Below are 72,089 nucleotides of genomic sequence, written 5' to 3' on the forward strand. Positions count from 1 at the left end.
CGATAGTAACGAAAGAATACTCATGACACTAGTAAAATGACTAACAGATCTAGTCTAAAAGTTTAAAAGAAAAGAACGATCAATAGCTTGTCCAGACATAGTGACAATCCACTTCAATGTGTTTGGTTCGTTTATGAAACATTGAATGTCATACATATATAGCATTGCTTGACTGTCACAATGCACATTAAATGGATGATCCATCCCTAAATTATTCAATAAACCTTTTAACCATTTCAATTCACAAACGGGTCATAGACATCAACCACTATTTTGCTTCTATAGAAAAGAGAGAGACTACGAGCTGTTTTTTGATTTCATGACACGGACAAATTTCAAATATAATAAACACACAATAACTAATCTCTGAGTCAGTGGGCATCCTACCTAGTCCAAGTCACATTAATCGTACGATCGGAGGTCATAATCACTTTGCATTACTAGCCTTTCTCTTGGGTTCTTCTTCAAATAACGTACTACCTTTAAGACGGCAAATGCGCTTCTTTCGAGTGTTGCATGAATTGAGATAACGTGTGCATGCAGTATGAAAACTTCAATCTGGTGAAATATAGATTGATAAAGCGACCAACCAATTGGCGGTATCGCTCTGGATCTAGAAGGTCTGAACCACCTGCCAATGATAAGTGATGGTATTTGTTCCAATGGTGAGCCAATCGTTTCATTATATATGTGGGAACATATCAACAATATATATTAATTGATAAGTTTTACGTTTGTTGCTAGCCTACCATAATTCTTAATTAAAAAAATCGAATTGAACTGAATCGAATGCCTTATTGACTATACTTTAGTCAAAAAATGTCTGTATTGTTACTTTCGCAAAATCCCTTAGTAAAATCGTTTTCTTTTATAAGCAATGAGCCTTGTATCATCCCTTTTCCTCAATAATACCCCTTCGTCGGCTTTGACCTATTTCCACCGTTTGTTCAAAAATGCAAGCTTCAACATTGGCGGCATTAAAATTTCAATACTCCACCACTTTCTTTCTTTGCGTCAATGAAGAAGAAATTAAATATTGTGATGGGTTAAAAGGGGATGTAGGTCGGGTAGATTTTTTAAAAAATTCCATTGATTTAATTAGTGAAATGGCTCATTCATCGTTGGTTATGTGTAAAATGTGGTATGCCAAAATCCGCTATGTTTTCCGTTAATAAATAATGACACGAATGGGCACTAACTATCATGGAAATGACATAGGTGAGTTTAATTATTAACTGATGACATATATGAGTCTTTTCTCAAATTTCAATAATTTATTTACTCAACTAATCTTTATTTTAATAATATTAATAATATTTTATGAAATCATGTACTTCCTGACTCAGCACACATTGCAAAACTAGTTACTTTAATAGCATGAAGATCATTAGAAATGTTGATTGAATGTTATACCCTTCATTAAAATACTTTACAATAGATAAAATTGTCATTTACTATTTTTCTCAAATAATTTTTATTTAATTATTATCCTAATAATTAAAACTTTGAAATTAATTAAAATTATAGCAATTAAATTTCTTACTTATTTGTAATAAGTAAAAACTCATAATATTTAGTACTTTATAGTTGATTAATTTTTTGCTTCTTAAGTTTTGTTTATTTAAACTATATTAAAAATTCTAATATTTTAGATTCACTTTTTTCTAAAATAACTTTTTAACCTATTTATATGAATTATCATTTATTTTAACGTCAATTGTTATTTTTTAATAATTTCTTTCTTCTGATATATAATTTAATTGATTTAGATGAGACATGTTACACACTAAACTAGTATACTCAATTTACTCAATAACTTACTGGATTGTGCGTACCTACATGGGGTTGAGGCCTTTTGTTTTCCGCTAAAACCGTACGCGAAAAACTTATTTTCCCTAAAATTATTTGCCTCTGTTTTAGTTTTCTTTCTACCTAGGTTTCTCTTTTCTATCCTGTAAGTTCTCTTCCCTACACACAAATTCTCTCTTCTCCTTAACCTTTTCTCCTATTTGGTTTGATTTTGATTTGTGCAGTTTTTTTTTATCTTCTTATTAAATTTTATCTACTTATTTTCTTATCTTTGCATCTTCTTAAACTGCCAACGTTTTCAAGTTGTCGAAAATGCTACCGCAAATCTTAATCGAAATCTTCTGATGCTTTGAGAAATAATAAGTTAAAATTCCCTTTTAAAAAATAAATTATGATTGAAATTATAATATCCCTAATTGTGAATCTAGGATTGTTTAATATTAAGGTGTTGTAGTGATTTTTCTTAAGAGTTCTTTGCAGATTCATTTTTATTTGTTGGATGGAAAAAATATATTTTTAATGGAAAGCCACGAAGGAGGAGATAAGCCTTGCCTCCAATACAATAAGTTAAATGGAGTTAACCATATAGCAAAAATTGTGTTAAGAGAGAAAGAGTTTATCGGAGGACTCTTCCTTTACATTTTGATCTATGAAAACTATTCAACAGTAACCAAACTGAAACCAAAAAGAATTAATCTCTACCCAAATCAAAAGTGAAATTCTTTTTTTGTGCTTTGAACCTAAAACAAGTAACACCATCGATTTATCTCTTTGAGTAAGATTTAAATCCCGTGAGAAGAAGAATTTGTCTTGTGTTTTCTCCCATGTTTGCCAAATAATCAATAATTTTATTCACCTCTATGTAAAAATGCTGAAAAGTGTCCTTTGGTACTTTAAATTTAAGATCTTACAGGTTATTATTATTGTTTACTGACTATTGTAAGGAGTGTAGTATTATTCTTTCTTATGAAGAAAGATAATAGAGAGATGAAACAGAGGTCAAGATTCACTATTCTAATATATGATTTAGCTCAACTATAGAGTAGCTTCTATTTATAAGTACTTTTAAAAACATGAATTCATGATTTAGAGTTTATGAGTTCCTGTAACAATCGCAAGTTAACATTATAACAATAAATAGATTCAATTTATTGATTGACTAAACTTTTTACATATTGTAATGAATTTGCTGCTATATTTGATGCTTCTTGAGAAGTTTGTTGTTTATGAGAGAATTTACCTACTAGTATCAATTTGCATTAGTTGTAGGCTATTTAAAATCTATCTGCTCTCTACATTGGACTTAAAAATTGTTATGATTTATAATATTTTCTGGCAATAAATAACTGACATAAGAAAATACGCTAGTCTTGTCTTTATGGTGTCAGTGTAAGTGCAATAGGGATTATTTACTGAATAATTGAATTGCTAGTGAAATAGAGGCTTCTTTGAACAACGTTTTGAAATTTTGCTTAAGATAAACAACAATCTTAAATCTACTCTAATGCCAGGCATTAAATTTAGAACTTGTAATCTATTCCTATAGAATTTTCGATTGGAAAATGGTAACCGGCTTCTCTTACCCCACCGTGATTGTGTATTTGATTATTGTTTTTAGAAAATGAGTGTTGGGTTTTGGTCTTTTTCCCTTTTTATGTGGATAAATAAAAGCCCTATTTGGACTAGCCCACTCTTGCCCATAAACATAATACTTATGGTAATATGTAAGACTTATTTTCAAAATATTCACAAGAAAAAGAACAACAGCCATATAGAGAGAAAAGTGAGAAAATAGATCATATTTCTGCACCAAATTCCAACCCAAAGAGTCGATCTCTATATCGCGATTTCCACTTCATTTCTTGCCCGATTGCGCTAATTTTTGGACAGATTGTTCCTCTCAACTTAATATTTGATTGCAAATTGACAAAGGTGGATTTGGAGCCTTGTAGCTCCAAATATCTGGTCGTGAACAGTAGCTACATTTTTTGTGATTTTATTCCTTTTTTCTCTACTTCTTTGATGTTATGTTGTAGGTGTTGTTTATCATTGTTTGGCACTTCTTTGATGGCCATTTTGGAAAATATTTGTAACTCTTGTTGATTATAGTGGAACTTTGGCCTTGTTGTTTTTACTCTTCACACTAAAAAGGTTTTCCACATAAATTTGGAGTCTCTATTGTTGATTTATTCTTGCTTTGTCTTATTTGGTTTGGTTGATATAATTGCTTCTACAAAATATTGTTTGTTCTTGCATTAGTTTTTCTCCTCTTGTTTCAAATAGAAGGGAAAGTTTAGATTTGGGTTGTCTTCTACTATTGCCCTATCGTGCACATGTATTTGTGGTTTATTTTTCTCAAGAAATTGGTATCAGAGCATTGATTGTTGTTCATTATCTAGTTGAATGATGGAGTCAAATATGAGCAAAATGATGTGTTTGAATGGTAGAAATTATCAAATTTGAAAAGGCCAGATTAAAGATTTTCTATTTATCAAGAAAATGCATTTACCTATGTTTGCTTCTAATAAATTCGAGTCTATGAATGATGAGGATTGGGAATTTGAACATCTACAGGTTTGTGGCTATATTAGACAATGGGTTGAAGATAATGTTAGAAATCACATTATGAACGAGACACATGCTAGAAGTTTATGGGATAAGCTTGAAACACTTTATGCTTCAAAGACTGACAATAACAAGTTGTTCCTGCTAAAATATTTGATGAATATTAGATATAAAGAGGACAATCCTATTTATAATCATATAAATGATTTGGAAGGTGTATGATGTTTCTCATGCATGCATTTATTATTGCATATTGCTTATATATATGACTTTATGTTCTTCATTATAACATGCTTTCATACTTAGTACATTCAAAGTACTAATGTATACTTTTTCCTACATGATATCACTATGTAGGAACCGGCGTTGCTCCACACTCTACTCTCTGTGGCTAAATTGATCGTTGAAGGGTACCACTTTTGGTGAGTTCTCATATTTCGGGAACAACACTCCTAACCTATCTAGCTTATGTTATGTTTACACATTTGAGTTATATTTTGGTATTTGACCTAATCTTAAGGGTGAGCTAGGGACATGTCTTATCCCCCACTAAGTCGTAATGTAGAAGGTATTGTTGGACATAGTAAATGATGGTATGTTGACTTTGATTCTTATTGAATATGAAACACCTTAGTCCCAATTACCCCTTATGTTTTCGCTTGTTGTTATTTAATCATTACCGATGAAGCTCAATGAATGCTAAGAGGCTTAGATGAGGTACCTCCCGATGCTTCACTCACCGTGTAGTGTCTAGGCCCTAGACTTGAGTCATAACAAACTTAGTATCAGAGCTTGAGGTTTTAAAATGGTCCTAGAGTCCAACATACTGCATCAAATAGGGTCTTCTTCATGGTTATGAAGCGCGCCACAACTATGAATAGGAGAGTATGCGCCACAACTAACAACCCATTTTGTGTTCTCTAGATCATACCTTATGGAAGAGTAAGGGTTGACAATGAGGACCAAGATCCTCCGGTTCCTAATGTCCCACATCATAAAGAAGGGATAACCCATGTCGAGTTTTACAATATCATTATATTGCTAGGTCAAGCCATTGCCAACCAAGGGTATCAAGGTGTACCTCCTCAAATGCAAAATCCGGCCTCTAGGATTTGGAATTTCCAAAGGATGAATCTGACCGAGTTCGATGATTCTAAATTAGATGAGGATCCTATGGAGTTCATTGATGACGTGTACTGAATTGTGGCTATCATGGGTGTACCACCGAATGAAAAGGCCGAGATAGTGGCCTATCAACTCAAAGGTGTGGCTCGATTTTGTTACAATCAATAGCTTGTTGAGAGGGATGAATAAATGGGGCCGATAGGATGGGAAGAGTTCAAGGGTGTCTTCCTAAACCGCTTCTTTCCAATGGAGTTAAGAGAGGACAAAATACAAGAGTACATCAACATTCGTCAAGGGAGTATGGGTGTGAGGGAGTATTCCCTCAAATTTACTAAGTTGTCAAAGTATGCTCCCTTCATGGTCTCCGACCCGTAGGTAAGGATGAGCAAATTAATTTTCGGTATCTCAAGATTAGTGTCCAAGGAGTGCAAGACGTCCATGTTGGTCAAGGAGATGGACATCTCCTGATTAATGACTTATGTTGAACAAATTGAAGAAGCAAAGTTGAGGGAGAGGTCTAGAAGGTTCAAGAAAGATAGAGTGGATGGTGGAGGGTATTACCCTCAAAGGTCTTGTTATGGTAACAATAGCAAAGACATCTAGTAGTAGTATTTTTTTTTGAATTATTTCAATTGAATTTAGTTCTATTATTTTAGTTTATATTATTTAGTATTTCAAATTTTATTTAGAAATTTCTAAATAAAAAAGAAAAAAGTAATAAATACAAAAAATAGAAATAATAAGTAAGAGGAGGATTTTTTTAGGGAATGATTGATCCATCAGAAAAGGAAAAAGGTGTGAAATTCGATTTCTTTCACTTTCATTTGATTCATAAAGGTGGGCAAAGGTTTGTGAGATAAGGTTCTACTAATACTCCTTCTCCTAAATTCAACAAGGAAAAGGATCCTAATCCAATGGTCCCAAGAGATAATGTTGGTGCCCAAGCTTCCCCTCCCCAATGTAAGAAGTGTGGTAGGACCAACAAAGGGGAGTGCTTGCGGGCTCAAATGCGTGTTTCAAATGCGGCAAATTGGGTCATCATGCTAGGTATTGTAGAGGTGTTAGGGGTGGTAGACCTCAAGTCCAAATTGCTTATGGCGAACAAGCTCAAGGAGGTGGCCAACACACCAACCATTTTCTATGTTTTGCATGAGAGGCAAGAGGTTGAGGAAGCACCAAATGTTATTATCGATATGTTAAAGGTCTTTACTTTTGATGTATATGCATTATTGGATCCGGGTGCAAACTTGTCATTTGTTACTCCCTTCTTAGCTAATAGGCTTTATATTTTGCCCGAAATGCTAGTAGAGCCTTATTTGGTGTCTACCCCCGTGGGCGAGTCGATTGTGGCTAGAAAGGTCTATAAGGGTTTCCCTGTGTCCATCATGTATAACATTGTTCCTTGTGATCCCATAGATCTTGATATGGTAGATTTTGATGTTGTACTTGGGATGGATTAGTTACATGTATCTTATGCTTCTATAGATTGTAGGACTCGTCGAGTTAAGTTCCAATTTCCAAATGAGTCCATTCTTGAATAGGAGGGTCGTGATTCGGTGGTGAAGGGTAAGTTCATCTCTTGTCTTAAGGACCGAAAGTTGTTTGCCAAGGGTTGTATTTACCATATTGTGAGGGTTAGGAATGCCGACTTTGAAAGTCCTCCTCTTGAGTCAGTTCCTATAGTCGATGAGTTTCCCAATGTCTTTCTTGATGACCTTCCCAGTGTTCCTCCCAAAAGGGAAGTTCATTATGGTATCGATCTCATCCTCGATACCCAATCTATCTCTATTCCTCCTTATCAATTGGCCCCGATAGAATTGAAAGAGTTGAAGGAACAATTAAAGGATTTTTTAGAAAAGGGGTTCATAAGGCCGAGCATTTCACCATGGGGTGCTTCCGTGCTATTTGTAAGGAAGAAGGATGGGTCTCTTCGAATGTGCATGACTACCATCAATTAAACAAAGTGAACATTAAGAACAAGTACCCAATCCCTAGAATAGGTGACTTATTTGATCAATTGCAAGGGGAAAGTTACTTCTCCAAGATTGATCTTCGGTCCGGCTATCACCAACTAAGTGTAAGGGAGTGTGATATTCCCAAGACTTCTTTTCGGACAAGGTATTTCCACATAGAGTTTGTAGTGATATGTTTTAGGTTGACAAATACACTGGTGGTGTTTATGGACCAAATGAATAGGGTGTTCAGACCCTGCCTTGATACTTTTATTGTGGTCTTCACTAATGATGTTTTGATTTACTCTCGGAGAGAGGAAGAACATAAAAATCACTTGAGGGTTGTACTCTAAACGTTGAGGGATAGGAAATTATTTGCAAAATTTAGTAAGTGTGAATTTTGGTTGAAAGAGATGGAATTTCTGGGTCACATAGTGTCCGGTGATGGGATTAATGTTGATCCTAAGAAGACAGAGACGGTCAAGAATTGGCCTATACCATTGTCTCCTTCGAAAATTAGGAGCTTTTTGGGTCTAGCTAGTTATTACAGAAGGTTCGTTGAAGGGAAGGCAAGAGGGAGTTGATAAAAGATGTTCACCGGTTGGCTAGATTAGGGGTGAAGTTGTGTGGTACTGATGATGGAAGTATGGTTGTTCAAAATGGATCCGAATCCTCCTTGGTTGTGGATGTGAAGTCAAAATAAGGCATTGTCCTGACACTTGTTGAGTTAAAGTGGTTAGTGAAGGAAAAAAAGGTTGAGGTCTTTTCACAAGGGGGAGATGAGATGCTATACTACCAAGGCCGGTTATGTGTTCCGAATGTGGATGGCCTAAGGAGTTTGATCTTGATGGAGGCTCATAATTCCTCATACTCTATTCATACCGATTCAACAAAAATATATCGAGACTTAAAAAGAGTTCTATTGGTGGGGTGACATCAAAAAAGACATAGCAAGGTTTGTGTCTGAATGTCTGAATTGCCAACAAGTGAAGGCCGAACATCAAAGGTCAGGTGGCCTAGCCCAAGACATTGAAATCCTAACTTGGAAATGGGAAGATGTGAATATGTATTTTGTAGTGGGTTTGCCTTACACTCGGAAGTGTCATGATTCAATTTGGGTAATTGTTGATAGAATGACTAAGTCGACTCACTTTCTACCGGTTAAAACTTTTTATAGTGCTGACGACTATGCCAAGTTGTATATTTAGGAGTTGGTGAGGTTGCGTGGTGACGGTCTATTATTTTAGATCATGGTAGCCAATTCACCTTTCACTTTTGGAAGTCATTTTAAAGTGGCCTCGGAACCTAGGTAAAGTTAAGCACCACATTCCGTCCTCAAACCGATGGGAAAGCCGAAAGAATAATTCAAATACTAAAGGATATTTTAAGGGCTTGTGTGTTGGAGTTCAAGGAAATTCAGATGATCATCTGTCGCTCATCGAATTTGCCTATAATAATAGTTATCACTCAAGTATCGAAATGGCGCCATTTGATTCTTTGTATGAAAAATGATGTAGATCTTTGGTTGGTTGATTCGAAATAGGTGAGATGACCTTGTCGGGCCCCAACTTGCTGCTAGATTCTTTAGAAAAAGTCAAGGTCATTAGAGAAAGGTTGAAGATGACTCAAAGTCGTCAAAAGTCCTATTCCCATATTAGAAGAAGGGATCTTGAGTTCCATGTGGATGATTGGGTGTATTTAAAGGTTTCACCCATGAAGGGTGTGGTTCGGTTTGGTAAGAAAGGAAAATTGAGCCTTAGGTATGTAGGTCCTTATAGAATCTTAAAGCGGGTTGTCAAGGTTGCCTATGAATTGGAATTACCTTCGGGAATGGCCATGGTCCATCCGGTGTTCCATGTATCCATGTTTAGGAAATGTGTGGGAGATCCAAGTTCCATAGTTCCTTTGGAGATAGTGAACATTGAAGAGTATTTGACCTATGAAGAGATTTCGGTTGAAATTTTAGACCAGAAAGTCAAGAGATTGAGGAACAAGGAAGTCACATCCGTTAAAGTCCTTTGGAGAAATCAACAAGTTGAAAGTGCTACATGAAAAGCGGAAGCGGGTATGATAAAACGTTACCCTCATCTCTTTCATTCTACTCAAGCCTAAGGTACTAAGTCATTCATGCTCAAGTATTTAAGGCTCTTATGTTTCAGTTTTCCCAAGTCTTCATAAGCATGCATATTCATGAAGTTGAGTTTTAAGGTTATGATTTATGCTAAAGTTTAAAGATTTCATGTTTGATGCATTTCAAGTGTCATTGTATATATGTTGGATTGCTAGTCCTCGTGTCATATTTCCATCTATATTAATGATTCGCATTCGGGGACAAATGTTCTCAAGGGGGAGATATTGTAAGACCACGGAAATGTGAAAGGTCCAAAACCAAGGAACAAAGGATTAAATTTCAAAAAGTTGCAGGAACTAGCACCAGAGGCTGAACCACGGAGGCCATCATGGGCCGTGGTCTGTATCAAGGGCCGTGGTCTGTATCAAGGGCCGTGGTGAGCAACTGTGATAGACACCCTGCAAGTCCACCTGCAGGAACTGCACCACGACCACCTTTCACGGCCTGTCGTGCACATCACGGACCATGAAGAGGTTACGTGGTGAAACTTCAGAGATTACCCTGAAGGCTTTTCCAAAAATATTTTCAAGTCCTTTACCATGGGAAACCACCACGGTCCATGGTGGGCACCACGAACCGTGAAGGGTCCCCGTGAACTCCTTTCCGGCCAGATTTTAAAAGGGGTATTGTAGTCTTTTCCTGCATTTTAAGTCTAAATGGGATCGTTTTGGAGGATGATTTCTTCTATCTAGGGGCCCTAAAACCTCTAAAATCCCTCATTCCCCATACTTAGACTCAATACATTAAATTTCCCCTCATCTAAAATTCTCCCAAGAACTTCAAGGCAAAGCTAGGATTTTCATCTCAAGGTATTTCGATTCTCCTTTCTTTTTCAAGTTTCCATAGGGATTTTGTGTCCCCAAGGTACACTACAAGAAATGTGATATATAGCTACGAAAATATTAGCTACTATATGGAATTCGTCACTAATTATTCACTTCTAGTGACAAAAATTACATTTTGTGCTTAAATACATGAGGCACATACGTTTAGTGACAAATCATAAAAATTCGTAGCAAAGTATTTTCCACTAAGTTTTGCACCAAAAAATGGATTGGCGCCATTTAGTGATTGCTATTAACTACGTATTTAGAGTTATCAGTGACATATTATTTTGTCACTAATGATGTCCTCATTTAGCGACAAACCATTTTTCGTCCTAAATTTATTTAAATTTTGGATACAAAAATCTTTTGTCACAAAAAATATATTGAAACATTAGTGACAAATAATTTTTTTCCTAAAATTAGTTATATTTTGGATGCGAAAATATTTTGTCGCAAAACATATATTGATACATTAGTGACAAATAATTTTTGTCCTAAAATTAATTAAATTTTGGATACGAGAAACTTTTGTTGCAGAAAATATATTGATACTTTAGTGACAAATTATTTTTGTCCTAAAATTAGTTAAATTTTGGATATGAAAATTTATATTTCAAAATATATATAAAGATTTTAGTGACAAACTAGAATCTGTAGTTAATCATTGTAAACTTTAGCCACAAAAATTTCTATTCAATTGTGACCTTAGATTTTTGTCACTAATAGTTCAAATAATTAGCGACAAATGTATTATTGTCTCTATTTAACCTACAATTTAGTTACAATGAAATTTTGTCATAAAAAATTTATGTTCAAGTGGCCACTATCTAAATTTTGTTGTTTAATAGTGCAACCATTGGCTACGAATTCTTTTTAGTTATAATTATAAGATCATTATTTTTAAACACATTTTTTAACCAGACAAAAAAATAGAGAAATATTAAATCACACAAGCACAATTTTTTCTAAAGTATTATACCATAGACAAATAATATAAACTACTAACATAATAAAGGCTCTCAAGGGTTTCCATTGAAGATTTCAAGCAAATTCACTCAATTTCTCCATCAAAATTCTCAAGTTTTTCTAAATTAATTGGTGTTCTCATTCAAGGTATGTGAGTGTTGATTCATGGATCCTTTCATCCATGAAACCCAATTAATTTCTCAAAGTTTTCTATCAAATTAAAGTATGATATTTTATGGGTTTTGTGATCTCTATTCCAATTGCATGAATTTTGATTCAAAGCATGATCATGAGTCTATTTTGATATAAATTGATGGTTATTGAATTAAATTGAAGAATTTTGCCATTAATTCTCCTATTTTGATTTATTGGGTTCATGATATAAATTATCATTATTTTGATTCATACTTCTAAAGGATATTATCAATATGAATTATAAGTATGTTTCAAGGTATGAATTTCATGTAAGTTATGAAGTAAGGTGACTTACTATCCTATGTGGTGACCTAAGGCCTATTGATATGAATTATGCAAAAATGATTGTAATGATGAAAGGACAATTCTCCCATTACAAGTATGTTATGAGAATGAGATACTCTATGATTTCAAGCCTATGATCATGACTATGATATATGATATTATGATCCTATGTTATGTATATATTCCGTGGGATTTGACTTAACACCGAGTGAACTTGAGGTGGAGGCCTACCAAAAGCCTTAGTAGTAGCCTCATGTCTCATAAACTACGTGCCACTGTAGGTTGCCTTTATGGCCTAGCTAGTGGATCCACAAATAGCACATATTCATGATCAGGAGTCTACCTTGGCAAAGTAGCCTCCTCCTTCTTGATGTGGGTATCATCGGATTTCATGTTATAGCTCGCATGGTCTTATTATCGGTTATGGTTCCTATCCCACATATATATGATATTTTAAGTATGTTATGATTTTGAATTTATGTTTTTAAATGCTTTGGTCAATATAATTCTCATGACTTTACGTATTCCAACTTATCATGTGTTTTACTTGACCTTTGCATTTCATGATTTACGTTGCATGTCACGCCCTCATACTTAGTACATTCAACGTACTAATACATACTTTTTGCCTACATTATCTCATAATATAGAGGTGGAGGTTGAAGATCCTAATCGTCCACGTAACTAGAAGGCGTTCCTATCCAAAGGTATTGTGGTGAGTCCTCATTGACCGGGGATTAGTTTTAAGTTACTTACTATTTTCTTATCAAAAGACTTTTGTTTATGTTGTGTATTGAGTGTGAGCTACGAACATGTATTAGCCTCCATCCATACTCATATTTAGAGGCATCTCGTTGGACATATGTTTGAGTCTATATTGTCATAAGACATTTTCAGATTTCTATTCATGTTTTAGACTCTCTTATGATATTTTTGCTTTTATATTTCACATTATATATGCTTATGATAAGTACAAGAGTCTTGGTTGGAGCCGTTCGGGATTTCGATTGCTGTGTTATGACTAGGCCCTAGCTCGGGTCATGACAAACTTGATATCAGAGCACAATGTTTTCCAAGTGTCCTAGGATGTCCAACATACCACGTCAAGTAGAGTCTTATTCATAGGTGTGAAGCGCGCCATACTTATGAGTAGGAGGCTTTGAGTCATTTTAGAAATTTTCACCTTTTTCATGATCCATGTCTTGCTATAGAGTTTACGTTAAGACTTCTTTTCTCTAACGATCTTTCTTTGCGATTTTCTAAAAAATGGCTCCAAGAAGACCACTATTTCCAAGGGGAGGGAATGTTAATGAAGTCCAAGCTCTCCCGGCTCCTCAAGACAATGATCCTCTACCGGATCAAGTGACTAATGCGGAGTTCCGATCTGCTATCACTATGCTAGCCAGAGTGGTGACCAACCAAGGTGTCGTGGCTCCTCCTAATGTTCCTACTCCAACCTCAAGAGTAAGGTACTTTGCACGAATAAATCCCCCGGAGTTTTATGGCTCAAAGGTTGATGAGGATCCTCCAGAGTTCATTGATAAGGTCTACAAGATAGTGAGTATTATGGGGGTGACTTCAGAAGAAAAAAGTGGAGTTGGCGGCTTACCAACTCAAAGGTGTTGCCCAACTATGGTACACTTAATAGAAGTCGGAGAGGGTGGATGAAGGTCCTGTCAAATGGGAAGCTTTCAAATTGCTTTTCTTGATCACTTTTTCCCTCTTGAGTTAAGGAAGGCTAAAGTGTTGGAGTTCATAAATCTTCGACAAGGCAATATGGGGATGAGGGACTATGCCCTCAAGTTTACTAAGCTATCCAAGTATGCTCTTTCAATGGTTGCCGATCTACGTGCCCGAATGAGTAAATTCATATCAGGGGTGTCCGACTTGGTTGACAAGGAATGTCGCACCGCTATGCTTGTTAAGGAGATGGACATATCTCGGCTTATGACTTTTGCCAAAAAAATTGAAGGAGAAAAGCTCAAAGAAATAAGGATGAGGGATTCTAAGAGTGCCCGGTATGAAGGTGGGTTCTCCAATACTAGGACCGTTGGTAGCAGTGGATGCTCTAATCAAGTCCAAAGCTCAAGGAAGAAGTTTGCTAAGGATAGGGTGCCATACCCTAAAGCTCAAGGTGAAGGAGGTGTAAATGCTAGTAACCCTTCTCTTCCAAAATATGCAAAGTGTGGAAGGAATCATGGAGGAAAGTGCTTGATCAGAATGGGTGCTTGCTATGGATGTTGCATGATGGGCCATAAGCGATCCGAGTTCCCTCTTATAGCCAACAAGGGTGGAGATGGTCGTCCCATAGGAGGCCAAGTGCAACAAGGCGCCCAAGCTCAACCTAAGGGTGACGAACGCAACAATCGCTTCTATGCCCTTCATGCTAGGCAAGAGGTTAATGAGTCTCCCAATGTGGTCACGGGTATGTTATAAGTCTTTAACTTTGATGTAATGCATTGCTTGATTCGGGTGCCAACTTGTTTTTTGTTACTTCTTACATTTCTATGAGGTTTGATATGTGCCCCGAAGTGTTAATAAAACCCTTCTCAGTTTATACTCCTGTTGGTGGTTGGGTATTAGCCTAGAGAGCTTATAAAAATTGTCCCGTATGGGTCTTGCACAAAGTTATTCCATATGACCTTGTTGAACTTGATATGACTGATTTCGACAACATTCTTGGTATGAATTGGTTACATGCTGCTTATGCATCTATATGTTGTAGAACTCGTGTAGTTAAGTTTTACTTCCCTAATGAGACTATTCTTGAATGGAAGGGAAATGATTCGGTGGTTGAGGGTCGATCCATCTCATGTATTAAGGCCCGGAAAATGATTTCTAAAGGGTGCATTTATCATATTGTGCGAGTTAGGGACATTGATTCCAAAACTCCTACTCTTGAGTCAGTCCCTATAGTTAATAAGTTCTCCGACATGTTTCTCGATGATTTGCCAGGCATTCCTCCCGAAAGGGAGATTGACTTTGGCATAGATCTCATTCCCGATATCCAACCTATATCTATTCCTCCTTACCGTATGGCTCCAGCGGAACATAAGGAGTTGAAAGAATAATTAAAGGATTTGTTGGATAAGGGTTTTATAAGACCAAGTATTTCACCTTGGGGTGCTTCCGTGTTGTTTGTTAGGAAGAAAGATGGGTCACTCTAAATGTGTATAGACTACCGGTAATTGAATAAGGTCACCATAAAAAATAAATATCCAATCCCAAGGATAGATGACTTGTTTGATCAATTACAAGGAGCAATCTATTTTTCCAAGATTGACCTCTGTTCTGGTTATCATCAATTGAGGGTAAGGGAGTGTGATATTCCTAAGATGGCCTTTCGGACAAGGTATGGTCATTTTGAATTTGTAGTAATGTCGTTTGGGTTGACAAATGCTCCATCTATATTCATTGATTTGATTAATCGCATTTTCAAGCCATATTTGGATATGTTTGTAGTGGTGTTTATTGATAAAATTTTGATTTACTCTCGAAATGAGGAAGATCATATGGGTCACTTAAGGATTGTGTTACAAACATTGAGGGAGAAGAAACTATTTGCTAAATTTAGTAAATGCGAATTTTGGCTAAGAGTGGTTGCATTTCTTGGCCATGTGGTGTCCGGTGATGGGATTGAAGTAGATCCAAAGAAAATGGAGGCAGTTAAAAATTAGCCTAGACCATTATCTCCTTCAGACATTAGATGCTTTTTGGGCTTAGCTGAATACTACCGATGGTTTGTTGAAGGGTTCTCATCTATTTCTTTGCCTTTAATAAGTTGACATAAAAGAAGGCAAAATTCCAATGGTCGGAAGAATGTGAGAAAAGTTTCCAAATGTTGAAAGATCGTCTTATGTCAGCTCTTATTTTGACATTGCCCAAAGGTTCAAATGGGTTTGTTGTTTATTGTGATGCTTCACGTATTTGTTTGTGTTGTGTCTTGATGCAACATGGTAAGGTTATAGCCTATGCCTCTAGGAAACTTAAAGTGCATAAAAGAAACTATCCAACCCATGATCTTGAACTTGCGGCGGTTGTGTTTGTATTGAAAATTTGGTGCCATTATCTTTATGGGGTGCATGTTGATGTGTTTAGCGACCACAGAAGCTTTCAATATGTGTTTAGTCAAAAGGACTTAAACCTTAGGCAAATGAGGTGGCTTGAACTCCTAAAAGACTATGACATGAGCATATTTTACCTTCCGGGTAAGGCAAATATTGTAGCCGATGCTCTTAATCAGTTGTCTATGGGTAGTGTCACACATGTTGAGGAAGGTAAAATGGAATTGGTCAAAGAGGTCCATAGATTGGCACATTTAGGTGTACGTTTGGTTGATTCCAATGATGTAAGCGTTCTTATACATAATGTTTTGGAATCGTCTCTTGCGATAGAATTCAAGGCCAAGCAAGACAATGATCCAACTTTAGTCGAATTAAAAAAGTCGGTTGCCAAAAATTTCGTTGAGTCTTTCTCCCTAGGAGAAGATGGGGTACTACGTTACCAAGGTCGGTTGTGTATTTCAAATATTCATGGAGTAAGAGAGTTAATATTGAATGAGGCCCATAGTTCTCAATATTCAATTCATCCGGGATACACCAAGATATATCGTGACTAGAGGGAAGTATATTGGTGGAATGGCATGAAGAAGGACATAGAAAAATTCATGGCTAAATGTTCTAATTGCCAACAAGTGAAAATTGAACATCAAAGGCCGAGAGGTCTAGCTCAAGAAATCAAAATTCCTACATGGAAGTGGGAAGATGTGAATATGGACTTTGTCACGGGTTTGCCTTCTACTAGAAGACAACATGATTCTATTTGGGTCATTGTGGACCAAATGACCAAATCAACATATTTTCTACCGATCAAGACTTCTTATGGTGCCGAAGACTATGCTAAGTTGTACATTCGTGAATTTGTGAAACTTCATGGTGTTCCTTTGTCGATTATATCGGATAAAGGTACTCAATTTAGTTCATATTTTTGGAAGTCATTTCAAAAAGGTCTTGGCACTAAAGTCAAGCTAAGCACTGTTTTCCATCCTCAAACCGATGGGCAAGCCGAGAGAACAATTCAAACCTTGGAGGATATGTTAAGGTCATATGTTATTGACCTTAGAGGAAGTTGGGATGACCATTTTCCATTAGTTGAGTTCGCTTATAATAATAGTTATCACTCTAGCATCCAAATGGCTCCTTTTGAAGCTTTGTACGGGAGAAAATGTAGGTCTCAAGTGGGGTGGTTTGAAGTTGGTGAGATGACATTGATTGTTCCATATTTGGTAATTGATGCAATGGAAAAAGTAAGGATCATAAGAGAGAGATTTAAAATGGCTCAAAGTCATCAAAAGTCCTATTCGGACACTAGGAGGAGAGAGATTGAATTTGATGTGGATGATATGGTGTATTTGAAGATTTCACCTATAAAAGGAGTAATGCGGTTTGGTAAGAAAGGGAAGTTGAGCCCTATATATATAGGACCGTATAGGCTATTGAAGCGCATTGGCAAGGTAGCATATGAGTTAAACTTGTCACTTGAGTTGGCTTTGGTTCATCCGATATTTCATGTGTCGATGTTGAGAAAGTTTGTGGGTGATCCAAATTCAATTATATCAAGGGAGAACGTGAGTATTGAAGAGAATTTAACTTATGAGGAGGTCCCGATTGAGATTTTAGACTGCCAAGTGAAGAGGCTGAGAAATAACGATGTTGCATTGGTCAAAGTATTGTGGAGGAATCAACAAGTAGAGAGTGCTACGTGGGAAGCAAAATCGTACATGATGAAGAGATATACTTATCTCTTTTCTTTCACTAAAGCCTAAAGGTACTAAGTTGCTCATGATCAAATCGATTAAAGTCCTATGCTTCAGTTCCATATGTCATTCATATGCATGCATGATTCATGAAAATGATTTCTCTCAAGGACTATGTTTTATTTTAAGTACGAAGTTTACACGTTCTATGCATTCTTCAAGGTGTCCTCATGTCCATGTTGGGTTTCTAAATCCTTTTTCCTATATTAGTTAAATCTCATTCGAGGACGAATGTTTTAAAGGGGAAGATATTGCAACATCCCTCAAAATGCCCACAAAATACCTTAAAAATGCCTTAAAAATAAGCCGCTCATGTAACGCATTATCTTTAATTTTTTTAAAAAAATCAGAGTTCGGAATATTGATCAAGGGGTCAAAACCTGCGGGAAAATGGTCTTGATGGATTTTTAGGACCCATAGAACGGAAGAAAGATTTTCGAAGAATCCACAAAATAGCGTGGTCAGTGACAGGACTGCGTCGCGGACCTAGAAAACAGTTCTGGCCGAGTTGATCGCGACAGGTCCGCATTGCAGACCTGGAAAGGTTTTCTGGCCGAATTTAGTTTTTTTTAGGGCGTTTTAGACTTTTTCCAAATTATTAGTTAATGAATCTAGACGTTTTTACGACCTAATTCAATTTTATAAATTAACCTAAACCTCTAATTCTATTCATTCTTCTACAATTCATCTATCAAATATTTCTCTCTCTACAAAAAGGCTCTCAAGGATTTCCATTGAAGACTTCAAGCAAATTCACTAAATTTCTCCATCAAAATTCTCAAGTTCTTCCAAATTAATTGGTGTTCTCACTCAAGGTATGTGAGTATTGATTCATGGATCCTTTTATCCATGAAGCCCAATCAATTTCTCAAGGTTTTCTATCAAATTAAAGTATGGTATTTTATGGGTTTTGTGATCTCTATTCCAATTACATGAATTTTGATTTAAAGCATGATCATAAGTCTATTTTGATATAAATTGATGGTTATTGAATTAAATTGAAAAGGTTTTCCATGAATTCTCCTATTTTGATTTCTAGGGCTCATGATGTAAATTATGAGTATTTTGATTCATACATCTAAAGGATATTATCTGTATGAATTATAAGTATGTTTCAAGGTATGAATTTCATGTAAGTTATCAAGTAAGGTGACTTAGGATCCTATGTGGTGACTTAAGGCCTATTGATATGAATTATGCAAAAATAATTGTAATGATGAAAGGACAATTCTCACATTACACGTATGTTATGAGAATGAGCTACTCTATGATTTCAAGACTATAATCATGATTATGATATATGATATTATGATCCTATGTTATGTATTTATTCCGTGGAATTTGATTTAGTACCGAGTGAAATTGAGGTGCGGGCCCTACCAAAAGCCTTAGTAGCAGCCTCATGTCTCATAAACTACGTGTCACCATAGGTTTCCTTTATGGCCTAGCTAGTGGATCCACAAATAGCACATGTTCATGATCAGGAGTCTACCTTGGCAAAGTAGCCTCCTCCTTCTTGATGTGGGTATCATCGGATTCCATGTTATAGCTCGCATGGTCTTATTGTCGGTTATGGTTCCTATCCCATATATATATATATGATATTTTAAGTATGTTATGATTTTGAATTTATGTTTTTGAATGCTTTGGTCAATATAATTTTCTCATGACTTTACGTATTCCAACTTATCATGTGTTTTACTTGACCTTTGTATTTCATGATTTACGTTGCATATCACGCCCTCATACTTAGTACATTCAACATACTAATGCATACTTTTTGCCTACATTATCTCATAATATAGGGGTTGAGGTTGAAGATCCTAATCGTCCACGTAACTAGTAGGCGTTCCTATCCGAAGGTGTTGTGGTGAGTCTTCATTGACCGGGGACTATTTCAAGTTACTTACTATTATCTTGTCAAAAGACTTTTGCTTATGTTGTGTATTGAGGGTGAGCTAAGGACATGTCTTAGCCCCCGCCCATACTCATGTTTAGAGGCATCTCGTTGGACATATGTTTGAGTCTATGTTGTCATAAGACATTTTTAGATTTCTATTCATATTTTGGACTCTCTTATGATGTTTTCGCTTTTATATTTCACCTTATGTATGCTTATGATATATACAAGAGGCTTCATTGGAGCCCTTCAGGGTTTCGACCGCCATGTTACGACTAGGCCCTAGGTGGGTCGTGACAAGATTAGAAGAAGATCTCAAGACTCATCTTCTTCAGTTTCACACTCCGATGTTTTGGTTATTGAAGACAAGGGGAGAAGAAAGTTTAGAGGTCACAATGATAGAAATAAAAGTAGAAGCAAGTCAAAGTCTAAGTACAAGAATATTACATGTGACTATTGCCACAAGAATGGGCATATCAAGAAATATTGCTACAGGTACAAGAGAGATATAAGACAACAAAAGAACGATGGTGATAATGAAAATCGTATTGCTATTATTGCTGAGGATGATCTTCTTATTGGTTTTGGTGAAAATGCCATTAATCTTGTTTGTGGTGAGTCTAGCTGATTTGTGGATTCTGGTTCTACTTCACATGTCACGCCAAAGAAGGAATTATTTTCTTCTTACACTCCAGGTAATTTTGAAATGTTGAAAATGGGCAATGGTAATGAGGTTGAGGTACTTGACATTGGTACACTTTGTTTGAAAAGTAATAATAGTTCGAGACTAGTTCTCAACAATGTGAAGCATGCTTCAGATGTTTGCTTTAATATGATTTTTTAGGAAACCTTGATGATCAGGGTTATGTTAACACCTTTGGTGCTGGCCAGTGGAAGCTTACTAAAGATTTAATGATTGTGGCTCGAGGTGATAAGTTGTCTAACTTGTATGTATTCTAGGGGTCCATTTCTAGAGGCTCAGTAAATATGGTGGAGAATGATACTTCATCAGAGTTATGGCATAGAAGACTAAGTCATATGAGCGAGAAGGGAATTGATAATTTGGCTAAAAATATTTTCTTTCTAGAGTGAAACAAGCAAAGTTGAAGAAATGTGTTCATTGCTTAGTTGGTAAACAGAAAATAGTTTCTTTTTAGAGTCATCCGCCTTCAAGAAAGCTTTTTTTTGCTGGAGTTGGTACATTTTGATTTGTGTGGTCCTTTTAAATTAAGGTCTCATGGTGGTGCACTTTACTTTGTGATTTTTGTTGATGATCATTCTCGCAAAATCTGGGTATACTCTTTGAAGTCCAAGGATCAAGTACTTGATGTGTTCAAGAATTTTCAATCCTCCTTGCTTGAGAGATAGATATGAAAGAAATTGAAATGCATCCACTCAGATAATGGTGGTGAGTATATTGGTCCTTTTGATAAATATTGCAAAGAGAAGGGTATTTGGCATAAAAAAACTCCTCCCAAGACTCTTCAACTAAATTATTTAGTAGAGAGAATGAACAAAATTCTAGTTGAGAGGGTTAGATGTATGCTTTCAGATGCTAAGCTTCCAGATTTCTTTTGGGCAGAAGCACTTAATACTTCTGCCTATATTATCAATTTATCTCTTGCTGTTGCTTTGAATGGTGATATCCTTGATAGAGTTTGGTCTAGTAAGAATGTTTTTTATGATCATCTTAAAGTATTTGGGTGTAAAGACTTTGTGCATGTTTTTAAGGATAAAAGGTCAAAGTTGGATGTTAAAACTAGGCAATATATCTTTGTTAGTTATGGTCAAGATGAATTTGGCTATTGTTTCTTTGATCCAGTTGAGAAAAAACTTGTTAGAAGTTGTGATGTTGTGTTTTTTGAAGACCAAACTATTGAAGATCTTGTTAAAGTTGAGAAAGTTGATTCTCAGAGCAGTGAGAACTTAGTTGATGTTGATACAGTTCCTTTGATGATTGCAACTGAAGAAAATCTTCAAAATGATGAAAATCAAGATGATAATGAAGATGGTGATCATATTCAAAATGACCAGTGTGATGTTAATGCTCTAGTGCAAGATGATGTTGTTGGTTAGGAACCAACTGTTATTAATACTCTAGAGAATTCTCTCAGAAGATCTACTAGAGAGAAAATACCTTCATCTTGTTATTCTCCTAATGAGTATATAATCTTGACTGACGGGGGAGAACCAGAGAGTCTCGATGAGGCCATGGAAAGTGAAAAAAAAAAGATGGTTTGATTCTGTGGAAGATGAAATCAAGTCTCTACATGATAATCATATCTTTGATTTATTTAAGTTACTAAAGACAAAAAAGCTTTGAAAAACAGGTGGGTTTTCAGTATGAAACATGAAGATGGCAACCCAGTTCCATGGTACAAGGCTAGATTAGTTGTAAAAATCAGAAGAAGGAAATTGATTTTGATGAGATATTCTCTCCAGTTTTGAAGATGTCATCCATTTGCATGGTTCTAGGCTTGGCTGCAAGTTTGGACTTGGAAATTAAGCAAATAGATGCTGCTTTTCTCCATGGTGACTAAGATGAAGAAATTTATATTGAGCAACCAGAAGGTTTTGAAGTCAAGGGAAAAGAGAATTATGTTTGCAAATTGAAGAAGAACTTGTATGGTCTAAAACAAGCTCCCAAGCAATGGTACATGAAGTTTGGTTCTTTTATAAGTCAACAGGGCTTCAAGAAGACTTCTTTAGACCATTGTATTTTTGTGCAGAAATTCTCTGATAGTGACTTTATTGTTGTTTTTCTTTATGTTGATGACATGCTTGTTGTTGGTCAGAATGCTAGCAGGATTAAAAAGTTGAAGCAAGAGTTGAATATGTCTTTCGCTATGAAAGATTTGGGACCAACAAGGCAGATTCTTGGCATGTAGATTGTCCATGAAATAAAGGCCAAGAAATTCTGGCTATCACAAGAGAAGTACATTTATAAAGTACTTCGTAGATTTAACATGAACAAAGCTAAGGTTGTCAATACACCTTTAGCTATGCACTTCAAATTGAGCATGAAACATTGTCCTTCCAGTGATGGTGAGAAGGAAGATATGAAGAGAGTTCCTTATGCTTCAGTCGTTGGTAGTTTGATGTATGCAATGGTGTGTACAAGACCGAATATTGCTCATGCTATTGGTATTGTTAGTCATTTTCTTTCTAATCTAGAAAGAGAGCATTGGAATGCTGTAAAGTGGATTATGAGATATCTTTGTGGTACTTCTAGTTTGAGTTTGTGTTTTGGGACAGGAAAGTCTATTCTATGTGGTTACACTGATTCAGATATGGCCGGTGATGTTGATACTCGTATGTCTACTTTAGGCTACTTGACTACTTTTGTAAGGGGAGTTGTGTCTTGGCAATCTAGGTTGCAAAAATATGTTGTTGTATCTATTATAGAAGCTGAGCTTATTGCTGCTGTTGAAGCTTGTAAATAATTACTATGGATGAAGAGATTTTTGGGGGAACTTGGTTGTTCTCAGAAGATGTATATGCTTTATTGGGACAGTCAAAGTGCTATTCCCCTTGGTAAGAATTCTACATTTCACGATCTGTCTAAACACATTGATGTGAGATACCATTGGATTCGAGATGTGCTAGATTCTAAGTTGCTTGAACTTGAGAAGATTCATACGAATGATAATGGATCTGACATGATGATTAAAGTTTAGCCAAGAGGAAAGTTTGAAGAATGTTGCATGATCGCTGAGATGGCGGTCTCCTCCACATAGTCGGGAGGGGAGAATTATTGAATTTTGGTTTTTTCCCTTCATATGTGGATAAATAAAAGCCCAATTTGGACTAGCCCTCTCTTGACCATAAGCCCAGTACTTATGGTGCATATGTAAGACTTTGTAAGTCTTATTTTCAAAATTTTCACAAGAGAAAGAACAACAGCCATATAAAGAGAAAAGTGAGAAAAGAGATCATATTTCCGCACCAAATTCCAACCCTAGGAGTTAATCTTCAAATCACGATTTCCGCTTTGTTTCTTGTCCGATTGAGTTGATTTTAGATAAATTGTTCCTCTCAATTTAATCTTTGATTGAGAACTGATAGAGGTGGATTTGGAGCCCTGTAGCTCCAGATTTTTGATCGTGAACAGTAGCTTCATTTTTGGTGATTTTACTCATTTCTTGTCTAATTTTTTGGTGTTATGTTGTAGTTATCATTGGTCATTGTTTGACACTTCTTTGGTGGCCATTTTGGAGAACATTTGTAACTCTCGTTGATTATAGTGGAGTTTTGGTGTTGTGGTTTTTTCTCTTCACACCGAAGAAGTTTTCCACGTAAATTTGGTGTCTCATATTGTTGATTCATTCTTGCTTTGTCTTATTTGGTTTGGTTGATATACTTGCTGCTCCAAAACAGTGTTTGTGCATGCATTAGTTTGTCTCCTCTTGGTTCAAATAGAAGAAAAAGTTTAGATTTGGATTGTCTTCCACTTTTGCGCTATCGTGCACATTTGTTTGTGCTTTGTTTTTCCCAATAACGAGAACAGTCATTTAGTTACCGCCTCTCAACTTTGTACACCTATTTGATCGCCTTTCCTATTAAGTTTTCTAACCAAATTTTGCTACCCATTGTGAGATGACTGACAACTTGGATCTTCGAATCCTCATATTATTTTTGGCAGGTGCATCCAACCTTGAAATCCTTCTCGGCCACGATTGAATAATATTGTGCTGGTGGGTATTGGAATTCTATGAAGGATAAATTATTACAAACAATTGTTTAAATTGGGGCATGCCTTGTTAATTTGGTAATTCAATTCATTTCTTATTCAAGTTCTTCCCGTAGGTATGGTTTTTAGATAATAATTGATCTGATTCATATTACTGGCAGCTTCAAGCTACTATCTGCTTAAGCAGACTCTTTTAGCCTTCTGATTTTTTTTATCCCTCAAGATAGTTACAAACACTGGAACAAAGGTGAAGCTGAAACTCTTACACATTAAAGTTTGATCTTCTGCATTCCTAATTAATGTCTTTGCAGGCCTCGGATGGTGGGTGGGTGGGTGGGGTGGGTGATGCGCATACCATTTAGTCTAATGACTCTTTTTTGAAAAATGATTAGTTAGATTTTTAAACGACCGTGTAGAGCTAGTATTTGACCATAAGTTGCCAAAATTAGCAGCATGTGTGCCTAGGAAATTCTATTTCTAAAATTTGGAAATGTAACTGATAGATTAAAATTAAGATGTCCTGAAATTACTAGAATATCCACATAGAAGAAACTATATAGATCAGAGAATTCAATAAAAACATATAGGATGCCTACAGCTAGGATTTTCTCTTATTGCAATCAAATTTCAATCTTTGAGCCCTTTTACAAATCAGAAAGGCTTGCAGATGAAATACTTGGTGTTATGTGGTGATTGTATTCTGCCTTCAATTTTCTTTATCAGTGTGTATACTGTTTACTGTAGGGCTTTATATCTAGCTACTCTACTGTTGCTTAGGCAGTATGGTTGTATATTAGTTTTATAAATTGTATCTTGATAATTTGCCATTTCTGAGAAGCCACAGAGTAAGTAATTAAAATAGTGGAGCAGGAGAGATGATCAACAACCACCAAGACTCCATCAGATTTTCTCTCAAGTCCATTCGTGGACGACCTGTTGTTAAATTGAGCTTTGGCATTGATTATCGACGTTAGTCACTTTGATTTACTTTTGTTTGTTCTTTACATTCTTTTAAACTTACTGTTCTCTTGCTTATGCATGTTGTTATATGTAGTTTTCTATTCAATAACATAATGAAACTGTATGAGATTGACAAAAATACTGGCGATTGCCTACTTCACCTCAAGCTTCGCATTTCAATATTTAATAAATTTAGTAACAAAGCAGCAGCTGAAATAGTTCTTGAGATTTAATTTTTGACATAGGAAGGAAGTTCTATTGTTGTGAAATTAATTATAGTATTCTCACATTTTAAGTATTAATTGCTCAGTTCGTGTTATATAAGTTAGACATTTGCATGGATTGTTATTTGTCCTGCATATATAGACTAAACTAAGGTTTCAAACTAATTTTTCTATATATAATAAACTTATAACTTACCGATGTTAAAATTGTTCTACTTTTTGGTAACAAATTATTGTGAACTTGCCTGAAAAACTGATCTTGATTAAGAGAATGTTTTTCATCTAACGTTTTCTCTCATTCACAAAGCAAAAGAGCGGGATTTTCCCAAGCTAGCACTGTTCTTGAAAAATCCAAAGAGCCAATTCTGTAATATCTGCTTGAAGTATGAATGAATGAAGTACCAATTTGATCATGAAAAGACAAAAAAGTTCACTGTGCTCAAACATTCAATCAACTTTCCAATTTTTGCTTTTCCTCTCTTTTATATTTATGTTTACTATTAAATTTGATTATACTTTTTACAATTACTAGGCAGAAGGTGTGGTGTATTTCCTAGCTATCTAATAAAAGGTAATACTCCTATAACTCAACTCTTAAGCTTACTTTAATTTATATGATTTACAGTAGTAGGATCATAAATCATATCAAGACTTATGATTTAGTAAGCTATGTTTATGCAAAAAAAAAAGTAACTGTTAATGTTCTTAGTGATAAAAAAAAATTACATGACTTTGTTACTATTTTTGAGGTATCTTATTATCCATGATAATATTTAATCTCTTAATCATATTTTTCGTTTTCTTTCTTTAGACAATTGTTATTGTTAAAGTTGATATCACTCTATACAGTTGTCTTGAATGTGTGTTACTTTGGAAGCTGAAGCCAAAGCCAATTAGTACATTTTCAGATGATGTGGTTTAGTCAACATCTTGAGGACAATAGATGATCAAATGGAGTGTGTACCATATTGTAGGAAAGTGATTTGTTTTTCATCTGTTGAATTGTGAGTACTTACAAGCATATGTACTTAGTGAATCAATTATGAATAAGAGATTGACCAATAAGTTTAGTAACTTCAACACTTCATATGGGTTTTAAAGATGTTGGTTCCTGATTTTGGGTTAAAATAAGGAGTTTTACTGCAAAGAGTGCTTGGAAGGAACATGAATATTGCTCACTCAAGATGACCTTCATATTATGTATGCTTTGTCTTTTCCATGCTTATAAAATGGCGAAACCCATCGATGGCTCCCTAAAGTTGGCACCAACTTTCACTTAGACATTTAAACTAGGAGATGTTCATTTTAGACACCTCAAGTAAGGGTCGAATGTGTCATCTTGACACTTTTTACACAGCTGGCACCTCGCGTGATTTCCACCTATATGAGGCGCGTAAAAACTGTTTTTTTTTTTGTTCTTCTTCTTCAGCATTTTTTAATGTTCTTCTTCTTCATCACTTTCTCCCACTGAAAACCCATATCTCTATACCCTTTTGGAATCATCTCGTCGTTTTCTCCGAGGAGAATTCGAATCAATAGATAAAGATCTCCCAACCCTTATCGCCGTTTTGCGTTCCGTTGGTGCCGACGAATGTTGGCATAAGCACGGGAGCTTTCTCGACCACTTAATCGATATCTATAAGATTCTCAAAATTTGGAAAGCCCCAAATTCCGTTTGAATTTGTGGTCTTTTCCATTCAGCTTATTCTGATTCATATGTAAATCTGGCTATATTCTTAAAGATAATGTTAACTACTTTGGAGTTCATGTAGTTGATTGAATTATGTGTGGTGCACACAAACAATACAACAACATTTTGAACATGATAATTATATAATTACTAACAACAATTAGAAATTAGTAAGTAATTTTAGATTTGTATTAATCTTGTCGAAAAAAATGGAGGTTCGTCGGATTTTTTGACCCAATTTAATTTATATTTTTGTCTGTTATTATAGCTCCATATTTTCCTATTTAGATGATATGGATAGTGTTGGGTGAGTGTTGGAGGAGAAAAAATCTGGTGGGGTGGGGGAGGGGTTGGGGTTGGGGTGGGTGGGATTGGAGAAGATGACGGCGAGGTGAGTGGGGTTAATAGTTGTTAATTTTTATTTTTTTTGAATAAAAAAATGTCACGTGTCATCAAATTATTGATCATTATTTGATAATTATTTTTGAGATATATATATATATTCATTATTTGATAATTATTTTTGATATATATATATATATATATATATATATATATGCAACGTGTCTTTATTTAATTCGCTGTTTTTGACACGTCAGACGAGTGTATTACACACACCTAATATATTTTGGTGATTGTCAAAAAAATGTCAAGATGACACATTTGACCCTTACTTGAGGTGTCTAAAATGAGCATCTCCTGGTTTAAGTGTCTAAGTAAAAGTTGGTGCCAACTTTATGAGGCCACCGATGTGTTTCGCCTTATAAAATTGAGCTTTATGACATATAAAAGACACATACCGTGTTATGTATTCTACATTTGACTTCAATATGAACATTTTTTTTCTCTCTTTTCCATAGGTATAAAGGTCAGAATTGAATCAAAACTAATTGCAAGTCACCACATTGTTGATACTTTGGAAGAAACTTTCATTTATTTGTCTTAATTTAGGAGTAATATTTAGTATATTTTTTAGTTAATTTTTTTGCTATTGGACATATTTTACTTTTATTTAACGATCTTGTAATGAGATATTACTTTAGTATAATTTTAGTTCTAAACTGTATGATCATGGGTGAATTTTATTATTATATGATATATTTTAATATTTTATTTTCAATCTATGTAATTCTAGTTTTAAAAAAATAAATACCACTATGAAATAATTAAATGTTTGTAATTAAAAAAAAATTCTGTAATCAAAGGATTAATTTTTAATGATGAAAAAATCAAACTTTTCAAGATAAATATTTTTTTCACGAAATGAATTAATTCGTCATAAGTTGCCTACATTTAGTGACAAATATATTTATCATAGCAACCTCCTTTTATTAAATATGAATTAATTTTATATTATATGACAACTAGAATTGGCACTAAACATGATAATCTATAGTGACATTTCTATATTGTCGGTAAAAATACTACTTTTAGTTACAAGATAATATATTTAAATACAAAATTATTAATCTTTTTTATAATAATAAATTTGTACTAATTTATACATTTAAGGACGAAACACTTTTTTGTATATAAAAAGCTTACATTAGTGACGAAAGTACATTTGTTTAACTACAAAATACATATTACTTTAGAGACAATTGGTGTCGTCACTGATTGAACAAAATAATTAGTGACGATGTAGTTTTGTCAGTGTTAATAACATTTTTAGTGACAAAATCATACTACCAATTATAAAAAATATACTTTTTATGACAAACAAATTCGTCACAAATGCTATACATTTAGGGACGACTTTTTTTTTATAGTAAATATTGTCTTTTTAGCGATGAATCACTAAATTTTTTTGGTATACTATTAGTGATCCACGTTTAGGGATGACTGATTGATGATTTTTTTTCATCACGCAATATTTTTTTCGACGAAATATAATTTATAAGTGATGAAATTATTTGTCCCTAATAATCAAATTTGTTGTAGTGGTATGTGAGTTTTCCATCCATGGGCCCTTCCACCCATGGAGCCCAAAAGTTCTTCTCAACTTGATATTTCAATTCTAATGATGAATCTTTATGGGTCTTTACATGATGACTCTAAATGCATAAATTATGATGTATTTTAAGTTTATTTATATATTGATGCATATTGACTCTCAATTATATGAAATGAATGATTTGTTAAAGTGCATACATGAAGACTTGAAAGTGATTTTAAGTGTACATGATGAGTTGTTTATTTTGATGTATTTCCATGACTCTCATGCATGCAAGAAACTCTTTAAAATGGATTTGAAGGTTTTATGAAATGAACCCACCTAGTGTCCTATGTTAAAGTGAAGTTGAAGTAAAAACTTTTGACTCCAAATGAAAGTTATGAAGTAAGTGTTTATGTAAAGGGAGTATTATGAAATGATTGAATGATGAAAGGACTTCTTAGCCAAAGTAGGGTTTCAATTTGAAAGGACAATTCTCGCATTGAATCAAATGAAATGTTTTAATCAGCTATTTCACCGAATGATGATTTTATGTTAAAATTATATAAATGCTTATACCATTATGATGATTAAATATTTGTCCGTGGGATTGACCTAGCACAGAATGTAGCATGTAGATAGAGACTCGATCTAAGGGGTCCTTAAATAAAGTCTCATGATGCATTAATGCTCCAACATAGGGGCCCTTGTCGGCTATTCTAGGCTAGTGGATCCACGATTAGCCATTTAAGTTAAAGTTAATGAAATGATTAAAGTTGACAGAGTTCTATCCGGCAAGTAGTCTCTCCGTGCCAACGTAGAGGGTTATGTTAGATTCCATGTAATAGCTTGCATTGTCTTAAATGTCGGTTACAATCACTTTTCCACAAAATAAATGTTTTAAGGTTCCATATGATGTTTCTCATGCGTGCATTCATTATTGCATATTGCTTATTATATGACTTGATGTTCTTCATTATAGCATGCTCTCATACTTAGTACATTCAAAGTACTAACACATACTTTTGCCTACATAATATCACCATGTAGGAATCGACATTACTCCACACTCACCTCCTCGTGGCTAAGTTGATCGTTGAAGGGTACCACTTTTGGTGAGTTCCCATGTTCCGGGAACAACACTCTTAACCTATCTAGCTTATGTTATGTTTAGACATTTGAGTTACATTTTGGTATTTTGACCTAATCTTGAGGGTGAGTTAGAGACATGTTTTAGCCCCCGCCAAGTCGTAATATAGAAGGTATTGTTGGACATAGTAAAGAATGATATTTATCTTTGATTCTTATTGAATGCAAAACCCTTTTGTCCCAATTACCCCTTATGTTTTCACTTCTTGTTGTTTTATCATTACCGATGAAATGCTCAATTAATGCTAAAAGGCTTGAATGAGGCACCTGCGAGTGCTTCACTCGCCGTGTCATGTCTAGGCCCTAGGCTTGGATCGTGACAGTAGAAAATTAGAAAATGAATCAGTTTAAAAAGAAGAAAAAAAGGGACGTGGGTGCAAGAAAAATACCACCCATTTTTTCACCTTTATTGTGTGCATTTGCCACTCGACAATTTTAATTATATTTTATTTTAAATATCCCACGTTTGCAATTTTTTAAAACAAATAATCTGCAATATTTTTTTTAAAAAATGCAGAATTTATAATTTATTAAAATTAATTTAAAATTTGAAAATAAAAATAAAAATTTGTAAACACTAAAAATAATAACACTGTTTTACAAAAATTAAAATAAAATATAATAAAATAAAAATAACTTAACTCCTTCTTAGGTCTCCGTTTTTTCACTTTATTTTAAAAAATGGTAGTGATGCAAATCACTATATAGAAGTGTAAGTTCTTGAAATGCATAAATAATTAAATTAAAATTTGAATTTTTAGATGATAAATAACTAATTTTATCCCTAGAAACCGCATAACACACGTATTTGAATAACAAAAACTATTCTTAATTCCATCACCTACATCTTCTTTTAAACCTACTAATTTCAGAATTTCTTATTCTCTTATATTCGTTCAACCGCTTAAACATGGTAGCATTTTTTGCTTTTCATGCTGCTTTTTCGATTCTTACAATTAGCTTTTTGATATTTCATTGGTTTATGACAATTAAACTTCAGCATTTGAAGTGATGAGTAGTACATATATAATGGTGGTTGTATGAATGTGATTTTAGAGCCTTCCAAGAGCAATACGATTATTTCATGAGTGTTGGTGGGTATTAAAGCAAGGAAAATCATCATTGTAAATCTCATTCTCAAGTCAGGATGTGGTGCACGCCTAGCGACAAGTAGTAAAGGAGCAACAATCTTCTTAAAAAAAAGGACATGATACGATTATTTCAGGAGTGTTGGTGGGTATTAAAGCAAGAAAATCATCATTGTAAATCTCAAGTCAGGATGTGGTGCATGCCTAGCAACAGATAGTGAAAGAACAATAATATTCATATAAAAAGAACGATACGATTATTTCATGATTGTTGATGGATATTAAAGCAAGGAAATCATCATCGTAAATCTCATTCTCAAGTTAGAATGTAGTGCGTGCCTATCGACAGATAGTGAATGAACAACAATATTCATAAAAAAAGACATGATTAAGTCTCAAAAACGGTGGTAGAATCACAATGATCAATTAAATAACTCTTGAATATAAAATCAAATTGACTAAGGCTACTTTGATATATTTGGTATAGTATGAATTGTACTTATTACATTGGTTTATTTATGGTATATGTTTAGGTATAGAATCAAATTAAAAGAGTGTACAAGATTTATTTTATATGGTATCCCCTTAGATTTTTTTACGATATTTGTTTCTTTTTATTTATCTATTTTTTTAATATGCGTGAATTGCATCTTAATTTATTGAGTTACTCTTTCTTATGAATCTAACAACAAATGAAGTGATTGAGAAGTTGATTTCAAGAACAAGTGAAAAGGCAGAAATATTTGCATGAAAGACAAATTACTGAGCATTAATTTGTTGGAAGCTTTCAACAGTATGCTATATTAATGAATTTTTGGGTTTTTTTCCTGCTATGTTGATCTCTTAATAATACCTTCCTAAAGATGTAAAAGTACATGCAATCTCAGTTTAACTTAGTTTCTATTTTGAGAGGCAATTATTATTAAAATGTCTTTCTATTTTCTTTGTTTTATAAATAGAACGTTAGGTTTTTTGATCATTTGATTGGTGGGATAGAATAAATTCAAATATAGTGCATAAGTTAATTTGTTATTTAGTACAAATAATGTGATAGAAAAATAATTATATGACTAATTAATCTTTATAATCAAAAACATTATAAAATAATCTCATAGTTCATTTTGAAATTATTATCCCTATCACATTAATTAAATGATCCAATAGAACTCGCAATATGATGAGTTTTTTTTTTATGTCTTTTTCCCCTGAATTATGTAAAAAACAATTATCATTTTGAATGTATTCCCAATAAAAAGTTATTAACAAAATATATATTTTCAAAATTCTAAGATTTGTTTAGGAGTAAAAATCAATTTCAATGGCTTACAGTCTAAGATAATAATTTAAACAAATTTGTTCAGATTTGAAATTACTAGATTAAAATTCTGTTTTATTAAACTCAAATACATTTTAAAATTAAGTTTATTTCTCCATAATTTTTTTATATTTAGTTTATTTTTGGTTCATTTAAAATTCTAATGTATTTTCAAACAACATATTTGTTGATGTCTAAATCTATTTAACTATTAAATTGTCACGACCCAATTTCTTAGGTCATGATGGTGCCTAATATAACCCACTAGTAGACAAGCCGACGCATATCCCAAAACTGCAAGTAATGTGATATCAGTGTAGAAGACCAACAATCTAATCTAAAACAGTAAGAAAAATAACAGGAGCATACATGAATGGGCGGAAGCAACTAAATATATAAAAACCAAAAGAATCCCTCCTAGAACCTAGAAGTCACCTGTATAGAGTTGCTAGTAAAAGAGTACAAGTCCCAAAAGTGGACCACGGGAATAAAGCTGTCTCAAAAAGCAAAAGACAGAAAAAATATATATACGAAAGGAGACGAGTAAATTCAGGATACTATGTGCTCACCCTCGCCTTCGATCACGACCGTAGCTAACTCAAATCAACGCCGATAGCTAGTACTTGGACCTACATCACAAAACAGATGTAGAGTGTAGTATGAGTATCAAAACAACAGGTACCCATTAGACATCATAGACCGACTGAGCAAGATAAGTAAAAGTAAACTAAAATGCGAGTAAGCAATCACAACCAAAGACAGGACAAGAAATAAAGGCGGGTATGTACACGAGCGTACTAGCAAACCAAGAGAAAGAATCTAACTAACTCCACTGGGATCCTATAAACCCGACGGGTATGTTCCTGCACAAATAAAGAGTAGCCACTTGCAAGAACTCCCATAAGCCCGACAGATGTAAGAATAGCTAGAAGAAAATTAACGAAACCAAAAGGATTTCAATAATATCACCATTTCCCGGACTTGAATTGTAACATCCCTCAAAATGCTCACAAGTGCCTTAAGAATGCTTTAGGAATAGGCCTCTCAAGTAATGCTAATGAACCTAGATGTTTTTAGTACCTAATTCAACTCTATAAATTAACCTAAACCTCTAATTCTATTCATTCTTCTATAATTCACCTACTCAAATATTTCTCTCTCTACAAAAGACTCTCAAGGACTCCATTGAAGACTTCAAGTAAATTCACTCAAGCTCTCCATCAAAACTTTCAAGTTCTTCCAAATTATTTGGTGTTCTTACTTAAGGTATGTGGGTATTGATTCATGGATTCTTTCATCCATGAAGCCCAATCAAGTTCTCAAGTTTTCTATCAAATTAAAGTATGGTATTTTATGATTTTTATGATCTCTATTCCAATTGCATGAATTATGATTCAAAGTATGATCATGAGTCTATTTTGATATAAATTGATGGTTATTGCATCAAATTGAAGAGTTTTTCCGTGAATTCTCCTATTTTGATCTCTATGGTTCATGATGAAAATTATGAGTATTTTTAATTATACTTTCTGATGATATTATCTATATGAATTGTGTATGGGATAATATAAAGTTTATGATTATGTATGTTCTCAAGTCAACCACATGATTTTCAAATCAATTGATCATGCATTCATGTCTTACCCTAATTTCAAGTATAAGTTATGATCATGAATTTCCAAGTATGAATTGTGATTATGTATTTTAATTATGATCATGGACTATAAGTATGTTTTGAAGGATGATTTTCATGCAAGTTATTAAGTAAGGTGACTTAGGGCCCTATGTGGTGACCTAAGGCCAAACGATATGAATTATGCAAATATGATTGTAATGATGAAAGGACAATTCTCACATTACAAGTATGTATGAAAATGAGCTACTCCATGATTTCAAACCTATGATATATAAAATTATGATTTCTATACTATGTATGTATTTCGTGGGATTTGACTTAGCACCGAATGTGGACTTGAGGTGGGGGCTTAAAATACGGGTTCCTTATATAAAGTCTCTTGTCTCATAACTACGTGCCACCGTAGGATTGCCTTCATGGCCTACCTAGTGGATCCACATACAACATATGTATGACCCGCCTAGCGGGGTAAAGACTACCTTGGCAAGTAGATTCCCCTTTTTCTTCATTGTATGGGGAGACAACGGGATTCCATATTATAACTCGCATGGTCTTATTGTCGGTTATGGTTCCTATGCCACATATGTATGATCTCTTAGGTATGCTATGATTTTTAAATTTTTCTTTCTAAATGATTTGGTCAATATGATTTTCTCATGTCTTTACTTACCTCATCTTACCATGTGATTTGCTTGACCATTGCATTCCATGATTTACGTTGCATGCCACGTCCATATTCTTAGTACATTCCAATATACTAATGAGTATTTTTTGCCTACATTGTCTCATAATGTAGGGGTTGAGGTTGAAGATCACACTCATCTACATGGCTAATTAAGCTTTCCTGCGCAGCGGTTGTGGTGAGTCCTTATTTATCGAGGATCGGTTGTTGAGTTAGTTATTGTTTTCAAAGACTTTTGATATATTTCATATTGAGGGTGAGTTAGGGACATGTCTTAGCCCCCACCCATATTCATGAGTAGCGGCATCTAGTTGGACAAATATTTCGAGTTTATATTGTCATGTGTTGTTCTTAAACTTCTATTCATAATTTAGACTCTCTTATGATGTTTCCACTTTTGCTCTACCTTACGAATGCTTATGATATGTTCAAGAGTCTTAGTTGGAGCCCTTCGATGTTTCAGTCGCCGTGTTACAACTAGGCCCTAGGTCGGATCGTGACATGAATTGAACAATTTCCAGTTCTCACACCTAGACATACAACTGAGAGTAGATGAAGACTTAATTAAGAATTCACCAGGGAATCAAGAATTTAACCACGTGCAAGCTGGACCACGAACTACAACCAGGTAACTGTAGCTAATAAGTCGACATGAGTGGGCTAGACTACGGACTTTAACCGGGTGACTGTAGCCAAAGGTCGAGCATAGGTAAGCTAGACCACGGACTTTAACCAAGTATTTGTAGCTACGAAGCCTGGACACAGGTAAGTTGGAACACAGACTTTAATCGGGTATGTGTAGCTAAGGGATCAATTTGAATTAGAATCAGCAACCAACCGTGCATCATGGGGACCCCCAAACCGAGTGTCATCAATGCACTGCTCCAGCCCAAATGAAATATAACCCGAATCGCTGAGAAAACTTTTAAAAAATCAAGTACTGAGCGATATAGGATCGATAGGAGAATAGGACATTATGGAGGTAAAGTCATAAGCTGCGTTACTGTCAAGACAAGGCTCAGACTATCAAACTCAAGTCTCTTATATCAGTCTACAGGGAGCTAACCGTCCGAAATGACGTCAAAAAAGCTCTATGGCCCAATGAACAAAAACCACGCAAGTCTAAGGACACATTAGTCTAAGCCTAGACTAAGGACAAACATGCTTTCAAACACAAAGCCACAGGGAAAACAATCATCGCAGGATAGAAATAACCAACAACCACAGGAGTCATGCTTACATAGTCCGACAATTACTCCAAATAAGGCCTAAGAAATGGATTCTAGGAATTTAGCATGCTTAACATCCACACCCCTCCAAACTCATAAAAATCAATATACAATTGCCTAAAAATGCTCAGTCTAACAAGGGGAAAACTATAACCTACGTGAACGCCGACAAAGCGCACTCCAACTCACAAAATTAGATCTTTTTCCTTCCGAACGGCCTCCTAATGCTTCCATGCTATCAACAATAGAATCACAACGTTAATTCGATCATTATGACACTATAATTATCAAATTTGGAGATCGATCAATTATAGAGTCTAAAACAAGAAATATGGGACCCGTATCCAGAATTTCAAAATTGACCTCAAAAATAAGTTCTAAACATCACCCAAAGCTACAAATAAAAATTATATCATAATTCGGGGTGGAAACTACGCGAGACGAGCATAACTAAATTCATAAAATTTGAGCTAAAATATGGAAAAGACAACTTCTTTGATCAGCTATAACTCAAGAACGAAACTCCCTCAAACCAAAGAAATTATACTACAACATTCCTTGTGAAACCCCCCACAATCTAGCCTAAAAAATTACTAAAAATGGAGTTAAATTGGTCAAGTTACAATCTCCACAATTTCAATAAAATACCACTCCAAAATTCACTAAACCAGTAGCTAAATTCAAATTCTTAACTCACACGAAGCTTCCCCTCGCATTTTCAAGCTCACCACTAGATTCTCCATGAAATTCTCTTGAGTTTGGACCCTTAAATCGCCTAATTTGATGAAGGAACGACAGAGAAATCGAAGTTGGAAATAAAGAATTATGGCTGATTCGAGTTTCTGGTCTTAATTAAAAGACTAGGTAGATGCTCTTGGCGTTCGTGCGGGCATATGTTGTGATCGCGACCAACTCCCAAATAGACCACCGCGATTGTGAGGGTAAGGTCTCATGATCGCGAAGACCAACTGGTTCAAACTCCAGTCAAGTCTTCATCGTGATCGTGATAGTTCCTTCACAAATGTGCACAAATGTGATGAAGAAGGCTACTTGCACCAGAGATCAGCTAAATGCTGAGTTTTCACCAAGTTCAAATATTTCGACGGGGTACTCCAAATTTGTTCGAAATCTTGTGCGCTTAAAAGAGATATGCTACTATACCAAATTTAATATTTCGAACTCAATAATGTAGTTGAAATTTCCATAAGAGGTCGTTACGAATGAAAGTGGGTCCTATACCCAAAGGCCATTTTGAGCCAAATTCCACAACGGGCCTTGAGATTAGACCGGAAGCCTTTGGAAGTGAACGAAGGATTATTCTAGCCCAAACTCGACATTGCGAAACTAACCGTGCTATCAAAATTTTCATCCGAGTGCATTTTCTAAGAATGTTGAAAAAAGTCAACTATAGGCCAAATTTCATAGGCAAAAGCGCCAAGTGGTCTTAAACTCGTACCAATTATCTCGATACTCATGTCGACCATGCTACTTCCCTAATATTTCCACTCCAGAGTTGATGGAATACTTAGAATTCTGTTTTGAGGTCGTTTTCCTAAAGTTATGACCAAAGTCAAATTTTCAAGTTATAAAAGCTCTAAAATAGGAAAATGGGCCTAAAACCCAAATGAACGACCAGGCCACCGAATAGTCAGGTCTAACAAGTTATAAATAACTTGGGGTCACTAAAGGAATGATCTAAACGACAGAATGAATGCTTAAATTCAAAAATAACTCAGAAAATCATTACAACATCCACTATTAAAAGAATTGTCATCCACGAAAGTAAAAGTCAAGAAGTACATGAAAGCTCAAATAAGCCAGGGAACTATGCCCGCATCTCATGCTCGGTCTCCCAAGTAGTCTCTTAGACTGGACGATGCCTCCAACGGACCTTAACCACATGAATGACTTTGGAACATAACTATCTAACATCTCAGACCAAAATAGCAACCGGCTCCTCAATATATCTCAAACGATCATCCAAGTCAACCGCATCATATTGAAGCACATGGGACTTGCCTAGAACATATCGGCGTAGCATCGAAATATAAAAAACTGGATGAATAGCTGAAAAGGCCGAAGGCAAAGTTAACTCATGCAACCTCGCCAATTGTCCTCAAATTCTCAAATGGACCAATATACCTAGGGATAAGCTTGCCCCACCTCCCAAATCTCATCACACCCTTCATGGGAGATACACGGAAGAATACTTTATCACCAACGATAAATCTCAACGGCCGACGCCTACAATCCGCATAGCTCTAGTGTCTACTCTGAGTTGTCTTGAGCCTATCCTGAATCACCCTTACATAATCCAATGCCTCCTACATCAAATCTGTACCGTGCGTCCTGGGTTCCATAGACTCAAACCAACCAACTGGAGAGTGAAAATGCCTACCATATAAGGCCTCAAATGGGGCAGCTGAATACTGGAGTGGTAGTTGTTGTTGTACGCAAACTATGCCAAAGGCCAAAATTGATCCCACTGACCCCCAAAATCTATAACACAAGACCGCAACATATCCTTGAGAACCTATATAGTGCACTCCGACTGACCATCAGTCAGCTGGTGGAAAGCTGTGCTAAGGTCGACATGGGTGCCCAAATCCTCCTGAAAGGTCCTCTAAAAGCTAAATGTGAACTGTGAGCCCCGATCTGAGATAATGGAAACAAGTACACCATGAAGGTGAACCACCTCCTGAATATAGATATAGGCTAAACTCTTAGCACTATAGGAAGTATGAATTGGAAGAAAGTGTTCTGACTTGGTCAATCGATCAATGATGACCCAAATACTATCAAGACCACGAGAAGTATGAGGCAACTCCATAATAAAATCCATGGTGATCCACTCCCATTTCTACTTGGGAATAGGTAATCTATAAGCTCACCATCAGGCCTCAAATGCTCGGCCTTAACATGCTAACAACTCAAACAATGTGACACATAATCCGTAATATCTCTCCTCATGCCGCTCCACCAGTAGTTCTACCTCAAGTCATGATACATCTTAGCGGTGCTCGGATGGATGGAATAGCTTGAATCATGGGCCTTGCTAAGGATCATCTGAATCAAACCCCCAACTCTTTGAACACAAAGTCGACCACCAAACCTCAAAATCCCATCTGAATCTAAGGGAGCCAGGATGGCGTCACCTCCTAAAACCCGATCTCAAAGTGCAACTAAATTCTCATCCTCGAATCGATGGTTGTGAATCTGTTCCAATAGAGATGAATGAGCTCCCACATAAGCTAACATATAATGGGAATCAGAAATATCAAGTCGAATCATATGGTTAGCTAAGGATTGAATGTCCAATGCTAAGGGTTGCTCCATAGTAGAAAGGAAGGCCATAATACCCATACTCACAGCCTTCTGACTCAAGGAGTCTGCTACCACATTCGGCTTGCTCGGATAGGAAAGAATAGAGAGGTCATAGTCCTTCAAGAGCTCAATCCAGCGGCGCTGCTTGGAATTAAGATCCCTCTGTCTCATAATGTACTTATGGCTCTTGTGATTAGTGTAAATCTCACATCAAACTCTATAGAGGTAGTACCTCCAAATCTTAAGCACAAAAACTACTACCGCCAACTTTAAGTCATGAGTGGGGTAGTTGCGCTCATTAAACTTAAGCTGCCTCAATGCATAAGCAATAACCCACCACTGTTGCATCAGTACACAACCCAAACCAACGCCGGATGTGTCACAATAAATGGTGAATCCCTCGCCCTTAAATGGAAGAGCCAATATAGGAGTAGTTGTTCAGCAACTCCTTGAGCCTCAGAAATCTTCTCTCACACTCCTCCGACAATACAAACAATACATTCTGGTGAGTCAACTGAGTCAGAGGCACTGCTATAGTAGAAACCCGCTCAACAAAAATGCCTGTAGTACCCTGCCAATCCAACGAAGCTATGAATCTCAATCATTGAGATGGGCCTGGCCTAATAAAGAATAGCCTTAATCTTCATCAGATCCACCATAATGCCATCCTTGGACACCACGTGCCCCAATAATCCTACAGACCCAAGCAAAAAATCGCACTTTGAGAACTTATTATAAAGCTGCTGATCTTTCAAAGTCTGGAACACTACTCTCAAATGCTGCTCATGCTCCTCCCAGCTATGTGAGTATAACAGAATGTTATCGATGAAGACTATGATAAATAAGTCCAAGTACAACCTGAAAAGATGGGTCATCAAGTTTATGAATGTGGCAATGACATTAGTCAACCCAAAATACATCACTAAGAACTCATAGTGTTCGTAAAGAGTCCTAAATGCGGTCATAGAGACGTCCGCTACCCTAATCCTCAACTAGTGGTAGCCGGATCTTAAATCAATCTTGGAAAATACTATGGCAGCCTAAAGCTGGTCGAATAGGTTATCAATGCTAGGAATGAGGTAAGGGTTCTTCACCATCACCTTATTTAACTGTCTGTAATCGATGCACATCTGCATAGTACTGTTGTTCTTCTTAACAAAGAGGACTAGGGCACCCCAAAGCGATACACTAGGCCGAATGAATCCCTTATCCAAGAGATCTTGAAGCTGATCACTGAGCTCCATGAGCTCTGTGGGGGCCATACGGTATGGTGGAATGGTAATAGGATGAGTACCCGTCTCTATATCAATAGTAAAGTAAATATCGCGATCAAGAGGGAGGCCAGCCAAATCGGCAAGAAATACATCTGCAACTCTCGGATAGTAGGTACTGAATAAACTATAGGGCCTTCCCTACTAATATCTTTAACACAAGACAAGTATGCCAAACACCCGCTTGCCACTAACCTCTGGGCTCGAACAAAAGAGATCACCCCAAATCGGTGTGCGATTACAAGAGCCTTACAATACCACTGGCGGAATACTAGGCATGACTAAGGTAACAGTCTTGGCATAGCAATCCAAGACGGTATAGTGAGGGGATAACCAGTCTATGCCCAGAATTAAATCAAAATCCACCATATTAAGTAAAATGAGATCAAATCTAGTGTCACACCCGTGAATAGTCACCACATAAGATCTAAAGACCTGATCCACTACTAAAGAATTACTTATCGGGGTTAATATATGCAATGGCTCAACTAATGACTCCAGGCTCATACGCAGTCAAGGGGTACAATATATAGATATATAAAAATATATAGAGCCTGGATCAAATAAAGCGGATGCGGGCTGATAGAATAATAAAATCATACCTATGATTTCATCGTCCAATGCCTCAGCCTCTACTCTGGATGGAGCTGCATAGAAGTGGGCCTGGGCTCCTCTACCCTGCGCGTCAACTCAACCTCTTGAACTGCCTTCCCAGGGACCACCCCACACATCCTAATGACCATTCCTGCGGTCCTAACCCTGACCTCCTCTTCTAATTGGATGTGTTGGTGTAGGTGCATGTCTATCTACTTGTGGAGATAGTAAGGCTAGCCTGCGGCGATGGCACTCATGGGACCAATGATCTAGCTCCCCACACTCATAGAACCCCTAGGAATGTCAGCTGAAAGTTGGAGGTCAGCTATCCCAGCCTAAAAAACCTATCTGTGAACCACCTCGACCTTAACTCGGACTAGCACTAAAACCAATCTAATGGTACTGATCACCCTCCGATATCTGAAGAGAGGTTTGGAAGGGGCAATTGGACTGACCCAAATAAAATCTCTAGCGAGATCTATCATAAGACTCTCGAAGTCTAAAGAGATACCCATCATTGCTATCTTCCTATCTAGTTCTCTTACCGCTACTCTCCTAGGCCTCGAGACAGAGCTAATAGAGCATGCGGGCATGGTCTATAATCTCTAAAAATGAGTGGACCACTAAGATTAAAGACTGAGTCTCAATCCGTAGCTAGAGCCTCAATCTCTTGACGAAGCACCAAGCTCTCTCCTCCTTAGTAGGTAATATCATGGAGGCATGCCTGGAGAGCTCGTGGAATCGGTCCTGGTACTCTGATACTATATGAAGCCCTACTCCAATTGGGAGAACTGATCCCGAAGCTGATCTCTGACACTCCTAGGGATAAACCAGGCCAAGACGGCCTCTAAGAACTCAGCCCATGTAACCGGTGGAGACCCAGCTGGTCTAGTCTCCAAGTATGTACGCCACCACTGCTTGGAGGGACTGCCTAGCTAGTAAGCAGTGAAGTCATCTCCTTTTGACTCTACTAAACCCAAAGTCTGTAGCCGCATGTGGAATATAAGTAGAAATTCCTGGGCATTCTCACCCATAGCCCCAAACAATCTCAGCAGTGATAGTCTAATGAACACCCCGAGTATTTTATGCTCCCAAAGTAGCATGATGCTTTTCAAATCATTAGGCTAAGCGGCTAGTGTCGGTGGTTACTGAACAAACAGTGCCGTTGGTCCTACAGTACTAGGGCGGCTGGAGTTCGGGCCTGTTGTATATTCCCAATGGCAGCCAAAGTCTGGGCGAGCACCGCCTATATGTATGGAGCTGCGGATGGCTTGAGCGGTGGCTGGGCTGGTCTCGGACCCACTAGGTGCTAATGTGCTAGAGCTACTAGTGGCTCCACTTTCAGCTCTAGCATCTGCTCTCAGTAACAGGCTGGTGCTGCAGCCCTAGAATGACCCCGTGGTCGCCTCTTCCTCTAATGCGCGTGCGAGCCATCATGTAAAAGAGTGGAACAAGTGAGATTTCCAGAAACCAACAAGACACATACTGCACGACAACTTACAAAAAAGACACATTCCTGAAGACATCCTGTAGCCTCCCGAGGATAAGTTACGGACGTCTCTACGCTGATCCGCAGGACTCTACTAGATGTTAGCTCTGTACAAGTGAGACCTAATAAACCTAGGGATCTGATACTAACTTATCATGACCCAATTTCTCAGGTTATGATGGCGCCTACTATAATCTACCAGTAGCCAAGACGACTCATATCCCAAAACTGCAAGTAATGGGATATCAGGGTAGAAAACCAAAAATCTAATCTAAAACAGTAAGGAAAATAATAGGAGCATACATAAATAAGAGGAAGCAACTAAATATATATAAATAAAAAAGAATCCCTCCTAGTACCTAGAAGTCACTTGTATAGAGCTGCTATTAAAAGAGTACAAGTCCCAAAAGTGGATCAGAGGAACAAAGCTGTCTCCAAAAGAAAAAGACAAACAAAATGTATAAATAGATGGAGAGAGGTAAATCTAGGACGCTGTATGCTCACCCTCGCCTCCGATCATGATCGCAGCTGGCTCGAATCAATGCTGTGATCTAGTACTCAGACTTGCATCCTGAAAATAGATGCAGAGTGTAGTATGAATATCAAAAAAACACATACCCAGTAGGAATCATAGACCGAAAGTCGAAGATAAGCAAAAGTAAACTGAAATACGAGTAAGTAATACAGGACAAAAAATAAAGACGGGTATGTACACAAGTGTATTAGAAACCAAGAGAAAGAATCTAACTAACTCCGCTGGGCTCCCATAAACCTGATGGGTATGCTCGTGCATAAATAAAGAGTAACCGCCTGTATAGACTCCCATAAGCCCAATAGATGCAAGAATGGCCGAAAGAAAATGAACAGAACTAAAAGGATTTTAATAATATCACTATTTCCCAGACTTCAACTGAACCATTTCCAACTCTCACATCTCAACCCACAAATGAGAGTAGACAAATACTTAACCAAGGATTCATTAGGGAATTAGGAATTTAACCACATGCAATCTAGACCACGGACTGCAATTAGATAACTATAACTAATGAGTCAACATGAGTGGGCTAGACCATGAACTTTAACTGGGTGACTATAGCCAAAGGTCGAGCATGGGTAAGCTAGACTGCTAACTTTAATTGGGTACCTGTAGCTAGAAAGCCTGGACACAGGTAAGCTAGACCATTGACTTCAACTGGTATCTGTAGCTAAGGGATCAGTTTGAATTAGAATCAGCGACCAACCATGCATCAAGGGGAGTACCCCCAAACCGAGTGTCATTAATGCACTGCTACAGCCCAAACAAAATATAACTTGAATCACCGAGACAACTTTTAAAAATCAAGAACCGAGCTATACAGGATCGATAGGAGAAAAGGGCATTATGGAGGTAAAGTCACAAGTTGAGTTACATCCTAGCCAAGGCTCAGACTATCAGACTTAAGTCTGCTATATCAGTCTATAGGGAGCTAACCATCTGAAACGATGTCATAAAATTTCTAAGGCCCAATGGCAGCAAAGTCACACAGGTCTAAGGCAGCACTAGTCTAAGCCTAGACTAAAGCCAAACATTCTTCCGAACACATATCTACAGGGAAAACAATCATCATAGGATAGAAACAACCAAAAACCAGATGAGTCATGCTTACACAGTTCAATAATTACCCAAAATAAGACCTAGGACATGGATTCTAGGAATTTAGCATGCTCGACACCCACACCACAACAAAATCATACAAATCAGTGTACAATTGCCCAAATATGCTCAGTCTAATAAGGGGAAGATTGTAAACTACATGAACGCCGACCACACATGCTCCAACTCACAAAACTGGAGCTTTTCCCTTATGAGCGGCCTCCGAATGCTACAATGCTATCAACAACAGAATCACAATGTTAATACGATTGTTATGACACTAACATTATCGAATTCAAAGATGGACTAATTTTAGGGTCTAAAATAGAAAATGTGGGACATGCATCTAGAATTCTAGAATTGACCCCAAAAATAAATTCTAAACATCACCCCAAGCTCACAAATCAAAATTATATCATATTTCATGGTTGAAAACTATGCGAGATGAGCATGCAACTAAAATTCATAAAATTCGAGCTAAGATATGGAAAATGCATCTCTTTTGATCAGCTATAACTTAAGAACGAAACTCCCTTAAATTAAAAAAAATTATACTACGATGTTCCTTGTGAAAAAACCTCACAATCTCGCCTAAAAAATCACTAAAAATGGAGTTAAATTAGTTAAGTTACAATGTCCACCATTTCAATAAAATACCACTTCAAAATTCACTAAAATAGTAGCTAAATTCAAATTCTTACCTCACATGAAGCTTTCCTTTGGGTTTCTGAGCTCACCACTAGATTCTCCATAGAATTCTCTTGAGTTTGGACCCTTAAAACACCTAATTTAATAAAGGAACGAGAGATAAATTAAAGTTGGAAATAAAGAACTATGGCTGGTTCGAGTTCTGGTCTTAATTAAAAGACAAGGTAATTGCTCTTCGTGATCGTGGGGGCACATGTCGTGATCGCGACCATCTCCCAAATAGACCACTGCAATCACGAGGGTAATATCTCACAATCACAAAGACCAACTGGGTCAAACCCCAATCGACTCTTCATTGTAATCGCGATGGTTTCCTTGCGAACACAATGAAGAAGGTCACCTGCATGCGATATCGACTAAAAGTTGAGTTTTCACCAAGTTCAATTATTCTTACGAGGTGCTTGAAATTCGTTCAGAATCTCGTGTGTGCAAATAAAATATGCTACCCTTTCAAATTCAACATTTTGGACTCACTGGTACAGGCAAATTTCCATACGAGGTCGTTAAATCTAAAAGTGGATCCCACACCCAAAGGTCATTTTGAGCCAAATTCCATAACAGACCTCAAAATTAGACCAGAAGCCTTGGAAAGTGAACGAAGGGTCATTCTAGTCCAAACTCAATATTCCAAAACTAATCGCACTGTTAAAATTTTCATTAGAGTGCATTTTCTAAGAATGTTGACCAAAGTCAACTATAGGACAAATTTCAAAGGCAAAAGCGCCAAATGGTCTTAAACTCGAACCACTGCATCTCTTCTCACAAATCTTATAACTTTACTATATCCTTTCATTCCATTGTCTTCTTTCTTCTCTACTATTCTATAAGGTTAATGTGGCACCCCAACTTAAGATAAGAAGTCCCACATCGGTAAAACACATGAGAGGTATTTGGTATATAAGTAAGTAGTTACATTAGTGTCACTGTAGCACCCAGTAGTTGGAAAGTTGAAACAAAAAGAAAATTCTAAGAATAGTTCATTGGTACAAGTTTATGAGCATCTTTATGGTCCGTACAAAGGTCTACGGACCGTAGGGAGCCATCGTGGAACCAAGGTAATCATACACTTAGAATATTTTTGGCACTGGTGGTTGTATGAGACCCTCTACGAGTCGTATAAAGTTTCAGGGTTTGTAGAAGAGCCTCGTTGAAGGGGTTCAAAGAGTCAGTTTGGAGGCTTGAACAGGATGAAGGGATTGACGAGCTGTAACATATTCTACGGTCTGTAAACCTTGCTTGTAGAAACTATGTTTGAATCCAGTAGCCTATCCTTTGTGACATGACTTCTACGAACAAACTATACGGTATAAATAGGGTTCTCTAGGTCACAGAAAGGACCCATAGATCTTGGACCCCTTAAAACCCAAATCAACTTCTACGAATGACCCTCTATGGGCTGTACAAGCTTCTATAGTCCGTAGAGTTGGCCGCGGACTCTGACGGGCATATTATTTTTCTAGGGGTATTCCTGTAACACCCCATATTTTGCATAGAATAGTTCTATGTGAGTAGTGATGGTTTGAAATAGGTTTGGAAGGATTCGAAAGGGGTTTGAGGCTAAATAGAGTAGTAAAGTATAATTTTTCATAGTACTCGATTTACTTGCTTAAGCTATTGGTTTGGATGTCTTACTTTATTAAGCTACTTGATTACAAGTCTAGCTTATATAGCAAGAATCACACAAGTTCTTAAGGTAAGACTACTTACTAACCTACTAAAAAGGACAAGTAGGTGATGCACCTACTTAAAATATGTAGACTACATTTTTAATAAAAATGGCAAGTAGGTGATGCAACTACTTAAAATCTTGTGGCAGAAAGTAAGGAGGTGGTGCACCTACTTGTTCAACGTAAAGAACCATATTATTTCTCTAATTTATTAAGTTTAAAACGTCCATAAGGGACCCCTAAAGGACTAACGCTTATCTCATTACCTCTATCACTTAATACTCTAGAAAATTTCTCCCAAAAGAAGCCGTAGAAGCTCTCACTATTAAAATATGAAGTAAACCCTTTATTTTTCAAGAACAAGTTGGTAGAAAATCTCCCATATTAAGAAATTCAAGTGAAGAATTTGATTTCAACTTAAGGTAAGGCTACTACCATATAATATTTTCTAAAGGTTGAATTGCTAAGATTATAGTAAGCTGGTTTTAGTAATTTCTCTCTTCTTCTCAATCAAAGTTGGAAAGGACAACCTGAACCTTGAAGAATCCAAGTCTTGGCAAATGTGCTTTCTATCCAGCAAGGTAAGCTACTAATATTTTTATCTCTCTCTTGTGTTTGAATTGGTTGGGAAAGTTGGTATGTTTTAATGAGCTGAGGAGTGTTGCCTCTATATGGTGTGAGCTTGGAAAATGTTTTAGAGGGTTTTTTTCTTATTGGGACAGCAATGGAGGGGAGTTCCCTTTAACTCAAATTGTAAGCTCATTTGAACTTTTTAAATGTAATGTTAGTTGCAACTAACGGGATGGTGATCGAAAGGCATGGGTTCATATTGCTACTGTGACATTGTGATGTTTAGGAATTGTTTTGTGTATAGTAAAATAAGGGGGTACGATTGGATATGTGCAGACGTCATGTGAACATGTTAAAGGATAGGACAGTGAAGGGTGTGGTGATATATCATTTAATTGAGCAGCATGAGCTTGCTTCTCACCACCCCATTGTATACTATTTTGTATATGTTACGAAGCCCAGGAGTTTTGAGAGACTTTATAAGAAGGTTGTATAGTATATGACAATAATTAGAGGAGAATGGGTGGAAAGAATACCCTTAATTTGATAAATTATGGATTTATTGCCAATTAGTTTTTGGTGTTATCAAGTAGATGAAACTTGTTGACCAGCTACTAATACTAGTTTTATTATTTACTTCATTGTAGATTAATAATCTTAAAGAAAGAAGGTTAATTCATTGTAATATCCAAAGCTGTGCAGCGAGGTATGTAAGGCGATTTGGTTCCATATCCTTTGACATGAAATCTAATACTTGTGTCACTACCAACAAGTGAGCTTTCTAAATGCTCTTCCGTACAGAAGATACATAGTGGCAGCGTACAGTCTCCAATGTAGCTAAAAATCTTTTCCCCACTTCCTTGTGTGACAAAGTACATCAATACATGTTTATTGTTAGATCTGAAGTTTTACTCTTCCAAACACTAGTATAAACAATATACTTTACGATCAGTTGTGTTGTTTAAGCTCTTAAATAATTCATTAATTTTACATTTACTCTTTCTTGTCATTGTTGCTGCCTTACATTCACATGTCTTGTTGGAGTAAATATATTGATTTTAATGCTTGCGATAAAAATAAAAGTAATGGTACCACTTGAGTTATTATAACTTTTTGTGGTAACTTATAAAAGCAAATAATGAAAAAGGAATAATTTCATCTGGTATTTTAGAAACAAAATCGATCATACTTAAAAATTCAAAGTTAAAAAGTGAAAATGCTTGGTAAAACAAAATAAAATATTTAAAATTAATAAATAACGAAATGAGAAAAATAGACCACTAGAATTCTAAATTTTAGATGACAATAGGGACATATTTTTCTTTATGAGAATTGAAGTTTTTAACCACTCATTTTGAGGAGTGTTTCACCCTAATTTAGGGTGGAAACATTAACTCATGAAAACATAATCATATTTATTAACTCAACCTTTTCATTGACACCCCTAACCCCAATTAAGGAAACATAGTACTTAGAATTTATTTACGTTTACAATTCAAAAATTGATTAAGCAATTACAATTAGATAAAAAGATTCCCCCTCAATACAACTGAACTTTGTCAAGTCTATATAAGTAGTGAAGAAGTATTGAAGAACTTAAGCGTAGTATTGACCAACAGAGAGCATAAGAGGAAAATGCAAGAATTAAAAAGGATAAAGTGTGTCAATTTATTAATTTTTGCACCACGTTAGTTGTGCAATATATGCACCTTCTAGAAGTTCATTAGCCTGAAGTTCCTTGATCAATTAAAATACAAACACATAACGTATAACTAAACTATTATCCCTAAAAAATCCCAACAATACTTTGCTTAAAAACATATACATTTTCCTCGTGATGCAATGGGTGTTCCAATTATTTCGATAAGAATCGTGAAGTTAAATTAATTTTAAATTCTTTGACATATATATGAGGACAATATACTTCAAATTATGACGATTTTTAAGTTAGCATCATAAAAAAATCAAGATTTGTAATAACCCAACTTTTAATAAGGGGAAGTACGGCATCACAAAGAATAAAAGATTTATAATAACTCAAATTTTAATTAGGGGTGAAGTATGCATCACAAAAAATGAAATATGTGTAATAAACCAAAACTAGAAACTCACCAAGGGAAAAGATCTCATTTTCATCCTCTCGTATGTAATTTGATATTCCATAACTTACCACAAGGCCTTTTTAATAGTGTCGTGTCTATTGCTTCTTTGATACATGTTTTGCAAATTTAGGTAAAACTTTCTAAACGCATAATACAGATAAAAGAAAAAATAACTCTCTTGAGATTGGCATGCATTCATCCAATGGCATTTATATTTGATCACAGATGGAGTCATAAATGAGAGAATGTGAATTTTCAATTTCTAAATCGATTTACTATGGATTTTACTTGATTTGGGGCTCCTAGGGAGCATGTTATTGGTTTACTTTGGAAATTTGGACTTTGATGAGAAATTGTATCATTTTTTTGAATTATTTCTTTAAAGAGATGCTTATGTTCAACTTACTAATTTTACTAGTTACACATCGTTTTGATGAGATTTTGAACTTGAAAGGAAAATTTGGTTTAAACCCATAGATTTCTTTGATTTGTTGAGAAATGGACTATTATTGTTGTATTGTCAACCTAGAGGATGATTCCGGGTTGCACTGCATGCATATCCTCTCGTACTGAATTGGATGTTACATAACTTTCCACAAGGCCCTTTTCATAGTACCATGTAAGTTGCTTCTTATGTCATGTGCCTTACAATTTCAGGTGAAATTCTCTACATGTATAATAAAAATAGAAGGAAAAATAATGCTCTTGAGATTAGCATGCATTCATCCCATGACATTTTCATTTGATCTTAAAACATTAAGTACAAGTGTTAAATGGAGTATTATTAATTTAGGTTGAGTTCTATTTTCACCTTCTACCGTTATAAAAATATTTGTGCTAAGAGCTAACTCTTAATGATTTAAGTGGAGTCAAGTTATGTAATGACCTTTCAGGTCATTTTGGTCTTTTTTTGATCATTTTAGCATTTGGATCTTTTTTTGTATGAACACAAGTCATTTATGACTTGGTGGCAATGATAATTTGGTCTCCTGGTCGTTTGTTTGAGTTTTATGCTCGTTTCCATGTTTAGGAGCTCCTGGAGTTTGAATGGTTGACCTTGCTCAAACCTCTAGGAATATGACCACAGAATGGAATACTGATGGTTCCATTAGCACTATAATGGTGATTTTAGGCTAGTAGCATGCTCGACTTGAGTCCTGAACCTTTCATTGCGAGTTTGAGACATTAGGCATTTTAGCCTTCAAGCTTTAGCCTATGATTGATTTTGGTCAATATTCTTGTTAAACACACTCATATTGAAATTTTGTCAGCGTGATTAGATCTGAAATATTGATTCTAGTCTAGCACGACCCTTTATGCACTTTCCAAGGCTTCCAGACGCATTTTGAGCCTCCTTGTAGAATAAGAAAAAATGTTACTTATATATAGGACCCACTTTTTATCTAGATGACCTCGAATGGAAATTTTGACTGCAATGTTGAGTCCATCACATCAAATTTGGTGGGGTAGCATAGTCCGTTTGCACGCACAGATTCTGAATGAATCCCAAGCACCTTTTTGGAGTTTTTCAACTCCTAAAGTTCAACTAGTGCAGCCTTTGCTGATGCACCTTGGGTTGGTCTCCGCATTTACAAACCTGGTCCCCGCGTTCATGGAGAAGAGCTAACTTTCCCTCCTCTTTCGCGGACCTGGTCCCCACTTTCACCAAGGTTAGGGAGCTTTTCCTTCATGTTGGCAGACCTGATCCCCGCATTTGCGGAGGTTTGCTGGCTGGTCTTTTAAGACCAGCAACTATTTTAGCCCGACCCCTCCATTTATGCTTGTGATTTTGAGAGTTAGGAAGCTCCAAATTGAGAAATTCCAAGTGCTAGGTGTTTGTATTGATCATGGCTATGTGTTGGGGTGTTCGGGGGAGCGTGAAGGTCATTATTTTGAGGTACATTCTTGCCCAAAAGGCTGCCCTACCTTAGTTTTAAGCTTTAATGGTGAATTAATTGTTGGGCTGATTTCTTCCATTTTGATCATCAATTTGTTCCCTATTTTGGGGTACAAACTTAATAATGCATTTAGAACCTCTTTACTGAGTCGATTTTGGGATTCCCATTGCGTGTCCCATAATTTCATTTTTGACCAATTCTGTCTACTAAAAATGCAATTTTTGTGTCAATATTCGTATTGATGAGATGATCAACATTTTTATAGCATATTGGGAATTAGAGTTGATTTTTGTGAGAAAAGCAACGGAGAAGTTCACTTGGAGCACGCGTGTTCGACTCTGAGGTAGGCTACCGTCTTCATTTCTTAGATTGAGCTTAATGAGGTATTTTTAGTATAATTTATATAGGTTTGGATAGTATGTGACTGGTTAGGCTTGATTCCTAGTTTTTTGCTTCTTTGTCCTAGTATGAGCCTTAGGATAGGTTGCCTTTATGAGACTTTCAATCTAGTTGGTAAAATCCTTAATTATGCCTTAGCTTGGGCTTGATAAGCCTATTTTAGGTGGCTTGTTTGAAGTTTAGGGTGGTTGGCAGAATTGTGCATTAGAATTGAGTTTGGGTTGGCCCTTAGTTGTTGTAGCTATTGTTTGCTGGAATTTCTGAGTCTTAATATCCTTAACTTTTGTAGCAACTATTTTGGAGCCTTGGTGTAGTGTTTTTCACCCGGTTAGGCTTGTGAATTACTTTTGGGCCCCATTTCTAGATATAGAGTTAAAATCTTTTATATTTTCTTATTGCTGTTTGGTAGGGTTTGTTGTGTTTGTACTTTCAAGGTTGTACTTTGGTTGGATCTGGAGCTATTGTTTGACTAGCTGAGCACCTGTTTCCTCATATCCTCCTCTTTGTTACCTAGTTAAGGTTGAGCTCCATTTTGGACCTTGTTGTTGAGCTATATGAGTAAATTGGAGCCCTAGGCCTTCGTTAGAGGTCAGTTGCATTTGTTAGTCCTGTTTCTATGCTCTAGAGAGTAAGGTGCTTGTGGTGTCATTATTGTATCTGATTATGCATGTTGTTTAGGTGGTGGTGAAGGCATGAATTGCATAGGACTTTTTTTTCTCACGTATGTAGTCGACCTCGGTGCATACATTGGTTCTTGGCATTGATATGAAAAAGCAGGGTTGTAACCCAAAACTATTTGTACTTATTTTTAAAATGGGGGTCGTACAACTTTATTAATACTATTTAAAGTGGATTGGAGACATCAAAGATGCACTCATTTTCTTATATTGGTTCGATCGGAGAGATTTTCTGGCCTTTTGTATACTGATTTGACTACTTGTCTTCAGTCACCATGATAGACCATATTCAAGATGATCGGATATACAGATTGATATCTATATTTATATAAGACCTGAATCGGGACCAGGCAGGTATATAGGGCATTCTCGAGCTCTCTATGGCGATCCTAGAGAGGCGCATAGGCCCTACTTCCTGGCTGGGACTAGAAGTAGGTGTATATATCTTGGTATGAGGTACTTAGAACTGATGTTACTACTGGTTTTGTTGAATAACTCTCATTCGTATATGCATTGCCTATCACCAGCATAGTCGTTTGTACCTGTCGGTTGTATGGGATGCCTTGTGGGTTTACCTGTTTATGAGTGAACCTCCTGGACACATAGGGGCTTGGGAGGTATTGTCTGACCATTTGTGAACATGTGGATATATAAAGGTTGGTCTCTTGTTTGAAGGTAGTTATTTCCCTTGTTATTAATTATCTAACCTTTCCTGCAGGGATTTAGTTGCTGCGGTCCTTTGGGACTTTATGTGATATTTGTGTTTACTTCTATTAGTAGGTTGTCACTTAGTTGTTCTCCTTTGTAGAGTGTCACTGTGTCTAGGTTCTGGGTTGGCACCTCCAGGTATGTCCATGGTTTTATCTAATTGCTCCTCTTTTACTCTCGTTATTTATATCAGCCTTTTACTTGTTGCAGGCTTCCGTATTATTATTTAGTGACTTGTGATATATATTCCTTGCTTACATGTAATTTATACTTTTACCTTTGGATCTCAGTCAGTCGATGCCTGCTGAGTGCCACTTATTGGTACTCATACTACACTTCTGCACCCTTCAGATTATAATACGGGTTTTTCTTGCTAATTTGGATATCGTGCAGAGCAGGTCTTGGGTTTTGTAGACTTGGGTGAGCTCTTGGTGCTCAGAGTTTCTTATGTCCCTCTATTTTGACTTGGACTAGTCTTTATTTTATATTCAAAGATAATCACACTATTATTGTATCTATATAAACCTTGTAATTCCTTATTTAATCTAGTGGCTCAACTTCCGACTGATACTAGGTGTCGAGAGTTATCTTGTTGTATTGATTTCATTCTTCTTTTCTTCTTCTTCTTCTTTTTATTATTATAACTATTATTATTATTATTATTATTATTATTCTTTTCTTTCCTTCCTCTTTTGATAGTCTATTGCCTATGGTTCCAGACTGTGGTGTTAGGCTTATCTACTAGTTAGGTGGTAGTAGGTGCCATCATTATTTGAAAAATTGGGTCATGAAAAGTTACTACCGTTCGACACAGGTATTAAAATATATATAATTGATGAATAAGATGAAACTAAAATAGTTTTCATTTCTTTTATCTGAGCAATAGTACTAACTACAACAACCTTTATGTTTTGTCAACAAGCAATAGTGCTTATTGTCTTAAAAATTTGTCAACATAAAACAACACTGAAGACCATAAAAATTAAAGTGTTTTGTTCAATAGCAGTAAACTATTTCTTTTATTTATTGATGGGATGGGAACTTGATCCTTCGTGGAGAACTTGAACTTGTAATTAAATTCCTTTGCCTCATTTTCCTCTCACAAATTCACTGATACATTTGTCATTTTTCTCCACAATGTTCCACCTACAAAATTTGCGCCATCCGCCAACTATCCATATTCTACCTTAGTTCCATTTATTAACTCTCGCCTCAAATTCTTTGCCAGCAGAGTCGTAAATGGTAATTCTTAGAGGAAGTTCATGTTTGTAGTCTCTCACCACATCTATTGGAACGTAATGCAATTAGAAACAAAGACTTTGTTAGGTGGTAAGGCTATAATATTGAACTATAAAATCATATACTAGAATATATGTAGTTATAGGATTTTAATAACCAGTTGATCTCTCCTTTTTTTTCCTCGTATTTTCTCTACGAAGTAAGCATTTTTTGGCTGAGTTGCATGTCTACTTTTGAATATATCCGCACCATATTGATCAGGAACATTTCATACCTTGCAAGCAATGACTTTTTGGTATCAAGCTGAATCAAGAAAGTTTATTGGCCAGGTTCACAACTGAAATATGATGAAAACTAAATACTCCATCCATTTCATTTTACATGGTGGTAATTTATTGAACATGGACTTTAATAAACAAATAAGACTTTTGGCGTATATCAAAAGTGTTAGAAAATGATATTTAAGATTATTATTCTTCTCTATTCAAAAAAACTAACCAAATATGTTGTTAAACTCCTTTTGTTAGGGAACCAAATAACGGATCACTTGCAATACAAACTTATAGTCTTGAATATTTCATGACATTATAACTCTACATAATTATGTCCAAATAAGCAAAGACGTCATTTTTGCAGGAATATAGTAACAAGAAAAGACTTGAATTGCATATAAAATAAAACAGAGTAGATAAAAAGAACTTTAATAATTGTGTCTACATTTTGAATTGTCACAATCCAATTTCTCAGGTCGTGATGGCACCTTCTAACACCCACCAACAGGTAAGCCTAATCATTAACCCTTAGCCCAGAACTAGAGGCAACAGGCTATCAAGCGGAAGATTTCTAAATAAAGTGGAAAGTGAGTGCTAATGAGAAGGGAAAGAACAACTAAAAAAAACATAATAAACCACCCCAAGACCTGGAATAAGTCGGTAATTGAACATCTAAACCCAAACAGAAGTACAAGGCTTTTACCAATATAATATGAGTACAGACAGTCTTCAAAAACAAGTCAAGACTATTCCTAATCTGGCATGGATGGAAATCAACAACTCCGATTGCAAGGATCTCACCAAATTCCAAATAAAAAGCTGCTCCGCACCAGTCCAAGTCAACGATGATAACCCATACTATGATCTGCAGAGGGGAAAAGTATATTATGACTACCAAATAAAGGGTACTCAGGAGGCACAGGCTGACTGAGCTCCACAGATAAAGAAAATATAATTAACATATAATCAGGTAAATACTGCACAAGTAACTTATAAGGAATTGTCACAATAATAATAGGAAACAAGAAAAAGGAGACAGGGGACATAGATTAACGAGCAGAGTCAAAGAAAGCACCCAAAACACAATCCAACAACCTATTAACTGGAAGAATTCATCAAAGGAGTCTACTAATGAAATTACAGTGCTAGTTGGCAACTCTAACCATATAATCACCTAGGTAACTATTCTGCCTAAGCCTAGCAGGAAGGACCAACCACCATCCAACTCAAATACCATGTAGACCAACTACAAATACAACCCAAATGTACCACCTACAAGTACAACAAGAGATAAGAACAAGTATAGTCAAACAATAACCGACCGGACATACAAACCCCTAGAAGTTACAAACTAGGACAAACATACCCCTGCCCCCCATAAAACCAAAGGACCACACCACACAAGTATGCTGGTAATAGGCGATGGTAATGAATGCAAGGTTGGAGTAAACACCAGTGACATCATTGGTGGCTCTCAAAGATCAACAAAATTAACTATATAGACCCACCCTGGCCCTCGGCTTGATAGGTGGGACTCATGTGACTCCCTCATCTAGTTCAGTACTGTACTATCTAGAGGGGCCCATAGGGGACACAAGAAGTCCGTATATACTGCCTAGGCCAGAACCAGGTCTTACATAGACAAATAGTATCCCCGTAGTGGTACCATAGAGTAAGCAACCAAAATGATGTAGAAAGGGCGATGTCGTGCCGAATATCAGTAAACTAGTAACCTCAATTGTGAGCACCCTGAAAAAAGGCTGCCCACCCATCGAATGAACTCCCAAGGGCTTGTCGAACTAGCAAGAGTAAACCTGGGGGAATTAGTGGACTAAGAAAGGGCGTCGACGGTCCGAATAGCCAGGTAAAATTGAGCGCATCCCAGATGCCTCTAATTCTTCAAGTAGAAAAAGGAGCACGTCCCCGATGCCTACTAAGTTTCCAAAACCAGTGACCAAGTATCCAAGTGGTACGACTACCCTTAAGACCTATTTAAAATAGTAAAAATGAGGGAAAGACTTCTCAAAACTAGTAGTTACAATTTCAATATCAATACCGGTATCGTACCACAAAATGAGTGAATATGCTCAAACAATGCAAGCATGCCATCACTAGCATCCAAACAAGATGCACACAACCATTAGGAAATACAACGTCCTAGCACACAAACAAGTAAAGGGAGAAACCTAGGATCCAATCGCTCCTCGGATACAGCCTCGAGCCCAACAATAGATAACAGGTGAGATGACATCATAAACCTACCACTAAATAAAAGGGAGATAATCAAGACATGGCTTAGAATCAGATAAGAGGAGAAATATCTTTAGGATTGATGCCTTACCCTAAAATATAATACCTTAGCTCCCAACAGGCACAGCTAAGACAAACCTATGGTTATGACGATCCCCAGAGGCCACAAGCACTAACATAAAGAGTATACTATCCATAATAAGCTCTACTAGAAGCTACGTCTAGCTAAGAGGGAAATAAACATCTTATAAAGCACCTAAGGATCAAACCTAGACTAAGTCCATCAAGAGCAATCCTAAACAGGATAATACTACTAAGCCAACACCACAACTAAGTCCCACAACCTAATCTAAGGATATTATGGGCATATTCCTACCTAAAGCTCACTCGAGGAACAAGAAAATGGAATCGGATAAGGAGAACGCTAATTTTGGTAATTGCTTACCCAAGTCACATGCAAAATATACTAAACGATATCTAATAGAGTCAGTCAAAAAAAGGGGAAGACCGTAGCCTACCTCAAAGCCGAGCACGCACGCTCTGAATCCACCATAATAAAGCTCTCAACCTCCGAATCGCCTCCAATCATCGCCACGATAACAAAATGGTAACCACCTTGTCAATATGGATGTTTTGACATCATATTCATATTTTTCTGGGATTGACCTAAAATTGCATTTAAAATAGAATTGTCGGACCCGCACGTGGAATCCCAAATTTGAATCCATGAAAAGGTGCTTTTGATATTAATGAAATTGTGTCCAAAATACAACATGTTCCGATGCTCAAACCCAAGGAAAGCAGCACATGCAATATTTTCACCATTAATGGAGAATTCAAGAAAAAGGGCAATCCCATAGGGACAGAGTTTCTCAAACGATGATTCAGCAAATGAAACTAATCATGCCACGATGTTCCTTGTGCAAAACCCCAAATCTTATCCCTAAGAATCGCTGAAAACAAAGTTAAAACGATCACAAAATCGAAAATGGTAGCTTTGGGTTGTCTACCTTTTCCATTTGCTTCTTCTTATGCTTTTATTCATTATATACGATCAGTTTATTAATCTCATGTTTAAAGGTACTCCTAGAAGTACTTGTAGATCAGATATTTTTAGACTTCATGGAGAATATGCATATTATTTACATTGGTTATTAAGAAATCTTTTATATAGAGTTTAACTTTTTTCTGATCTTGGTCGTGCTATAAATAAAAATAATTATTTAACTACTATTTTTCACTGGATAGATGATTTTTTCATGCAAAAACATATTTTAGCATTTAAATATGATGAAGACCGTAGATATATTTCTTAATTTATTCTTGATTTTATATTAATGGTTGCAAAATATTGTGGTCTTCAACACAAAATTTTATGTAGTTCTTTTGATAATGCATTTAACCACACCACTGCTATTAATTCTTTTAAAACATAGTTTCTTCCCTATTTAGAGAATATTTTTCATATTAGATGTGCTTGTCATATTTATAATTTAATTGTAAAGGTTTGGTATTATTTTTTTGAGCCAATACTTCAAAAAGTTAGGCATGTTGTTGGTTTTATTCAAGAAAATGATAGAAAAGATAGACTTAAAAAATTTAAAAGAAAATGTGAGGAAAATAATTATAAGAACTTTGAGGGTCATTTTTGGAAATTTTCATAAAATTACCATTTACCCCTATATTTAGTTCCACCGAGTGTTATTTAATCAGTTCATGTAGCTGGAACTGTTTGAGTCTTATTAGATTGTGAATTGTGCAAGTTCTTGAGTTTTAAGGCTTAAGTGCTACTAACAGTGAGATTTTATACCATTTGGTGTTTCAAGTCTCGGAATGGAATTCTGTTGATTCCAGTAGTTCCGAAACATAGAAATTGGTCTGGAGAGTCGTCAAAATCAGATTTGGGATTGATATGTGAATTTGATGTCTTAAGTTAAAAAGTGTGTTCTTGAGGTCTAAATGACCGTAATGATATTATGATTCTGTTCTTGATAAAGTGAAATCATTTAGAGGTATCCCAGAAAGGAAATGCTCAGATTTAGAGGTTCGTGTGTGGATTCTTCCTTCAGATAGGCTATGAGGTCATCTGTTTAGACTTGGTTCAAGTAGAATTTGTGTATTTTGAGTAGTATTGTATGATTAGGTTGATTTGAGGTGTTGGTAGCCCTTTTGAGCAAACTAGGAGCCGATGGCCATCGTTAGTAGCTAGTTTGAAATTTTAGTCTTTGGAGCCTTAGTTTAGGTGTTTTCTCGACTTGCTTGCATCACTTAGAATCCTTTGAACTTGATTCTATGTGACTTAAACTTAACATGCCACTTGTTTGGTTTCGGCTGCCATTTTGTTGTGATTTCATCTTATGCTCATGTATTACATGCTTATGGCATTGAAATGTTAGGCCCAAGGCTATGATTTTGGTACACCGGAGTCTTAGGTTAGTGAATTGATGCTTGGGTGGGAGTTTTTACTCCGCTTTGAGTGTTATTTGAATTTTTACATGCTACTTGTCTTGATTACCTCACCGATTAAAATATTATAATGGAAGAATAAATGGCGAGACTAAGAATCTGGTTAAGTCTTCTTTATAGCATTTCATGATTTTGAAGATCTTGAGGTATGATTTCTAGTGGCACTTTAACTAGCTTTGGACTACACTGTTATATTCACCGTTGATAAGCTTGAGGTATGAATTTTGAGCTGCCTATTGATACATATCCTGGGTTATTACCATGATATAGATGAACTCGAGGGTTCTTCTAGGTGCTCCGTAATACTTTTGGGATTATTTCTATAGATTTGCTTTGTTATATTTATACATATTTTTTCAGTATTCTATGAGTTGAGTCAATAGTTTTGGTTACCTATGATAGTTGGATTTATTTGATATTTTATGTTCTCTTTTATCCCGATGCTCCCGTAGTTGTAGTTTATGACTCATTTATGTTATCATTACTATCATCATGCTGCTTATATGTGTATTTATTCTCTTTGAGCTCGGTCGACCTATGATGCCTGAAGGGTACCTGTCATAACCTAAGCCTAGGGCCTAGATGTGATGCGGTGATTAGGAACCCAAAATATCCCACCAAGCCATATTTGCATACATCACATATAAAAGGTAAAGAACATAACAAGATAAGTGGAAGAATCAACTCAAAAGTGCAGGTCTAAGGAATAGAAATACATAATCCAATGTCCGAAATAGACTTACATCAATTCAAACATCTAAACATGCCTATCAAGACATTGATGGGGGCTTAGGACAAGCTCCTAGCTCACCCGAAACATAATAAAAGTCAAAGTAGCAAACATGAAGAAAGTCTATGTCCCCGATAAATGAGAAATCACTAACTTTTGGGAACTTTAAATAATTCTAGCCACGAATAGGATAATAGTGAGTGTCTTACGTCCCTACATTATGATATAATGTAGAAAAATATGTGTTAGTACATAGAAGGTACTAAGTATGTGAGTTATGCATGATAAAGTAATAGGATATGAAAAATATTACATAGGATGCATAACCAATCATAATGAACATGAGTAAAACTTAAAAATATTTAAAACATATGAAAACTTATGGTCAATGCATCATAAAACTTCATACTAAATCACATATCTTAGTTGTCACAACCCAAACTAGGTCCAAGCCACGACACGATGATCGGGATGTGAGGGACCTCAATCATAAGCCATCTTAGAATACATCACATACATAAGGTAAAGAACATGAAAATATAAGCGGAATTAATCATTAAGTGGGGAACGAGACTAAGGGAAATCAACTCAATGGACGTCCAAACAGGACTACATCAGAAGCCATCTAATCATTTCTCTAGTCTAGTCTTTGATGGGGGCTTAGAAAAAGCTCCTAAATCACCCTAAAAATAGAAGAAAGTCATGTCATTAATAGAATGAGGACTTACCAACTCCTTGAGAATCTAGGGCAATCTTTAGCCATGAATAGGATGGTCGTGAGTATCGTCGGTCCCTATATTATGAGACAATGTAGGAAAAATATGTGTTGGTATGTTTGAATGTACTAAGTATGTAAGGTATGCATAAACAAGTGAAGGAACGTAATCAATATGCCATAAGATGCATGACCAATCATAATGAACTTAAATAGCACCTTTAAAAGCATTTGAAAACATATAGAACTCATGGTCAATGCATATCATCAACTTCAACGTACAACTTATAGCTTAACTTCAACTTTTTTGGGATAAGACCTTTCACCAACATCTAAGAACAAACAAGCTATTACATGGAATCCAATGACCCCTCATTGAGATAGGAGAGGGTAACTTGCCAGGTCCTACTCCATAGGTAACTCATCTTAACTCAACTCAACTATGTTATATGTGGATCAACTAGGTAGGCTATAAAAGCAATTTTATGCGGGTAATGTAGTTCGGGACTTTAGGTTGCTACTAGGATTCCCTTGGATAACTAACTACGTTACCAGACCGAACCCTACCTAGAAGTCCTCTCGATGCTTAGTCAATATCCCCACGAAAACTCATAAAACATGATCATGAAATAATAGGGAAAGATAGTAATTGCCTATCAATCCATTCTTAAAACATATAGGAATAACTCATTAACTTAGTGATTCATAAGAATCTATAAATTCAGTGAAAATTGTACTTTTCACAATCTTTAATAACATCTTTGATCTTAACTTTGATCATCATAATAACTTCATCTTTCAAAATCATAGTCTCATCTTTAACTTATAAAACTTTCATTAAAAATCATTTAACTCATTATCAACTCATAAAATCATCCTTAACTCATAATCATAGCTTGAGAATAGCTTTATGCATGAGCATTCATAATTCAACTTAAAATTATGTAATTTATATGAGAACATGCATATAATGATCATTGATAACATTTAAAAACATAATTTAATCAACCCAATATAGTTCATCAATCTAGGGTTCATAGTAAATTGAACAAAATTAAATGAAAACATGAGAAATCTTTAGGACTTCATGAGTGAAAAAGGGCCCATGAATCAATCCCCACATACCTTTCTGGAATTCACTAGGAATTGAAGAAAAATGTTGAAGAAATCTAGAAACCCTAACTTGAATTCGGGGAGAAACCTTGAGAGACTTTGAGAGTTCTTGCCTTGGGAAATTTTGAGAGAATGAATTGAATAGGAGGGTAATTTAAAGAATTGATATTTATAGACTTTGAACATGGCCATAAAAGTGTCTAGGTTCATTGAATCAAATTTTGTAAAAGACACAATTATCCCTCATTAGAATTCAGATTTTGACCCTACGGGCCATCAAAGAAATGACAAGTTGTCTAAATGACTAGTCGTGCAGGTATGAGAAAAAGGCTGAAAAATCTAGTATATGAAGTTTGGGAACGGGTCATGTTTATGGCCCGTCAAAGCATCTACGGGTCGTTATTTGGGCTCATCTTGTAGGTATTAAAACCTTTAATGAGAGAGTCTCAAAAGTTTTCTCATGAGTCATTCTAATGATCCGTAACAAATTCTACGACCCATCCTGGAAAGTCATAGACTTGGCCTTGAGGATTCTCTGAACAAGGCCTCTAAATTCCTCCTATAGGTGCTTTCTAGGGGTCGTGTAAAGGAAAATGGACCTTGAACAAGGGTCGTAAGACCTTACCTTTGTCACGAACCAACCCCATAGGCCGCGACTGTGGTCCGACTTAGACCCCCTTATGCGTATCTATCAGCTACCCTTAAGTTGAACCGTGTGTGATGTTATACTATATACAAACCCTAGTGGATCAAAAACTTTTTTTTCAAGAACCTGTAGCCTCATTCACCTGTATCATAACAGGAAAGGGTACGCGAGCTGACGAGGCTGCCATACTAAGAAAACATTTGCAATACATCGTATGAGCACAACTAAAACAAACTTACAAATAACCCACATACACATGTCTACAGATCTCTAAAAGTAATAACTGCATCATATGGCGGGAAAAGGCCCCCGCCGTACCCCTGAATAAATAAATATGTATATTAAATGACCAGTATCAAAAATTAGGCTCCAGGACAGTGAAGCACTTCCGACATAGCTGAGAGGAACTCCTAAGCTGTCCGATCTCCAAAATGAACATCTGTACCTGCGGGCATGAAACGCAGCCCCCCAGAGAATGGGGAGTCAGTACGATACATATACTGAGTATATAAAGCATAACATATCATAACTAAAACAACAACTGAAATGGGGATACAGAAAACATGTATAACAGTTAACAAATTACTGTACCTGCAGCTTAGGACATGTAGTCATATACCTTACCATACCCTATACTTGGCCCTCTAGTGAACTCGGTATCATAATCATTTCATCATAATCATGCCCGGCCCTTCATGGGATGCGGTGAATGATCATTGCATCCTATATCATGCCCGTCCCTTCATGGGATGTGGTGAATAATTATTTCATCATATATCATGCCCGGCCCTTCATGGGATACGGTGAATTTATCATGCCCAGCCCTTTATGGGACGCGGTGAATTTATCATGCCCGACCCTTCATGGAACGCGGTGAATTTATCATACCCGGCCCTTTATGGGATGTGGTGAATTTATCATGCCCGGCCCTTCATGGTATGCGGTAAATTTATTATGCACGGCCTTTTATGGGACGCGGTAAATTTATCATGCCCGGCCCTTCATAGGAAGCGATGAGTTTATCCTGCCCGACCCTTCATGGGATGCGGTGAGTGACGTATTAATAGCCTGTACGAGTAAAGTAACGAGGAACCATATGCAATTAGTTCATCCTCTGAGATTCGGTATAACAACCGTCATGGATTATCATTTGAGGATCAAAACTATCATCGTCTCACGTATTCTATAACTTCCATTAGGGGCCACATAGACGGAGTCTCAAGAGTCTTAGGCTTCTATTAAGGTAACACCAAATGGCTTATGCAATCAGAGACACTTGTCATTATAGAGTTCTTAGGCATGGGAGCTCATATATTCAATTAATATTCATCATATAGGGACTCGAGGGTAGCAATTCAACTACTTCAAGAACTTTGATATTAAGAAATGAATAGGAGTTATAGTTCATTCTTCCCATGCATCCGGTTACTATTTCTTGTATAGAAGGCTTGAGGGTGATAGCTCAGCTACCTTAAGAGCCTTAGCATTTAGAATTGAACACGAGTCAATAGGCTCTACATATATTACCTTTTATCCTATAGAAGCCTTAAAAAGGCAATAGCTCAACTATTATAGGAGTTTTACCATTACGAAGTGGATAAGAATTATGGACTATACTCGGAGCTTTACGAATGGAACTATCCCCAAGATCCATATACAAACCATTCATTACTTATATCTAATACATGCCAAAATAAAGAAGAATAGATTTACCTACTTATGCCAAAAACATGCCAAGAGAAGGGATAAGCTTTACATACTTATTCCAAAAATATGCCAAAAGAAAGCTTCGCATACTTGTTATGGGTTAGTCTTTGTCCCGGTCGCCTTGTCGTCCCGTGAACCTAGGTAACATGAAATCAATACAAACATACACCTATTTATACCTTTCATCATCTTACATTACTTAAGAGTATTCATAAACTCCATTCCCTCGCTCGCCTTCTCGACTAGTTCCTTAACTAGTTAAGGCGTTAACGAAAATCAGACATCACCTCTCCTATAATGTGCCCTATCCGAATTCCCAATCATGTCCATAATATCTACAGCCAACCAACAACATAACCATAAGCTCGTATATATAGAAAACGTTGCAACATTATACATTACAACCTCCGAACGACTCGCTCGAAATTACGATATCCAAAATAGGGTTTCTAGTTTCTAGTTTCTATTTTGCGAAACCTTTAATCGTACGAAGCGTGGAATCTTGTGGATGCAACCAGAAACTTCCACACATATTTTAGAATACATTTAGACCCTTCAAAACACACCACCCAACCAGCAGCATCCTCCAAACACACCACGCCTCACTTCGACTACAATTTAACTACGGCGACTTCAATTTAGATTGTTTCTTTCGCTGAGCATCCCTACGATTTTCCATACTTAAAGCAGTATAAAAGTTACATAATACACTCCATAAAACCCCCATAAAGTCCAAATTTAAAGGATAAACCTTACCTTACCTGAAATTGGCCAAACTAGCCAAAATCGCACCTCGGAACCCTTCTCAGCGTGCTGAAACTGTGTGGACTGGTTGCTTGTTACACCCCATACTTTGGTACATTAGAATGCTTCTTAAGGTTCTCAAGTTTCTGGGAAGGCTCTTAAGTTTCTCAAAAGTCGTTATGTGAGTCGGATAGTTTATAATACTATCAAATAACTCTAAGGAAGGGAGGACGTGATGCCCCTTAAGAGTGAAGGTTAGAAATAGGTCTATAAGGATTTGAAATGAATTGGAGGCCAAAATAACAAGTTGTAGGACTCGACTTACTTACGTAAGCTACCAACTTGGACGACTTACATAACTAAGCCACTGGAGTACATGTTGAGCTTACGTAGCAAGGATTACATGGGCTCCTAAAGTAAGACGAGATTACGAACCCACGGGAGAGGCGGAAGGAGGCGTAGCACCTACTCGGAAGCAAGCAGGTGATGCACCTACTTTGACTAAGTAGGTGATGCACCTAATTGGACCAAGTAGGTGACGCACCTATTTGAGGTGGGTCCCACACCGCCACATGGCAGCCTTGGAGGCTAGGTATGGATTCATGGCCTAATAAGGGCTTGACACGTGTCACCCTTAGGGGATGAGATGTGGCACTTACTAAGGAACCATATATATATATGCTAATGGTTCTTAAGTCATTATTTATCCAAAAATCAGCCCAAAACATGGAGAGAAAAACGTGGAGAAGAAGAAGGAAAGGAGGCAGCCATGGTTTAGAAGAATTAAAGGTGAGTTCTTCACTTTTCCTCCGTTAATTAATTATCTACGGTGTTCCTCAATTATGTGGATGTTTATATATGTATATTACGATGCCTACGGAACCATATTTTTAGTTCTTCCCTTGGAAAACGAAGAGAAACGTAAAGAGAAAATGCTAGGGAACAGACCTGTTTTTGAATTAAACTGCTGTTGGTAATACGAGTATAACTCCTTGTGTAAGGCTTCTTTTTGAGTGATTCAAGATGTTTTGGAAATCTATTTCATAGGTATACAACTTTAATTTAGGCTATACAACCCAGCTTTGCTTTTATCTGCTCGAAAAATGGTGGTGAAGCATGGGGGAGCTGCTGCCCAGATTTTGTTTTGGAAATCCTACACGGACAGCTGTGAGTATTTTGGGCATATATTTTCGTACAAAATTGATGTAGGGGTAATTCAACATTGTTTTCGACCTTGATACACATGTCTATAAATTTTATTGAGGCCGCAAATCCTGTTTCCCTCAATTACTCCTCCGAAACTAAGCGACAATATAAGACAGTGGGCTGTCCAGATTTCGCGTTTTGATAGTTTTGGCGAGTTTGACAAGTTTAACGTAAGGTAAGGCCTTTCCTTTTAAATTGGAGTTTATGGTATTGTTATATGGTGTATTACACCCCTTGTATGCTAATTTAATTTTAAGAATGTCGTAGAAATGCTCGACGTTCGAAATAAACTAAATTGGAATCGCTATAGTTAAATTGTCGTCGAAGGATAGTGTTGTTCGTGTGAGGTGCTGCTGCAGGGGTTTGATGTGTTGTTGCAGGGCCTAAATATGTTCTAATGTGGTTTAGGGTGCTTCTGGTTGAATCCACACGACACCTCGTTGCGTATAATGAAGGGCGTTACAAAATAAAGGCTAGACGCCCTATTGTGCTACCGCATTTTTGAATAAGTCGTTTGGAGTTTATGTTGTATATTGTTGTTGTGAATTGATGCAGGTTGTTGTTGTTGGTTGGCTGTAGGTATTAGGGACCGAATTGGAAATTTGGGTAGGGCACATTATAGGGGAGGTGTTGCCCAATTTTCGTCGACGCCTTAGCGAATAACAGAACTAGTCGGGTGATGGAAAGTAAAAGGGGTTGATATTCATACTACTTTCATGTTGAATAGGTTCAAAGGAAGGCGAGGCAAGCGGGATAAGGAATAATTCAGAGAAGGTATGTAAAGCTTTCTCTTGGCATGTTTTGGTATAAGTTCGTACAACTATCTTTCTTTCCTTTTGGCAGTGTTTAGCCTTAAGTGGATTGTATATGAAGTGCGGGAATAATTCCATTCCCAGAATCCCGAGTATGCCTCATAACCCCTATCCACTATTCAATATTGGAGTTCCTGTGAAGATTAAGTATTGCCTAGTAGGGCTTCTATGTGTCAGAATGTAATGTGTGGGAAGCTATCTCTCATTCCCATTGAGATGTATTTGATACGAAAATGAGATTACGATTCCATAGTGGTTCACCGAGCCCCATGAAGGACCGGGTATGAAATATGTATATGAAGATCACCTGAAGGAAAGTCCAGAGGTATGTAAAGCCATTCCTTCTTTTGACATGTTTTGGTATAAATATGTAAAGCCTATCTGTTCTTTCTTTTGGGCATGTGTTAGATCTATATGACAAAGTGATATGTGTATGAAGCTTGGGTAACTCTATTCATGAGCTCTGAACATGATTCATGATTCATAATTCGTGTTCACTGTTGAATGTTAAGACTCTTAAAGTAGTTAAGCTTCTATTCGTCAAGTCTTCTATATGCTGAGAAGTAGTGTATGTAAATTTATTCTTACTCTCTTTTGGCATGAATTAGATGTAAGTTTTATATATATGAAGTTTGAAGTTATTCCACTCTTAAAACTCTGAGTGTGAGTTAAGGCTCTTGTTCACTTCCTACTGATTGGAACTCCTGTAATTTCAAAGTCTTCCATGTGATAGGAAATGGTACATGTAGAGCTTGTCTTTTCCTACTTCTAGAAAGACTGGACGATAGGTACTATAGAACATGGATTTGGAGATAGCTCCATTTATAGATTCTGGACGTAACTCATAACTTGTACCCACTTCTGAATGATAAGGGCCTTGAAGTAGTTGAACTACGACCCTTGAGCCTCCTATAGGTTGAATAGTGTTGGGATGTGTAAGCTCCTATACCTAGGGGCTCTTGAACATGCTTTATGATGGTATCTAAGGGATGTTTGATATGTTATAGAGTTTTGTTTGCACGTATATGCATTATGATATATATATGGATCGGGCCGGACGTACCTTGGCACATTTTTCTATGTAAGGATTGGGTCGTACATTCCACGACAGATTATGCATTATACGGATCGGGTCGTCGTACTTCGGCATTATTATGCATTATACGGATCAGGCCATTGTACCACGACATTATTATGCATTATACGGATCGGGCCGTCGTACCTCGGCATTATTATGCATTATACAGATCGAGCCGTTGTACATCGGCATTATTATGCATTATATGGATCGGGCCGTCCTACCTCGCCATTATTATATGATATGCGGATTGGGCCGTCGTTCCTCAGCATTATTATATGATACATGGATCGGCCCGTCCTTCCTCGGCATGCACTTTCTATATACAGGGATCGAACTGTACGTTCCACAGCGTTAATTGCATATATATACCTATCATGATAGATGATGTGTTTGTAACACCGGGTCCCCGAGTAGGCCGGATACGATACGTGATAATGGTATACATGACTTTATTTTCTGAGATGCAGGTACAATACCCTATTAAATGCTATACTTGGTTTCCTACATCCCTATTTCAGTTGTTATCTCAAGTTATGTTATGCTTATATACTCAGTACATGTATCGTACTAAACCCCCTTTCTTTGGGGGGCTGCGTTTTATGCCCGCAGGTACAATACATATTTTGGGAGTCCACCAGCTCAGGATTCCACTCAGCAAGTTTAGAAGAAGCTCCATTTATTCGGAGCTAAGTTTTGGTACCAAACCACGAATGTATATATTTGGTTACACAGGGGTACGGCGGGGGCCCTGTCCCGCCATATGTTGTCGTTCCTATTTTTAGAGGTCTGTAGACATGTATATGTGGGTTGTTCATAAGTTTATTTCGGCTGTGCCTATACGGCATGTTGTAAATGTTTTTACGTTATGGCAGTCTCGTCGGCTTGCATTCTCTTTCATGATACGATATGAATGAAAGAGGCCACACGTACACAAAAAAGTTTTAACTCATTGGGGTTTTTGTGAGTAGTATCGCTTTGCTCATAGTTCAATTTTACTACAGTTGACAAATATGTATATAGGGGTCCATGTCAGACCCCAGTCGCGGCCCACGGGGTTGGGTCGTGATAGAAGTGCTATCAGAGCAGTTCGTCCTTGGAGTGTCTACAGACCGTGTCTAGTAGAGTCTTGTTTATCGGTGTGTTATGCACCACATCTATAGACAAGAGGATACAAGACATTTAGGATGTTACCTTTCTTTCATATCTACGATCGTACGATAGAGCCGAGTCATAGGGAATGAAATTCCTCATACTAACTTGTGATTTCAGCAGAAGGGCAACATCAATAGAAGAAGGGTACTGACGATATTGGAAGTTACATAGCACGCAGGTAAGTAAGGCACGAATGATAGGTTCTAGGTAAGGTATTGAATTACGGTTGACATGTAAAGTTGAAAATTGAAAGGAAAAGTAGACGGAAAGTCTAAACAGGTGCAGTTCGAGTTGGACATACGAGGTAAGTCCATCAATTTATACTATTGTTGATATTGGGTGCCCTGTGAGGCTGTGATATGATGTGATATAATACGTATATATGTATCTTTATGCGTGTTGCCCCTGTGAGGCATTGTTGGCATTTTCTATGTGCAGGTGTTGAGATAGTAAGAAATACAAAGGAAACTCTGCCCAAATTTTCCTTGAAATAAAAGGAAAATGATTTAGGAAAGACTGGTAGTTCTGGATAGAATGATATATTAAGGATAAGACTAACTAAGAAGGGTAAGTAACCCACAGTGAGAATCGTGAAAAAGGTTAAGAAGTGTTATACTATGGGGTAGAATGTGAACAGGATATGATGTGAATATAATGAGGATAGTTATGAAAATAAGTAAAGCCTTGTGAGAAAGTGGCTTCGAATAAATTTCTATGTGACTCGAGTACCCATAATTAGACTGGATTAGCACCTCATGATTGTGTTAAGTTATCGTACCTAGGCAACCAAAGGTATGGAAGATATAAAGAAAGGCATAGATATGGTACAGTATAACGAATGTGTTGGAAAAGAATCATACGTATTGGAAAATTGGAAATAAGAGTGTAAGGTAGAACACAATAGATAGTGACATGGGTACACCCTAAAGGGGGCAAGTAGCTTCAAGTGAGATCCCATACTGGCACGAGTTAATAAGATCTAAAGGCCAGCAATAAACGAATAAAAGCCATGATACCGGAGACAGTGCGGGGAATTAATTATAAGGACTTAAATAGTATGACATCAAAGAATAGGTTCATACAAAGGGGATAAATACAATAAGAGAATTACGATGAAAACTTAAACATACTGTAAGGAATAGCCAGGCTATACTCAATTGAAGGTGAGATGTTTGTAACAAAGTTACTGACTACTAATATTGTGGTGCACAAGCAGGAAAACAAGGAAATGATGAGAGATCTCTCCTATACTGGAATATGAGGAAACTCAAGGGTAAGTAGAGGAAGGAAGTAAGAAATGATACAGGTTTACGTACAAACTAGTATGGCGGTGCTAAAGCATCTTTCAGGCTACTTTAACCTCCTACACATGTTCGTGTAAAGGGTACAATATTATGTGTGGTAAAGGAACTAGAAAGAAGTAATGGAAAAGAAATATCACATGTTCCCTATGCCTACAGGTAATCTACCTTCTTAAATAGACCATATGAGTTAATACAAGGCCTATGAACGGCAGCCAGTACAGAAGAGTCCTAAAGCACTCGTAAGACCTTATAAGCCTAGTTAACATTCGGGGACGAATGTTCTAAAGGGGGGAAGGATGTTACACCCTGTAATTTGGTACCTTAGAATGCTTCTTAAGATTCTCAAGTTTCTGGGAAGGCTCTTAAGTTTCTCAAAAGTAGTTATGTGAGTCGGATAGTTTATAATACTATCAAATAACTCTAAGGAAGGGAGGACGTGATGCCCCTTAAGAGTGAAGGTTGGAAATAGGTCTATAAGGATTTGAAACGAATTGGAGGCCAAAATAACAAGTCGTAGGAATCGACTTACTTATGTAAGCTACCAACTTGGACGACTTACATAACTAAGCAACTGGAGTACATGTTGAGCTTACGTAGCAAGGATTACATGGGCTCCTAAAGTAAGACGAGATTACGAACCCACGGGAGAGGCGGAAGGAGGGGTAGCACCTACTCGGAAGAAAGCAGGTGATGCACCTACTTTGACTAAGTATGTGATGCACCTACTTGGACCAAGTAGGTGACACACCTACTTGAGGTGGGTCCCACACCGCCACATGGCAGCCTTGGAGGCTAGGTATGGATTCGTGGCCCAATAAGGGCTTGACATGTGTCACCCTTAGGGGATGACACATGGCACTTCCTAAGGAACCATATATATGTATGCTAATGACTCTTAATTCATTATTTATCCAAAAATCATCCAAAAACATGGAGAGAAAAACGTGGAGAAGAAGAAGGGAAGGAGGCAGCCATGGTTTAGAAGAATTAAAGGTGAGTTCTTCACTTTTCCTCCGTCAATTAATTATCTACGGTGTTCCTCAATTACGTGGAGGTGTATATATGTATACGATGCCTAAGTAACCATATTTTCAGTTCTTCACTTGGAAAACGAAGAGAAACGTAAAGAGAAAATTCTAGGGAATAGACCCGTTTTTGAATTAAACTACTGTTGGTAATACGATTATAACTCCTTGTGTAAGGCTTATTTTTGAGTGATTCAAGATGTTTTGGAAATATAATTCATAGGTATACAACTTTTATTTAGGCTATACAACCTATCTTTGCTTTTATCTGCTCGAAAAATGGTGATGAAGCATGGGGGAGCTGCTGCCCAGATTTTGTTTTGGAAATCCTACACGGACAGCTGTGAGTATTTTGGGCATATATTTTCGTACAAAATTGATGTAGGGGTAATTCAACATTGTTTTAGACCTTGATACACAT

The 72,089-nt window shown here is 36.5% G+C and overlaps 1 long non-coding RNA gene across 1 annotated transcript; it reads left to right on the forward strand.

Annotated features, from left to right (window-relative positions):
- The first annotated feature begins 1,871 nt into the window (after window positions 1-1,871).
- Window positions 1,872-26,593, forward strand: LOC129901729 (uncharacterized). The gene is made up of 6 exons (XR_008769928.1): window positions 1,872-1,954; window positions 4,732-4,796; window positions 24,213-24,338; window positions 25,131-25,229; window positions 25,977-26,015; window positions 26,294-26,593. It is a non-coding gene; the product is annotated as an uncharacterized LOC129901729 (long non-coding RNA).
- Window positions 26,594-72,089: the final 45,496 nt, after the last annotated feature.

Source organism: Solanum dulcamara, chromosome 8, assembly GCF_947179165.1.
Source record: "Solanum dulcamara chromosome 8, daSolDulc1.2, whole genome shotgun sequence".
Classification (NCBI taxonomy): Eukaryota; Viridiplantae; Streptophyta; class Magnoliopsida; order Solanales; family Solanaceae; genus Solanum; species Solanum dulcamara.